Source organism: Microtus oregoni, unplaced genomic scaffold, assembly GCF_018167655.1.
Source record: "Microtus oregoni isolate MIOR12 unplaced genomic scaffold, Mior012 000129F_ref0000347, whole genome shotgun sequence".
Lineage (NCBI taxonomy): Eukaryota > Metazoa > Chordata > Mammalia > Rodentia > Cricetidae > Microtus > Microtus oregoni.
In genome coordinates this window covers 1,463,094-1,535,182 of record NW_024544772.1, presented here as the reverse complement: position 1 = coordinate 1,535,182, position 72,089 = coordinate 1,463,094, and the positions used below count along the sequence as shown (strand labels likewise).

The following is a 72,089-nucleotide window of genomic DNA, read 5'->3' as shown; positions in this document are numbered from 1 at the left end:
AAAACTGCCAGTCAAGGATTTTACTAACAAATCACATAGGATGAGAAATTGTGGAAATGGTAACATTCTCTTATAAATTTGTTGTTTTTTACATGTTCTGTTCATGCATATTTGTCAGTGTCAATAAAAAGCTAATGAAAGCTGAAAAAATAAGATTCCTTTATGCAATTCCTTGGGATTTTTGTAAGATCTATGGAATTTCTGTCTCCTATAGGTAGATTTTTGTTGAGAATACAAATGTGTAGCTAACCATCTTTTTTAGAAGAACTTGTCTAATGCTTTCAAATCCTGAAAACCTAAATCAACTTGAGAAAAATACTTAGTATCTAATTCTTGATACGCGTCAGAGAAGTTACATCATCAAAGTGTGATTAGCAAGTGAATTGCTGAAGCACCATCATCTTAGGTCATGTCTGGATTCAACAGATAGACATTTTATTTAAACATATCAATTATTTTGATTTCAAATATTTCAGAAGTTTGGCTCTAATTGTAGACAAGCATTGCCTTGTATTACTATGCACTTCTACCTTTGTGTGGATTTGCTTCCATTCAGATACCTCAAGCAGTTGCCTCAACTCTCTGAGGTTCTAAGTATAGCTCTTTCCCCAGTGCTTTAGGAAATGTATTTTATTTGTCTGCCTTTTGATGTGGGAGTGTCATCTATCTGTTGCTTTCATTTGTTAATTAATAAACTGCTTGGCCTTTGATAGGCCAGCCCTTAGGTGGGTGGAGTAGACAGAACAGAATGCTGGGAAGAAGGGAAGTGAGTCAGTTGCCATAGCTCTCCTCTCTGAGATGGATGCAGGTTAAGAATATTCCTGGTAAGACACCACCTCTTGGTGCTACACTCATTAGAAATGGGTTAATCAAGATGTGAGAGTTAGCAAGTAAGAGGCTACAGATAATGGGCCAGGCAGTGTTTAAAAGAATAGTTTCCATGTAATTATTCTGGGGCTAAGCTAGTCATGCGGGAGCTGGGGGGGGGGGCAGGACACAGCCCGCTGCTCATCACTACAGAGTGGCTGCCCAACGTGGTAACAAACTCCATGTAAAACCTGAGAGAGCTTAATTTTAAACAAAGAAAAAACAGAGTTTAACACAGCCTTTTGCTGTTTGCTAGGGCGTGCTGTAGAGAGATTTCCTGATTCAGCAACAGCGGCAGAAAAAAAGCTGCATCATTTTAAAACGCGGCTTCCTGGGGCTGTGCCGCCAGTGCAAACTGGCTTTTTAAAGCATTTCAATGGCTTTTATGGGACTGAATGTTTCTGTTCCTGCTTGGGATTGGGAAGAAAGTAGCTAAGACCATGCCAATGGCTCAGTGCTCCCTGCCTGCACCTGGGCAGACGGCCGAATCAGGCTTAGGCAGGCGGGAGAACATGGTGGATTCCTGCCACCATACAGAGAGATGTTTCCAGACTATGCAGTGCTCTGCATGTCAGATTTGGCTGTAACTTGGATGAAAAGAGTTTCTGTGCCACACGCTCAGTCTCAGAGTTAAAGTGCTGAGTGTGGCTCCTACCTGGTGGCCCCAGAGCTAGCAAAAATGGTACGTACTCCATTTTGAAATTGGAGAGAGGTGTAGCCAACATCCAGAGCAGCCCACTAATCTGCAGCTCAGAGACACAAGCTGCTCCACAGTGCTGAACTGTGCTGACCTCAGGTAGGAATGATTGTAATTGTAATTACCATAACGGTGCAGTTGAGGTTTAGACTGGCAGTAAACAGGCAGTACCATATTACCTCTACGTGGTGCAAGTTGTTTTTAAGAAGTGCTCCTGGATAGTAAAGCATTTTAAGAAGTGGTCCTGGATAGTAAAGAATTACAGATTCACAATAGGACAGATTCAGACATAGGCTTGGGAGAGAGAAGAAAAAAAATATATATAGAAAAAAAGGGGTAAAGTCTTTAAAGAGAAAGTATTATAAGAAATAAAGGAAAATAAGCCACGTAAAAATGGAAAATTCACAGAGAGTCTGGATTATGTTTTTATTGTGTGTTCGTTAAAATTTTTGACTGTGAAGGAGCTAAGTACAGAGAGACATTTCATTATATGGGCTGACAAGGTAAAACAGAATGGATTTCATAAGGGTATGACTTCAGAATTTGGGTCTCAGGATATGATGCTTTTTAGAGGGTCTTCTTTTGTTTTCACAGAGGACCAGACCCTGTGGATTGATTCTTTTTTTTTAAAAAAAAAATTTTTTTTTAATGCGAAAAGAAGAAAAAAGAACATAAACAAAAAAACAAGTTTCCACCTCCTCCCAGCCTCCCATTTCCCTTCCCCTCCTCCCACCCTTCTCCCCCTCCTCCCACCCTTCTCCCCCTCCTCCCACCCTTCTCCCCCTCCCCCCACTCCTCTCCCCCCCTCCCTCTCCAGTCCACAGAGCAGTCCGGGTTCCCTGCCCTGTGGTAAGTCCTAGGTCCTCCCCCTCTGTCCATATCTAGGAAGGTGAACATCCAAACTGGCTAGGCTCCCACAAAGCCAGCACATTAAGTAGGATCAAAACCCCCTGCCATTGTCCTTGGTGTCTCATCAGCCCTCATTGTTCGCCATGTTCAGAGAGTCCGGTTTTATCCCATGCTTTTTCGGTCACAGTCCAGCTGGGCTTGGTGAGCTCCCCGTAGATCAGCTCCACTGTCTCAGTGGGTGGATGCACGCCTCGTGGTCCCGAATTCTTTGCTCATGTTCTCCCTCCTTCTGCTCCTCCTTGGGACCTTGGGAGCTCAGTCCAGTGCTCCTGTGTGGGTCTCTGTCTCTATCTCTATCCATCACCAGATGAAGATTCTATGATGATATGCAAGATATTCGTCAGTATTGCTCTAGGATAGGGTCATTTCAGGTTCCCAATCCTCAGCTGCCCAAGGAACTAACTGGGAACCTCATCTTGGGCATTAGGGAGCCCCTCTAGGGTCAAGACTCTTGCCCACCCTAAACTGGCTCCCTTAACTAAGAATTGTGGTTCCGTGCTCCCCTATCCACCTTTCCTTTATCCCAATTCTCCTGTTTCCCAGGTCCCCCCTCCTTCCCTTCTACCTTTTCTCTCCCCATCTCCCTTTACCCCCATCCCACCCCATCCCCAAGATCCCATTTTCTCCCCGGAAATTTGGTCTACTTCCCTTAGCCAAGAGGACAACTATATGTTTTTCCTTGGGTTCACCTTCTTACTTAGCTTCTTTAGGTTCACCTCTTGTAGACTCCGTGGTCCTTATTTATGGCTTGAAACCAATTATGAGTGAGTACATCCCATATTCATCTTTTTGGGTCTGGGACACCTCACTCAGGATAGTGTTTTCTATTTCCATCCATTTGCATGCAAAATTCGAGAAGTCATTGTTTTTTACCGCAGCGTAGTACACTAGCGTGTATATATTCCATACTTTCTTCATCCTTTCTTCCATTGAAGGGCATCTAGGTTGTTTCCAGGTTCTGGCTATTACAAATAATACTGCTATGAACGTAGTTGAACAAATGCTTTTGTCATTTGATAAAGCATCTCTTGGGTATATTCCCAAGAGTGGTATTGCTGGGTCCAGGGGTAAGTTGATCCCGAATTTCCTGAGAAACCGAAACACTGACTTCCACAGTGGTTGCACAAGATTGCATTCCCACCAGCAATGGATGAGGGTACCCGTTCCTCCACAGCCTCTCCAGCAAAGGTTATCCTTGGTGTTTTTGACTTTAGCAATTCTCACAGGTGTAAGATGATATCTCAAAGTTGTTTTGATTTGCATTTCCCTGATTGCTAAGGAAGTTGAGCATGACCTTCAGTGTCTTTTGGCCATTTGAACTTCTTCTGTTGAGAATTCTCTGTTCAGTTCAGTACCCCATTTTTTAATTGGGTTAATTAGCATTTTAAAGTCTAGTTTCTTGAGTTCTCTATATATTTTGGAGATCAGACCTTTGTCTGTTGTGGGGTTGGTGAAAATCTTCTCCCAGTCAGTAGGTTGCCTTTGTGTCTTAGTGACCATGCCCTTTGCTTTACAGAAGCTTCTCAGTTTAAGTAGGTCCCATTTATTCAATGTTGCCCTTAATGTCTGTGCTGCTGGGGTTATACATAGGAAGCGATCTCCTGTGCCCATCTGTTGTAGGGTATTTCCCACTTTCTCTTCTATCAGGTTCAGTGTGTTCGGGCTGATATTGAGGTCTTTAATCCATTTGGACTTGAGTTTTGTGCACGGTGAGAGATATGGGTCTATTTTCATTCTTCTACAGGTTGACATCCAGTTGTGCCAGCACCATTTGTTGAAGATGCTTTCTTTCTTCCATTGTATACTTTTAGCTCCTTTATCGAAAATGAGGTGTTCATAGGTTTGTGGGATAAAATCCGGGTCTTCTATACGATTCCATTGGTCGACTTCTCTGTTTTTATGCCAGTACCACACTGTTTTCATTACTGTAGCTCTGTAATAGAGTTTGAAGTCAGGGATGGTAATGCCTCCAGAAGATCCTTTATTGTATAGGATTGTTTTGGCTATCCTGGGTTTTTTGTTTTTCCATATAAAGTTGATTATTGTCTTCTCCAGATCTGTGAAGAATTTTGATGGGATCTTGATGGGGATTGCATTGAATCTATAAATTGCCTTAGGTAGAATTGCCATTTTTACTATGTTGATCCTCCCAATCCAAGAGCAAGGGAGGTCCATCCATTTTTTGGTATCCTCTTCAATTTCTTTCTTCAATGCCTTAAAGTTCTTGTCAAATAGATCTTTCACTTCCTTGGTTAGAGTTACCCCAAGATATTTTATGCTGTTTGTGGCTATCGTGAATGGTGAAGCTTCTCTGATTTCCCTCTCTGCTTCCATATCCTTTGTGTATAAGAGGGCGACTGATTTTTTGGAGTTGATCTTGTATCCTGCCACATTACTAAAGCTGTTTATCAGCTGTATAAGTTCTTTGGTGGAGTTTTGGGGGTCGCTTATGTACACTATCATATCATCTGCAAATAACGAAAGTTTAACTTCTTCCTTTCCAATTCGAATCCCCTTGATCCCCTTATGTTGTCTTATTGCTATTGCTAGAACTTCAAGCACTATATTGAAGAGGTATGGCGAGAGTGGACAGCCTTGTCGTGTTCCTGAGTTAAGTGGGATGGCTTTGAGTTTCTCTCCGTTTAATTTGATGTTAGCTGTCGGCTTGCTGTATATAGCTTTTATTATATTTAGGTATGACCCTTGTATCCCTAATCTCTCCATGACTTTTAACATAAATGGATGTTGAATTTTGTCAAATGCTTTTTCAGCATCTAATGAAATGATCATATGGTTTTTTTCTTTCAGTTTATTTATATGCTGGATTACATTGATAGATTTTCGTATGTTGAACCAGCCCTGCATCTGAGGAATGAAGCCTACTTGATCATAATGGATAATTTTTCGGATGTGTTCTTGGATTCGATTTGCCAGTATTTTGTTGAGGACTTTTGCGTCGATATTCATGAGTGAGATTGGCCTGTAGTTCTCTTTCCTGGTTGAGTCTTTGAGTGGTTTTGGTATCAGAGTAATTGTGGCTTCATAAAAGGAATTTGGTAATGACCCTTCTGTTTGTATATTGTGGAATACATTAAGGAGTATTGGTATTAGGTCTTCTTGGAAGTTCTGGTAGAATTCTGCATTGAAACCATCTGGTCCTGGGCTTTTTTTGGTAGGGAGGTTTTTGATAACAGCTTCTAATTCTTCGCGACCAACAGGTCTGTTTAGATTGTTCACCTGGTCCTGGTTTAGTTTTGGTAGATGGTATTTATCTAAAAAAGCGTCCATTTCTTTTACATTTTCCAGTTTTGTGGCATACAGGCTTTTGTAGTAAGATCTAATGACTCTCTGAATTTCCTCTGTGTCTGTGGTTATGTCCCCCTTTTCATTTCTGATCTTATTAATTTGCAAATTCTCTCTCTGTCGTTTGATTAGTTTGGATAGGGGTTTATCAATCTTGTTGATTTTCTCCAGGAACCAGCTTTTTGTTTCATTGATTCTTTGGATTGTTTTCTGTGTTTCTATGTTGTTGATTTCAGCCCTCAATTTGATTATTTCCAGTCTTCTACTCCTCCTAGGTGAGTCTGCTTCTTTTTTTTCTAGAGCTTTCAAGTGGGCTGTTAAGTCTCCAGTATGTGCTTTCTCTGTTTTCTTTAGGTGGGCACTTAGTGCTATGAACTTTCCTCTCAGGACTGCTTTCATAGTGTCCCATAAGTTCGAGTATGTTGTTTCTTTATTTTCATTGAATTCAAGGAAGACTTTAATTTCTTTCTTTATTTCTTCCTTAATCCAGGTATGGTTCAGTAGTTGACTGTTCAGTTTCCATGAGTTTGTAGGCTTTCTGGGGGTAGCATTGTTGTTGAATTCTAACTTTAATCCATGGTGATCTGATAAGACACAGGTGGTTACTAATATTTTTTTGTAACTGTGTAAGTTAGCTTTGTTACCAAGTATATGGTCAATTTTCGAGAAGGTTCCATGAGCTGCAGAGAAGAAGGTATATTCTTTCCTCTTTGGGTGGAATAATCTATAGATGTCTGTTAAGTCCATTTGCTTCATTACCTCCCTTAATTCTCTAATTTCTCTGTTAGGTTTCTGTTTGATTGACCTGTCCATTGGTGAGAGAGGAGTGTTGAAGTCTCCTACTATTAGTGTGTGTGGTTTGATGGCTGCCTTGAGTTTTAGTAATGGTTCTTTTACATACGTGAGCGCTTTTATATTCGGGGCATAGATATTCAGGATTGAGACTTCATCCTGATGAATTGTTCCTGTTATGAGTATAAAATGTCCCTCTCCATCTCTTCTGATTGATTTAAGTTTGAAGTCAACTTTGTTAGAAATTAGTATGGCCACACCTGCTTGTTTCTTAGGACCATTTGCTTGATAAGCCTTTTCCCAGCCCTTTACTCTGAGTAGGTGCCTGTCTTTGTGGTTGAGGTGTGTTTCTTGTAGACAGCAGAATGTTGGATCCTGTTTTCTTATCCAATCTCTTAGCCTGTGCCTTTTTATAGGTGAGTTGAGCCCATTGATATTAAGTGATATTAATGACCAGTGGTTGTTAACTCCGGTCACTTTTTTAGTAGTAGGGTTTGTGTGTTTCCCTTCTTTGAGTTGTGCTGGTGAAAGGTCTCTAGATGACTGAGTTATTGTGGGCATTGTTGGACTCCTTGGTTAGTGATTTTCCTTCTATAATTTTCTGTAAGGCTGGATTTGTGGCTACGTATTGTTTAAATTTGTTTTTATCCTGGAAAATTTTGTTTTCTCCATTTATAGTGAATGAAAGTTTGGCTGGATATAGTAGTCTGGGCTTGCATCCGTGGTCTCTTAGTTTTTGGAGAACATCTATCCAGGACCTTCTGGCTTTCATGGTTTCCATAGAGAAGTCAGGTGTAAGTCTGATGGGTTTACCTTTATAAGTAACTTGGCCTTTTTCCTTTGCAGCTCTTAATATTCTTTCTTTATTCTGTATATTTTGTGTTTTGATTATTATATGGCGAGGGGATGTTTTCTTTTGATCCAGCCTATTTGGTGTTCTGTATGCTTCTTGAACCTTCATAGGTACATCTGTCTTCAGTTTGGGAAAGTTTTCTTCTATAATTTTATTAAGTATATTTTCTGTACCATTGAGCTGCACTTCTTCTCCTTCTTCTACTCCAATTATTCTTAGGTTTGGTCTTTTTATTGTGTCCCATATTTCCTGAATGTTTTGTGATGAGAGTTTGTTGGACTTGCTGTTTTCTTTGATCAGAGTGTTTATTTTCTCTATGTTATCCTCAGAATCTGAGATTCTTTCTTCTATCTCTTGTATTCTGCTGGTTATACTTGATTCTGTAGTCTCTATTCGTTTACCTAGATTTTCCATGTCCAGCCGGCCCTCTGTTTGTGTTTTCTTCTTTGCCTCCATTTCAGTTTTCAAGTCATGAACTGTTTCCTTTATCTGCTTGATTGTTTTTCCTTGGTTTCCTAGGGTATCATTCACTGATTTACTCAATTCCTCGAACTTTCTATTATACTTCTCATCCATTTCCATAAGGGCGTTTTTTATATGCTGTTTAAGGGTGTCAATCACTTTCATGAAGTCAGTTTTTTCTACTTCTTCTTGATTAAGGTGTTCATGTCCTCCTGTTGTGGGGTCACTGGCTTCTGGTGGTTTCGTGTTGTTTTTCATATTGTTGGGAGAATTCCTGCATTGGCGTCTACCCATCTCTTCCTCCCAATACTCCCTTTTGGATCTTCTTTTACAGGATCAGGTCTTCTTGCCCATTGATGTACCTTCCCAGTGATGTCACTCCCCAGAGATGTTTCTCCACAATGATGTTTCACTCGGTGCCCAGATCGAAACTCCGCGCTGCCTGGTTAGCTCGCGAACAAAGGGCCCACCCCGCTCGCTGCGGGCAGGCTATGGGAACAAAGGAGCTACCGGCCACCCCTTTGTCCTCCCGGTTCGGTCCCAGCGTCCTAGCAGGCTGGCCTGTGGATTGATTCTATCCCAATATGGTATGATAGACCACGACCTCCTGAAAGGTTACTGTGAACACCCTAAAAAATTACTTCGCTCAACTGCTGACTGAGATAAACCTGGCACACAGGTTACACTCTAAACGATCTGATTAACAGTGCCTCCATTCAGCTCAAAGCAATTTGGAGAGAAAAAACTGCACCCATATTCCCAAATATTGTTTATAAATGTTCTTTTACATTTAAAGGTGGATATGATATAGCTATGAATAATTTGCATTGGTATGGATTTTAAGGTTAATTTTGTTATATGTATATGTATTTCTGATATTGATTAAGGTATTGTGATTGTGTAGTTCATTTAAAAATGTAATGTATAATTAAGAATATGTTAATAGATAATCATCTATACTAGTCAAGTTTGTAGTCATGTTAGTTGGATGTGCATAGATATATTTCAGATAGGCATTCTTCATATCTTTCAAAGACTGTAGAATATGGCATTTAAATGTTTTAATAACTTAGGGCTTTTCATGACAATGAGACACTCTGCTCCTGGCAGCACCAATCTACTTCAAGAAGAAGATGGGCATCGAAGAGGATCCTTATGGAGCTGGATAGCCATTTGGGTAAGAAACTGCTCTTGCCTGGACTATTGCATAAACTGGACACAGAGAACCCGCAGAGAGAGGACTGCTGAACTTGCCTAAAGGTGATATGGTCTTTCGGGGTTCCTGACTCATGAAAGAGTCTGCGAGACATTCTGCAGGACACAGAAGATAGTGACTGAACTGTCTTTGAATTTTCCTGCTTCATGGAAATGTCTGCTAGATACCATGGGCCTGAAGGCTGAAGATGGATGCCCCAACCATACAAAAGAACTTTGGGCTACTGTCCAGGCAGCGAGATGTCTCTCTCATTTCTAGAGTTTTCTTATTTCTTGTTTACTTAGGTAGTATTATATCCTTCTGGAGTCTTTGATGGGGTTTAAGAATGATTAGTTATAGTTATAGTTTTCCTTAGTTATGATAAAAGATAAAATAGATATAAATATTGTAACTGTAATTCTTACTTGATAACTGTATTGTTATATGTATTTTTACTATGTTAAAGTTAAAGCCTTTTTTGTTTAAACAGAAAAAGGGGAGATGATGTGGGAGTGTCATCTATCTGTTGCTCTCATTGGTTAATTAATAAAGAAACTGCATGGCCTTTAATAGGCCAGCCCTTAGGTGGGTGGAATAGACATATGCGTTTTTCAGGTAAGCCTATGGAGTGTGTCTTGGGGGGAATCTCACAAGTCTTTTACGAATCTGAATATACTCACTTCCAAAAGCATGGGCTTATCTTTCAAAGTACAGCAAGAGAGCGGAGGGGAACACACCGCTCCGCTTCCAGCAATGCTTTTGAACACATCGAAGAAAGTGCTTCTCCTTAGAGATCAATAAATAAATGTGTATGTGCGTTATTCACGAAAGCTTATATAAAGAGGTGAGAACAGTGAAGAGAAACCTGACTATTAAAGTGTGTCCTCCGAAAACTTTCTGTGTTTTTTTGAAGGAAACTCACGGTTCTATGAAGAAGCTAAATCCACTTTCAAAAAGCATGTGCTTCTCATTCCAAGTCCAGCTTGTAGGGTGGATAGGAGTAGGAAGTCATCTCCTTGCTGTGGTTGTATTTCAAATGTATCAGTGCAGACAAATCTAATGTTTCAAAACTTCATCAGTTTAAAGCTCACTTGTCTGACATGATACAGAAATGACATGATAGCAAATCTCAGAAGAACTTGGGGGAACCACCTCCGCTGGGCCATATAACTTAGCCATATGTTCATAGACTATCAAGGTTAGCTCCTGAAAAAGAGGTTCTCAGATAACTGAGAACAGATGACAGATAACTGGGACTAGGTTGGAGAAAAGTGCAGAAAAAAAAATAGAACACTTGTTACTATTCAACCAGAGGTTGAAATCTGATTGTGACGTTCCTGAATTGGGCCTATCATGCCAGTCTCACAAGTGCAATATTTACTCTTTGACTATGGCTCTAAACAGTTGTCTGTTAGCTTGTTTTTTTTCTCTACATTAACAGCAAAGGAAGAGTATGTATTTTTGCTCTGTCTAGTCTCCATAAGATTCCATTGTTTTACAGACATTTTATCCTCTTGTTTTACAGATTTCACCAACTCTTAAGAAGTTATATTTTGGGCAAAAATAAGAATCCCAGAGGGATAGATTAGGCAGAGCCTGTGCTACTTCCTTCTCACAGTAATGAGGACTCGGAATAATGCCAAACACTCTCTAGGCTTCTGCCAAATTAAGTAAAAATCTAGTAGACACATCAGTTTCTAACTAGTAATACAGCATGGAAAGTTCCAAATTAATTCTTTGTTAAAAAAAAAGAAAAAGTTCCTATCTAATGGGGATCCCAAATGGCAGGGTCTTCCTCCCAGGACCAAGATTAGATACAAACAGCACCCATACACATGGTTTTTCAGAGAAATCCTTTATTAAGTGGGAAAGAAAGGTTAAAGTGACTACATTATGACTCAGGAGAAAACCAGAAAATGCACCTGTGGGTGTCATCTCTGGACTACCTGCTCCCTTCCTTCCACTGCTCAGGGACCTGCTGGACCTCTGATGTTCTATAGGGACCCACTGACTCCTGCCTGCTGCTGCTCAAGGACCCGCAGGACCTGTCTTATTGTCTAAGAAACCACTGTCCTCTGCCTGCCATATGCTCAAGACCCGCAGGACATGTGCTGTTTTCTCGTGACCCAGTGCCTCATGCCTGCTGCTGCTCAGTGACCCACATGACCTGTTGTGCCTTCTCAGGACCCACAGTTCTCTGCAGGCTGCTCAGGGACCTGCAGGACCTGTAGTGTTGTAAGAGACACACTGCCCCCTGCATGCTGTTCAGGACCTGTGCTTTCATCTCAGGACCTGCAGGCTGCTCAGGGACACAAAGGAGCTGTGGTGCTATCTCTAGACACACTGCCCACTGCCTGTCGATGCTCAGGGACCCCAAGGTTCTGTTGGGTTGTTTCAAGCCCCTCTGCCCATTGCAGTCTGAACAGGGAATCGCAGGACCTGAGGTGTCTTTTCGTGACCACTGCCCACTGCCTGCCCCTGATCAGGAACCTGCAGGTGGTGTCATCTCGGGACACACTTTCTACTATCTGCCTCTGATCAGGGACCCCCAGGACCTGTGGTATTGTCTTGGGACCTACTGCCTGTCACAGCTCAGAGACCCGAAGTATTTGTAGTGCTGTGTCGGAACCCCCAGCTCCCTGCCTACCTCTGCTCTGGGACTTCTATAACCTGTGGTGTCGTCTCGGAACCTACTGCCTCCTTCCTGCCTCTACTCAGGGATATTCAGGAAATGTAGTGTGTTTCGGAACCTACTCCCCACTGCTTACTGCTGCTCAGAGACATTCAGGACATGTAGCATCCTCTAGGAACCAACTGCCCCCAGGCTTCCACTGATCAGGGACCAGCAGGACCTGTGGTGTTGTATTGGGACCTACATCCTCCTGCTGTTCAGGGACCTGCATGACTTTGATGTTGTCTCGGGACATCTGCCCCTGCCTACCTCTACACAGGGACCTGCAGGTCATGCGGTGTCATCTAGGGACTCCGAGCCCACTCCATGATGCTGATCAGGGACCAGCAGGACTTATGGTGTCGTTTCAGGACCCCCTGCATGCAGCTGTGTAAGGAACCTCAGGACCTGTACTGTCGTCTTGGGACCCCCTGTCCCCTGCCTGAGGCTGATCAGGGATCTGCAGGAATTGTAGGGTTGTCTCGGGATTCAGTGTCGGTACTGCTCAGGAACCCACAGGACCTGTGATGTCGTCTGAGGACCAACTGCCCCTTGCAGACTGCTCAGGGAATTGCAGGACCTGTGGTGCTGTCTCTGGACCCACTACCCCCAGCCTGCCCTGCTCTGGCTCCCACAGAACCTGTGCTGTCCTGTCAGGACCCTGTGCCCCCTGAGGGTACTTAAGGATGCTGCTGCTCTGGGACCCGTAGGACTTGTGTTGTCTTCTCAGGACCCACTGCCTCCAGCCTCCAGATGCTCAGGTACCAGCAAGACCTGTGGTGTCGTCTTGGAACACAGTGCCCTCTGCTTTCTGTGCTCAGGGACCATCCAGACCTAGGGTGTCATCTCAGGACACACTGCCCCCAACTTCGGCTGCTCAGGGAGCCTCAGGATCTGGGTTGTCATCTCGGGACACACTGCTCACTGCCTGCCACTGCTCAGGGAACCACAGGTACTGTGGTATCATTTTGGGGATCATTGCCCCCTGCCAGCAGTGTCTCAGAGACCGGGGGCAGTGGGTCCGAGAAGACACCACAAGTCCTTTGGGTCCCCGAGCAGGGGAGGCAGAGGGCAATGGGTCCCAAGACAACACCTTAGGTCCTGCAGTTTACTGAGCAGGGGCAGTGGGTCCAGAAGAAAACCACAGGTCCTGCGGGTCCCTGAACAGGGGCAGGCAGTGGGAAGTGGGTGGGCTTTTGGTCCTGAGAGAACACCACAGTTACTGCATGACCTTGAGTAGCAGCAAGAAGTGGGTCCAAAGAAAAAAAATCACAGGTCCGGCAGGTCCCTGAGCATCGGCAGGCAGGGGTCAGTGGGTCACAGGACAACACCACAGGTCTTACAGGTCCCTGAGCAGCGACAGGAAGAGGCCAATGGGTTCTGAGACAACACCACACTCCTGAGGTCCTGAGCAGCCTGCAGGTGCAGAGGGACCTGAGAAAACACCACAGGTCCTTGTGGTCCTTTAGCAGTGGCAAGCAGGGGCCAGTGGGTCGCAAGAAGGCAACACAGGTTGTGCGGGTCCCTGAGCAGCCTGTAAGGGGGAGGGAATCCCGAGACAACAAAACAGGTGCCTTGGGTCCCTCAGCAGTGGTAGGCAGGGGGTAATGGATCCCGAGATGACAACATAGGTCCTGTGTGTCTCAGAACAGAAGCAGGCAGATCACAGTAGTACCAAGATGACAGAACAGAAGCAGGCAGATCACAGTAGTACCAAGATGACAGACAGGTCCTGCAAGTCCCTGAACAGGTGGCAGGAAGTGGGCAGTGGTCCCCAAGAGGACACCAAAGCTCTTAGGGTCCTTGAGCAGCAGCAGGCAGGAGGCAGGTGTTCTTAAGATGACAACACAGGTTCTACAGGACCCTGAGCAGGTGCATGCAGGTTGCAGTGGGTCCCAAGACAACAACACAGGTCCTCAGGCTCCCTGAGCAGTGGCAGTCAGGGAGCCCTGGGTCCTGTGAGGACACCACAGGTTCTACAGATCCCTAAGCAGGCAACAGGAGGTCCCGAGACAACAGCACAGGTCCTGCTTGTCCCTGAGCAACAGCAGGCAATGGGTCCCAGGAAAAAACTACAGGTCCTGCTGGTCTTTGAGCAGTGGCAGACAGGGGGTCCCGAGACAACAGCACAGGTCCTGTGGGTCCTGTGCAGTGGCAGGCAGGGGGCAGTTGATTTTGTGACAACACCAAAGGTCCTGTGGTTCCCTGAGCAGCGGCAGAAAAGGAGCAGTGAATCCCGAGACAACACCACAGGTCCTGCGGGTCCTGCGCAGTGGCAAGAAGTTGGCAATGGGTCCCGAGACGACACAATAGGTTCTACGGGTCCCTGACCAGTGGCAGGTAATGGACAGTGAATCCCGAGACAACAACACAGTTCCTGCGAGTCCCTGAGCAGGGGCAGACAGGGGATTCTTAGACAACAGCACAGGTCCTGCAGGTCCTGAGCAGCAGGCTGGCTGAGGAGCAATGGGTCCCGTGACGACACCACAGCTTTTGCAGGTTCTTTAGAAGTCTGCAAGGGCAGGGGGTCCCGAGACAACACCACAGGTCCTGTGGGTTCCAGAGCAATGGCAGGCAAGGGACAATGTGTCCTGAGATGACATGACAGGTCCTGCTGGTTCCTGTGCAGCGTGAGGCAGGGGACAGTGCATCCCGAGACAACAACACAGGTCCTGAGGGTTCCTGAGCAGCGGCAGGGAGGAGGCAGTGGGTCCTTAGAGGACACCACAGGTCCTGCAGGTCCCTGATCATCCTGCAGAGGGCAGTGTGTCCCCAGACGATGCCACAGGTCCTCCAAGTACTGCGGGTCCCTGAGTCTTGAACCCCCTGCCCCCTGCCTGCCTCTGCTCAGGGACCTGCAGGACATGCGGTGTCATCTTGTGATCTGCTGCTGCTCTGTAACCAGCAGGACCTGTGGTGTCGTCTCAAGACCCCTTGACTGCCGCTGATCAGGGACATGCAGGATCTTTCTTGTCATTTTGGGACACCCTGCCTACCACTGCTTGGGTCCCACTGCCTCCTTGCAGGCTTCTCAGGGACCTGCAGGACCTGCGATGTAGGCTCTGGAACCACTGCCACCTGCAGCCTGCTCAGGGAGTCGCAGGACCTGTTCTGTCCTCTCAGGACATCCTGCCTGCCACTGTTCAGGGACCCACAAGAATTGTGCTGTTGTCTTGGGACCCACTACCCTCTTCAGGCTGCTCTTGGAACTGCAGGACCTGTGCAGTCGTCTGGGGACCCACTGCACCTTGCAGTCTGCTCTGGGACCTGCAGGACCTGTGGTGCTGTCTCTGGACACACTGCCCCCTGCCTGCCACTGCTCTGGGTCCCACAGGACCTGTGGTGTCATCTTGAGACACTCTGGCCCCTGACTGCTGCAGCTCAGAGATGTGCAGAAAATGGGGTGTCTTCTCAGGATGCACTGTCCCCTGTCTGTAGCCGATCAGGGACCTCTGAGATCTGAGGTGTTGTCTTGGGAGCCACAGCCCCCTGCCTGCCACTGCTCATGGACCCTCAGGGCCTATGGCACTGCCTGCCGCTGCTCAGGGACTTGCAGAACCTGTGCTGTTGTCTCTGAACCCCCTGCTGCCTGCTCAGGGACCCACAGGACCTGTGCGATCATCTGGGGTCACTGCCCCCTACCTGCCACTGCTCAGCGACCTGCTGGACCTGTGGTGTCATCTCGGGACCAACCGCCCCAAGACAGCTGCTGCTCAGGGACCCGTAGAACCTGTGTAGTCATCTCCAGTCCACTGTCTCCTGCCTGCTTTTGTTCAGAGACCAGCAGGACCTATGGTATCGTCACAGGACCCCCTATCTGCAACTGCCTAGGGCCGATCAAAACCTGTCCTGTCGTATCAGGATCCAGTGCCCCCTGAGGGTGCTTACGGATGCTGCTGCTCAGGGACCCGCTGGACCTGTGGTGTCGTCTCAGGACCCCCTGCCTGCTGCTGTTCATGGACATGCGGTACCTGTGGTTTCACCTCAAGACCACCTGGCTGCAGCTGCTCAGGGACAAGCAGGACAAGAGGTGTCACATTGGGATCCCCTGCCCCTGCCTGCCACTGCCCAGGGACCAGCCTGACCTATGCTGTTGTCTCAGGACGCCCTAACCACTGCCTGCCTCTGCACAGGGACCTGCAGGACTTTCTATGTCTGCTAGGTGCCATCAGCATCCTGTCTGCTGTTGTTCCGGGACCTGCCAGACCTGTGTTGTTGTCTCGGGATCCCTGCCCTCTGCAGGCTTCTAAATGACCAGCAGGACCAGTGGTGTCGTCATGGGACCCATTGCCCCTCTGTCTGACGTTGCTCAGGGACCCACGGGACCTGTGCTTTCGTCTAAAGATCCCGTGTCTGCCACTGCTCAGGGAGCCTCAAGCCTGTGGAGTCATCTCGGGACCCACTGCCCCCTGCCTGCCAATGCTCAGGGAACCACAGGTACTGTGGTATCATTTAGGGGATCATTGCCCCCTGCCAGCAGCATCTCAGAGACCAGAAGGACCTGTGGTTTCTTCTCGGGACCCACTTCCCCCTGCCTGCAGAAGGCAGTGGGTACCTAGAAGACACCACAAGATGTTTGAGTCCCTGAGCAGCGTTAGGCAAGGGTCAGTGGGTCCCAGAACAACACCACAGGTCCTGCAGTTCACTGACAGAGGGCACTGCATCCAGAAGAAAACCACAGGTCCTGCGGATCCCTGAACAGCGGCAGGCAGGGGGAAGTGGGTTCCAACACAATACCATGGTCCTATAGTTCACTGAGTGGCTGCAGGCAGTGGGTAGTGAGTTCTGACAACACAGGTCCTGCATTTCCCTGAGGAGCAGCAGGCACTCGGCATTGGGGCCTGAGAGAACACCACAGTTACTGCATGTCCTTGAGTAGCAGCAAGAAATGGGTCCAAAGAAAACATCACAGGTCCTGCAGGTCCCTGACAATCGGCAGGCAGGCGACAGTGGGTCATGGGACAACACCAAAGGTGTTGCTGGTCCCTGACCAGCGACAGGTAGAGCCAGTGGGTTCTGAGACAACACCACAGTCCTGAGGTCCTGAGCAGCCTGCAGGTGCAGAGGGACCTGAGAAAACACCGCAGGTCCTTGTGGTCCTTTAGCAGTGGCAGGCAGGGGCCAGTGGGTCGCGAGAAGACAACACAGTTTCTACGGGTCCCTAAGCAGCCTGTAAAGGGGAGGGAATCCCTGAGCAGCGGCAGGCAGGAGGTAGGAAGTCTTGAGACAACACCACAGGTCCTGCGGGTCCCTGAGCAGTGACAGGAAGGTGGCAATGGGTCCCAAGACAACACCAAAGCTCCTATTGGTTTCTGAGCAGCAGTAGGCAGGAGGCAGGTGGTCTTTAGATGACACCACAGGTTCTGCTGGTCCCTGATCACTGGCAGGCAGGTGGCAGTGGGTCCAGAGACGACACAGTAGGTCCTACAGGTCCCTGAGCAGCGACAGTCAGGGGGCCCTGAGTCCTGAGATGACAACACAGGACCTTCAGGACCCTGAGCAGCAGCAGGTAGAGGGCCACGAGACAACAGCCAGGTCCTGCGGGTTCCAGAGCAGTTGCAGTCAGGGGGCCCTGGTTCCCAAGAGGACACCACAGGTTCTACAGATCCCTAAGCAGGCAACAGGAGGTCCCGAGACAACAGCACAGGTCCTGCAGAGCCCTAAGCAGAGGCAGGTAGAGAGTCCTGAGATGACAGCACAGGTCCTGCTTGTCCCTGAGCAGCGGCAGGCAATGGGTCCCAGGAAAAAAACTACAGGTCCTGCTGGTCTTTGAGCAGCGGCAGACAGGGGGTCCCGAGACAACATCACAAGTCCTGTGGGTCCTGCGCAGTGGCAGGCAGGAGGCAGTTGATTTTGTGACGACACCAAAGGTCCTGTGGTTCCCTGAGTGGCGGCAGGCATGGGGCACGTGGTCTAGAGGTGACACCACAGGTACAGCTGGTCCCTGAGCAGTGGCAGAAAAGGAGCAGTGAATCCCGAGACAACACCACAGGTCCTGCGGGTCTCTGAGCAGTGACAGGAAGGTGGCAAAGGGTCCCAAGACGAAACAATAGGTTCTATGGCTCCCTGACCAGTGGCAGGAAGTGGACAGTGGGTCCCAAGGTAACAACACAGGTCCTGAGGGTTCCAGAACAGCAGACAGTGGGAAGTGAGTCTCAAGACAACACCACAGGTTGTAAAGGTTCCTCAGCATCTGCAGGCAGGAAGTCATGGGTCACAAAATGACACCATGTGTCCTGCAGATGCTTGAGCAGCAGCAGGCAGGGGGCAGTAGGTCCCAATACAACACTGCAGGTCCTTCAGGTCCCTGAGGTGAGCCAGGCAGAGGGTACCAAGATGACACCAAAGGTCTGCAGGTCCCTGAGCAGCAGCAGACAGGGTACAGTGTGTCACGATGCAATAGCACAGGTCATTTGGGTCTCTGAGTAGATGACAGGCTGAGGGAAGAGGGTCATGGAACATCACCACAGGTCCTTTGGTTCCCTGAGCAGACTGCAGGGGCCAGAAGGCACCGAGACAACACCACAGGACATGTGGATTCCTGAGCAGCCTGCAGGCTTAGTGGGGCATGAGAACACAGCAAAAGTCCTGTGGGTCCCTGAGCAGCCTGCAGGAGGCAGTAGAACCCTAGACGACAGCACAGGTCCTGCAGGTCCCTGATCAGCCTACAGGGGGCAAAGAATCCCGAGATGACACCACAAGTCCTACAGGCCCCTCAGCAGCAGCAGACAGAGGGCAGAGAGTCCCGAGTTGACACCACAGGTCCCGCAGGTTCCTGAGCAACAGCAGGCAAGGGGAAGTGGGTCCCAAGACAACACCAAAGCTCCTGCTGGCTTCTGAGCAGCCTGCCAGGGCAGTGGGACCCAAGACAACAGCATATATCCAGTGGGTGCCAGAGCAGTTGCAGGCAGGAGGCAGGAGGTCCAAGACTCAGGGACCCTCAGTACTTGGAGGACCTGTGGCATCGTCTGAGGACACACTGCCCTCTGCAGGCTGCGTAGGGTCCTGCAGGACCTGTGGTGTATTGCTGACCCACTACCTCCTGCCTCACGCTGCCCAGGAACCTGCAGGACCTGTCATGTCATCTCAGAACACACTGTCCCTTGCCTGCCATTGCTCTGGAACCCACAGGACCTGTGGTGTTGTCTCTGGACCCCCTGCCCTTGCAGACTTCTAAGGAACCTGCAAAACCTGTAGTGTCCTCACGGAACCCACTGTCGCCTTCCTGCCACTGTTCAGGGACCCTCAGGACTTGTCATGTCGTCTCTGGATCCACTGGCCCCTGCTCGGGGACCCGCAAGACCTGTGTTGTTGTCTCAGGACCCCGTGTAGTCTGCAGGCCTGTAAGGGACTAGCAAGACCAGTGTTGTCCTCTCGGGACCCATTGGCCCCCCACCTGCTGCTGCTCAGGAACACGCAGGACCTGTGCTGTCCTTTTGTAACCTACTACCCCCTGCCTGCCTCTGCTCAGTGAACCACAGGCCCTGTGGTGTCATCTCGGGATTCCCTGCTCCCTGTAGGCTGCTCAGAGACCCCTAGGACCTGTGCTGTCTTCTCTAGAAACCCTGTCAGACAAAGCTCAGGGATCCTAAGTGCTCTGCTGTGGTCTCAGGTCCCACTCCCCCTGCCTGCCACTGCTCAGGGACCTGCTGTACCAATGGTTTCCTCTCGGGACTCCCTGAACCTGTAGCCTGCTCACGTACCACCAGCGCCTGTGGTGTCATGTCGGGACACCCTGTCTGCCACTGCTCAGGGACACGCAGAACCTGGGGTGCTGTCTCGAGATTCACTGCCTGCCTTTGCTCAATGCCCCCTGCAGGCTGCTCATGGATACAAACGACCTGTGCTATTGTCCTGTGACCCACTGCGCCCGGCCTCCCCACCGCTCAGGGACCTTCAGGACCTGTGGTGTTGTCTTAGGACCCACTTCTTGCTGCTACTCATGCAGTAACTGTGGTGTTCTCTCAGGACCCATTGCCCAGTGCCTGGCGCTGCTCAGGGACTCACAGGACATTTGGTGTCATCTCAGGTCCCACTGACCCCTGCCTGCCACTGCTCAGGCACCCGCAGGACCTGTATTTTGTTCTGGACCCAATGCCTGTGCTCAGTGAACTGCAGGACCTGTGAGTCGCTGAGCAGCAGCAAGCAGGGGGCAGGGAATCCCGAGGTGACACAACAGGACCTGCAGGTCCCTGAGTAGCGGTTGTCAGGGTCAGTGGATATCGAGACAACACCAATGGTCCTGCGGGTTCCTGAGCATCCTGCATGGGGCATTGTGTCCCTAGATGACACCACAGGAAATGTGGATCTCTGAGCAGAGGCAGGCAGGGGGCAGTGAGTCCCGAAACAACAGCACAGGTCCTGCAGGTCCCTGAGCAATGACAGCCAGGGTGTCCTGAGATGACAGCCCAGGCATGTGGGTCCCTGATCAGCTTACAGGGCGCACATAGTCCCGAGATGACAGCACAGGTCCTTTGAGTTCCTGAGCAGCCTGCAAGGGGCAGTGGGTCCTGGGACAACAGCACTGGACCTGTGGGTCCCTGAGCAGTGGCAGGCAGGGGGCAATGAGTCCAGAGAGAACAACAGAGGTCCTTCAGGTCCCTGTGCAGCCTAAAGGGCAACAGTAGGTCCCGAGATGACAGAACAGGTCCTGCGGGTGCCTAAGCAGCCTGCAGGGGGTAGGGGGTCTCAAGGCGACAACACAGTTCTTGCAGGTCCCTTAGCAGCAGCATCAGAGGGTAGTGGGTCCAGAGACTACAGCACAGGTTCTGTGGGTCCCTGAAAATCTTGCAGGGGTTAGTGGGTCCAGAGACGACACCACAGGTCCTGCGGGTCCCTAGGCATCCTGCAGGGGGCAGTGGGTCCTAAGACGGCAGCACAGGTCCTGTGGGTTTCTAAGCTGAGGCTGGCAGGTGGTCTGGAGACTACATCACAGGTCCCACAGTTCCCATAGCAGAGGCAGACAAGTGGCAGGGGGTTCCCGAGACAACATCACAGGTCAAGCAGGACCCTGAACAATAGCAGGCAGTGGGTCCCACAACAATACCACAGGTCCTTCTGGTCCCTGAGAAAAGGCAGACAGGGGTCTGGGAGTTTCTAGCCGACATCAAATGTCCTGTGGGTCCCTGAGCAGCGGCAGGCAAGGGGTTGGGGGTCCCAAGACCACAACACATGTCTCTCAGAATCCTGAGCAGAGGGAGGCAGGGGATAGATTTTCCTGAGGAAGAAGCGACTGGGAAGGGGGCAGTGGGAAAAGAGAGGACACCACAGGTCTTGTGGGACCCTGAGCAGACCGCAGGGGGCAGTGGGTCCTGAGAAAACAACAAAGGTCCTGTGGTAAGGGGCCCTCTGATGACATCGCATGTATTTTAGGTCTCTGAGCAGCAGCAGGCAGCAGACAGTTGGTCCCAAGGCCACACCACAGGACCTGAAGTTCCCTGTGCAGTGACAGGCAGGGTTTAAGGGGTCCCGGGAGAACATCACAGGTCATGCGGGATCCTGAGCAGAGGGAGGCAGAGGGCTGTGGATCCCAAGATGACACCAAGTGTCCGCAGGACCCTGAGCAGCAGCAGGCAGGGTGCAGATGGTCCTAGGACAACACCACAGGTCCTACAGGTCCCTAAACAGCAGCAGGCAGTGATGTGAGAGTGTTGTCTCGGGATTCACTGTTCCTTTTCTACCACTGCTCAGGGACAGGCAGGACCTGTGGTGTTGTCTCGGGAACCCGTGCCTTCTGTTGCTCAGGGACCCACAGGACCTGTGTTGTCTTCTCGGGACCTACTGCCTCCTTGCTCCCCCTACTCAGGGATGTTCAGGAAATGTAGTGTGTTTTCAGAACCTACTGCCCACTGCCTACAGCTGCTCAGAGAACTTCAGGACCTGTAGTGTCATCTAGGAACCAACTGTCCCCAGCCTTCCACTCTTCAGGGACCAGCAGGATGTGTGGTGCAGTCTGGTGACAAAATTCCCCCTGCGTGCGGCTGCTCACGAACACACAGGAACTGTGGTGTCATCTCAGCACCCAGTGTCCCCTGCCTGCGGCTGCTCAGCCAACCCCAGGACCTGTAGTGTCGTGTCAGGACCCACTTCCATTTGCCTGCAGATGCTCAGGGACCTGCAGGACCTGTGGTGTTTTCTTGGTTCCCGCTGCCCCCTGACTGCCACTGCTCAGGGACCTGCAAGACCTGTCTTGTTTTCTGTGAACTCACTGCCCCCTACCTGACACTTCTCAGGAATCCGCAGGACCTGTGGTGTCATCTCGGGACCTCTGTCCTCTGCCTGTCTCTGCTCAGGGACCCACACGACCTCTCCTATCATCTCGGGACCCACTGCCCTCGACTGCCTGCTCAGAGAGGTGCAGGACCTGTGCAGTCATCTCCGGTCCACTGCCTCCAGCCTGCCGCTGCTCAGGTACCATCCAGACCTAGGATGTCATCGCAGAACACACTGCCTACTGACTGCTGCTGCTCAGGGAACCACAGGCACTGCGGTATCGTTTCAACGATCATTATCTTCTTCCAGCAGCTTCTGAGACCAGCAGGATCTGTGGTTTCTTCTCGGGACCCACTACCTTCTGCAGGCACAGGACTGTGAGTCCTGAGAAGACACCACAAGTCCTTTGGGTCCCTGAGCAGCTACAGGCAGGGGGCAGTCAGTCCAGAGACGAGTCCACAACTCCTGCGAGTCGCTGAGCAACGGCAGGCAGGGGGTCCGAGGAAAAACTCAGGGGTCCCCGGGTGGCCTCCCTGACCGTGGTCTCGGTCCCAGAATGCACCGGGGTAGGGGTCCTTAGGGGGCCTCCCTGACCGTGGCCTCGATCCCAGAATGCACCGGGGTGGGGAGGTTCTTGGGGGGCCTCCCTGACCGTGGCCTCGGTCCCAGAATGCACCGGGGTGGGGGGTCCTTAGGGGGCCTCCCTGACCATGGCCTCGATCCCAGAATGCACCGGGGTGGGGGTTCTTGGGGGCCTCCCTGACCGTGGCCTCGGTCCCACAATGCACCGGGGTGGGGGTGTCCTTGAGGGGCCTCCCTGACCGTGGTCTCTGTCCCAGAATGCACCAGGATGGGGGGGTCCTTGGGGGCCTCCCTGACTGTGGCCTCTGTCCCAGAATGCACCGGGGTGGGGGGGTCCTTGGGGGGCCTCCCTGACCGTGGCCTTGGTCCCAGAATGCACCGGGGTGGGGATTCTTGGGGGGCCTCCCTGACCGTGGTCTTGGTCCCAGAATGCACCGGGGTGGGGGGTCCTTAGGGGGCCTCCCTGACCGTGGCCTCGATCCCAGAATGCACCGGGGTGGGGGTTCTTGGGGGCCTCCCTGACCGTGGCCTCGGTCCCACAATGCACCGGGATGGGGGTGTCCTTGAGGGGCCTCCCTGACCGTGGTCTCGGTCCCAGAATGCACCGGGGTGGGGTCCTTGGGGGCCTCCCTGACCGTGGCCTCGGTCCCACAATGCACCGGGGTGGGGGTTCTTAGGGGGCCTCCCTGACCGTGGCCTCCGTCCCAGAATGCACTGGGGTGGGGGTTCTTGGGGGGCCTCCCTGACCGTGGCCTCGGTCCCAGAATGCACCTGGGTGGGGGGGTCCTTGGGGGGCCTCCCTGACTGTGGCCTTCGTCCCAGAATGCACCGGGGTGGGGGGGGGTCCTGGGGGGCCTCCCTGACCGTGGCCTGCGTCCCACAATGCACCAGGATGGGGGGTCCTTGGGGGGCCTCCCTGACCGTGGCCTCGGTCCCACAATGCACCGGGGTGGGGGGGTCCTTGGGTGGCCTCCCTGACCGTGGCCTGCGTCCCACAATGCACCAGGATGGGGGGTCCTTGGGGGGCCTCCCTGACCGTGGCCTCGATCCCAGAATGCACCGGGGTGGGGGTCCTTGTGGGACCTCGATCCCAGAATGCACTGGGGTGGGGGGTTGCACGGGGGGCCTCCCTGACCGTGGCCTCGATTTTTGGCTGTCAGGGAGCCCCTCCCCTTGGACTTTCCCAGAATGCACTGCGGGAAGTCATGGACCTTGGCTGTCAGGGACCCCCTCCCCTTGGACTTTCCCAGAATGCACTGCGGGTGGGGGGCGGGGGTGAAGTCATTGACCTTGGCTGTCAGGGAGCCCCTCCCCTTGGACTTTCCCAGAATGCACTGTGGGTGGGGGGCGGGGGTGAAGTCATTGACCTTGGCTGTCAGGGAGCCCCTCCCCTTGGACATTCCCAGAATGCACCGCGGGTAGGGAGGGGGAGGTCATGGACCTTGGCTGTGAGGGAGCCCCTCCCCTTGGACTTTCCCAGAATGCACCGCGGGGCGGGGGGGGAGGTCATTGACCTTGGCTGTCAGGGAGCCCCTCCCCTTGGACATTCTTAGAATGCACCGCGGGTAGGGAGGGGGAAGTCATGGACCTTGGCTGTGAGGGAGCCCCTCCCCTTGGACTTTCCCAGAATGCACCGCGGGGGGGAGGTCATGGACCTTGGCTTTCAGGGAGCCCCTCCCCTTGGACTTTCCCAGAATGCACAGCGGGCGGGGGGAGGTCATGGACCTTGGCTGTCAGGGAGCCCCTCCCCTTGGACTTTCCCAGAATGCACCGTGGGGGTGGGAGGTCATTGACCTTGGCTGTCAGGGAGCCCCTCCCCTTGGACTTTCCCAGAATGCACTGCGGGTGGGGGGGGTCATGGACCTTGGCTGTGAGGGAGCCCCTCCCCTTGGACTTTCCCAGAATGCACCGCGGGGGGGGGAGGTCATTGACCTTGGCTGTCAGGGAGCCCCTCCCCTTGGACTTTCCCAGAATGCACCGCGGGAACTGAGTGAGCGTGGGAACGGCTCGGATGCTAAGGGGCTGGAAAAGGGAGGTTTTTTTTTTAATTATTGATTGATTAATTGATTATACAATAGTCTAATTTTTTATATTTATTTATTATGTCTACAAGAGTCTCGTCTTTATATTTATTTAGTATGTAGACAAGATTCTGATTTTTATGTTTATTTATTCCTTATGTATACCATCTTCTAATCCTCTTTTATGTTTATTTATTCATTACGTGTACCATATTTTAATTTTTATATTTATTTAGTTTGTAGACAAGATTCTGATTTTTATGTTTATTTATTCCTTATGTATACAATATTCTAATTCTCTATTTATTCGTCATGTATACAATATTCTAATTCTCTATTTATTTATCATGTATACAATATTCTAATTTTTATATGTATCTGCTTATTCATTATGTATACAATATTCTAACTCTTTATTTATTTTTTATCATGTATACCATATTCTAATTTTTATATTTATCTACTTATTGTGTATACAATATTCTAATTCTCTTTATATTTTTTATCATAGATGCAATATTCTAATTTTTATATTTATCTACCTATTCATTATGTATACACTATTCTAATTCTCTTTTTATTTTTTTATCATGTATACAATATTCTAATTTTTATATTTATCTACCTATTCATTATGTATACTATATTCTAATTTTCTTTCATATTTATTTATTCATTATGTATACAATATTTTAATTTTTATATTTATTTAGTATGTATACAATATCCTAATTTTTATATTTATCTACTTATTCATTAAGTATACCATATTCTAATTCTCTTTTATTTTTTTTATTTGTCTTTTTTTATTGAGAAAAGGAGAAAAAAAACAAGTTTCCACCTCCTCCCAGCCTCCCATTTCCCTCCCCCTCCTCCCACCCTTCTCCCCTTCCCCCCACTCCTTTCCCCCTCCCTCTCCAGTCCAAAGAGCAGTCAGGGTTTTCTGCCCTGTGGTAAGACCTAGGACCTCCCACCTCCGTCCATATCTAGGAAGGTGAACATCCAAACTGGCTAGGCTCCCACAAAGCCATCACATTAAGTAGGATCAAACCCCCATGCCATTGTCCTTGGGTTCTCATCATCCCTCATTGTTCGCCATGCTCAGAGAGTCCAGTTTTATCCCATGATTTTTCAGTCACAGTCCAGCTGGCCTTGGTGAGCTCCCAATAGATCAGCTCCACTGTCTCAGTGGGTGGGTGCATCCCTCGTGGTCCCGACTTCTTTGCTCATGTTCTCCCTCCTGCTCCTCATTGGGACCTTGGGATCTCAGTCCAGTGCTCCAGTGTGGGTCTCTGTCTCTATCTCCATCCATCACCAGATGAAGGTTCTATGATGATATGCAAGATATTCGTCAGTATTGCTCTAGGATAGGGTCATTTCAGGTTCCCAATCCTCAACTGCCCAAGGAACTAACTGGGGACCTCAGCTTGGGCACCTGGGAGCCCCTCTAGGGTCAGGTCTCTTGCCAACCCTAAAGTGGTTCCCTTAACTAAGAATTGTGGTTCCGTGCTCCCCTGTCCAACCTTCCTTTATCCCAATTCTCCTGATTCCCCAAGTCCCCCCTCCTTCCCTTCTAACTTTTCTCTCCCCATCTCCCCTTACCCCCAACCCACCCCACCCCAAGATCCCAATTTTCTCCCCGGCAATTTTGTCTACTTCCCTTAGCCAAGAGGATAACTATATGTTTTTCCTTGGGTTCCCCATCTTACTTAGCTTCTTTAGATTCACCTATTGTAGACTCCGTGACCCTAATTTATGGCTAGAAACCAATTATGAGTGAGTACATCCCATATTCATCTTTTTGGGTCTGGGACACCTCACTCAGGATAGTGTTTTCTATTTCCATCCATTTGCATGCAAAATTCGAGAAGTCATTGTTTTTTACCGCAGCGTAGGACTCTAATGTGTAGATATTCCATACTTTCTTCATCCATTCTTCCATTGAAGGGCATCTAGGTTGTTTCCAGGTTCTGGCTATTACAAATAATACTGCTATGAACATAGTTGAAAAAATGCTTTTGTCATATGATAGGGCATTTCTTGGGTATATTCCCAAGAGTGGTATTGCTGGGTCCAGGGGTAGGTTGATCCCGAATTTCCTAAGAAACCGAAACACTGACTTCCATAGTGGTTGCACAAGATTGCATTCCCACCAGCAATGGATGAGGGTACCCCTTCCTCCACAGCCTCTCCAGCAAAGGTTATCCTTGGTGCTTTTGACTTTAGCCATTCTCACAGGTGTAAGATGATATCTCAAAGTTGTTTTGATTTGCATTTCCCTGATTGCTAAGGAAGTTGAGCATGACCTTAAGTGTCTTTTGGCCATTTGAACTTCTTCTGTTGAGAATTCTCTGTTCAGATCAGTGCCCCATTTTTTAATTGGGTTAATTAGCATTTTAAAGTCTAGTTTCTTGAGTTCTCTATATATTTTGGAGATCAGACCTTTGTCTGTTGTGGGGTTGGTGAAGATCTTCTCCCAGTCAGTAGGTTGCCTTTGTGTCTTAGTGACAGTGTCCTTTGCTTTGCAGAAGCTTCTCAGTTTAAGTAGGTCCCATTTATTCAATGTTGCCCTTAATGTCTGTGCTGCTGGGGTTATACATAGGAAGCGATCTCCTGTGCCCATCTGTTGTAGGGTATTTCCCACTTTCTCTTCTATCAGGTTCAGTGTGTTCGGGCTGATATTGAGGTCTTTAATCCATTTGGACTTGAGTTTTGTGCACGGTGATAGATATAGGTCTATTTTCATTCCTCTACAGGTTGACATCCAGTTGTGCCAGCACCATTTGTTGAAGATGCTTTCTTTCTTCCATTGTATACTTTTAGCTCCTTTATCGAAAATGAGGTGTTCATAGGTTTGTGGGTTAAAATCCGGGTCTTCTATACGATTCCATTGGTCGACTTCTCTGTTTTTATGCCAGTACCACACTGTTTTCATTACTGTAGCTCTGTAATAGAGTTTGAAGTCAGGGATGGTAATGCCTCCAGAAGATCCTTTATTGTATAGGATTGTTTTGGCTATCCTGGGTTTTTTGTTTTTCCATATAAAGTTGATTATTGTCCTCTCAAGATCTGTGAAGAATTTTGATGGGATCTTGATGGGGATTGCATTGAATCTATAAATTGCCTTTGGTAGAACTGCCATTTTTACTATGTTGATCCTCCCAATCCAAGAGCAAGGTAGATCCATCCATTTTCTGGTGTCCTCTTCAATTTCTTTCTTCAATGCCTTAAAGTTCTTGTCAAATAGATCTTTCACTTCCTTGGTTAGATTTACCCCAAGATATTTTATGCAATGTTTCTTTTACATACGTGGGCGCTTTTATATTCGGGGCATAGATATTCAGGATTGAGACTTCATCCTGATGAATTGTTCCTTTTATGAGTATAAAATGTCCCTCTCCATCTCTTCTGATTGATTTAAGTTTGAAGTTAACTTTGTTAGAAATTAGTATACCATATTCATTAAGTATACCATATTCTAATTCTCTTTTATATTTATCTATTTATTCATTACGTATACAATATTTTAATTTTTATATTTATTGTATATGTATACAATATTCTAATTTTTATATTTACTTATTCCTTATGTATACCATATTCTAATTCTCTCCTATATTTATTTTTTGATTATGTGTACCATATTTTAATTTTTATATGGATTGATTCGTGATGTATACGATATTCTAATTCTCTCTTATATTTATTTTTTGATTATGTGTACCATATTTTAATTTTTATATGGATTAATTCATGATGTATACAATAGTCTAATGCTCTCATATTTATCTATTTATTCATTATGTATACAATAGAGGTTAGAAGGAATAAATAAATGTAAAAAGTAGAATATTCTATACATAATAAATAAATAAATATAAAGAGAATTAGAATATTGTATCCATGATCAATAAATATAAGAAAATTAGAAAATTGTATACATGATAAATATAATAAAATTAGAATATTGTGTACATGATAAATAAATATAAAAAATTAGAATATTATATACATAATAAATATAAAAAGAAATAGAATATTGTACACATGATAAATAGAAAAAATTTGAATATTGTATACATGATCAATAAATAAATATAAAACAATTAGAATAGTGAATACATGGTCAATCAATATAATAAATTTGGAATATGGCATCCATGATCAATAAATATAAAAAAAATTAGGATATTGTATACATGATAAATATAAAAACAACATTCATAATAAACAAATAAAAATATAACAGGACTTAGAATAGTGTATACATGATCAATCAATATAATAAAATTAGGATATGGCATCTATGATCAATAAATATAAAAAAAATTAGGATATTGTATACATGATAAATATAAAAACAACATTCATAATAAATAAATAAATAAATATGAAAGGAATTAGAACAGTGTATACATGATCAGTCAATATAAGAAAATTAGAATATGGCATCCATGATCAATAAATATAAAAAATTAGGATATTGTATACATGATAAATATAAAAACAACATTCATAATAAACAAATAAAAATATAAAAGGAATTAGAATAGTGTATACATGATCAATCAATATAAGAAAATTAGAATATGGCATCCATGATCAATAAATATAAAAAAATTAGGATATTGTATACATGATAAATATAAAAACAACATTCATAATAAATAAAAAATTATAAAAGGAATTAGAACAGTGTATACATGATCAGTCAATATAAGAAAATTAGGATATGGCATCCATGATCAATAAATATAAAAAATTAGGATATTGTATACATGATAAATATAATAAAATTAGAATATTGTATACATGATAAATAAATATAAAAATTTAGAATATTATATACATAATAAATAAATAAAAAAAGAATTAGAGTATTGTACACATGATCACTAAATAGAAAAAAATTAGAATATTGTATACATGATCAATAAATAAATATAAAACAATTGGAACAGTGTATACATGATCAATCAATATAAGAAAATTAGAATATGGCATCCATAATAAATAAATATAAAAATATTAGAATATTGTATACATGATAAATATAAAAACAACATTCATAATAAATAAATATAAAAGGTATTAGAATAGTGTATACATGATCAATCAGAATAAATAAATATAAAATAATTAGGATATTGTATCCATGATAAATAAATAAAATCTTAAAAAAAATCAACCAATAAACCACAGCTCAGTCATAAAAATAAATAAATTAAAAACATGATCAATCAATATAAGAAAATTCAAATATGGCATCCATGATCAATAAATATAAAAAAATTAGGATATTGTATACATGATAAATATAAAAACAACATTCACAATAAATAAATAAATATCAAAGGAATTAGAATAGTGTATACATGATCATTCAATATATGAAAATTAGAATATGGCATCCATGATCAATAAATATAAAAAAAATTAGGATATTGTATCCATGATAAACAAATAAAATCTTTAGAAAAGAAATCAACCAATCAACCATAGCTCAGCCATAAAAATAAATTAATTAATTAAAAACATGATCAATCCATATAAGAAAATTAGAATATGGCATCCATGATCAATAAATATAAAAAAATTAGCATATTGTATCCATAATAAATAAATAAAATCTTAAAAAAAATCAACCAATAAACCACAGCTCAGCCATAAAAATAAATTAATTAATTAATTAAAAAAGAAAAAAATCAACCAATAAACCACAGCTCAGCCATAAAAATTAATTAATTAATTAAAAAAGAAAAACATCAACCTATAAACCACAGCTCAGCCATAAAAATAAATAAATTAATTAAAATAAAAAGAAACAGGACCCGGGTTTGTGAGACCCCCCCCACAACGCCATTGGTTGGGTCCCCCCCATTTGCATAGAGGAGTGGGTGGATCCACCGTCACCATGACGACGGTTGCTGGGGGGGGAGGTGGGCGGAGCTTCCTGCCCGGCAGCTGGGGGGCTTGTGGGGCCCGCGGACCATGCAGACCCGGGACTTGAACCCGCGCCCTGGGGCTCTCCCCGAACCCCCAGCCCAGGACTCGAACCCGCGCCCTGGGGCTCTCCCCGAACCCCTGGTCCCCACGGCCACGGCGGCGGCCACGGCGGCTGCGCGTCCAAGTCCTGAGGTGACGGCGTAGGGGCGGGGGAACAAGGACCTGGGGCCCTTGTTTTTAAAATATTTATTTATTATGGATACAATATTCTAATTTTTATATCTATTTATTGATCATGGATACAATATTCTAATTTTTATATCTATTTATTTATTATGGATACAGTATTCTAATTTTTATATATTTATTTATCATGGATACAATATTCTAATTCTCTATTTATTTGTTTATTCATTATGGATACAGTATTCTAATTTTTATGTTTCTTTATTATGGATACAATATTCTAATTTTTATATCTATTTATTATAGATACAATATTCTAATTTTTATATATTTATTTATCATGGATACAATATTCTAATTCTCTATTTATTTGTTTATTCATTATGGACACAATATTCTAATTTTTATATATTTATTTATCATGGATGCAATATTCTAATTCTCTATTTATCCATTATGGATACAATATTCTAATTTTTATTTTTATTCATTATGGATACAATATTCTAATTTTTATATATTTATTGATCATGGATACAATATTCTAATTCTCTATTTATTCATTATGGATACAATATTCTAATTTTTATGTTTCTTTATTATGGATACAATATTCTAATTTTTATATTTATTTATTATGGATACAATATTCTAATTTTTATATCTATTTATTATGGATACAAAATTCTAATTTTTATATATTTATTGATCATGGATACAATATTCTAATTCTCTATTTATTCATTATGGATACAATATTCTAATTTTTTTATATTTATTCATCATGGATACCATATTGTAATTTTTATATGTTTATTTATCATGGATACAATATTCTAATTCTCTATTTATTTATTCATTATGGATACAATATTCTAATTTTTATATCTATTTATTTATCATTGATACAAAATTCTACTTCTCTATTCATTATGGATACAATACTCTAATTTTTATGTTTATTTATCATGGATACAATATTCTAATTTTTATATCTATTCATTATGGATACAATATTCTAATTTTTATATCTATTCATTATGGATACAATATTCTAATTTTTATGTTTATCTATTTAGTCACTATTGGTACCGTATTCTAATTCTCTTTATTTATTCCTTATGTATACAATATCCTACTTTTTACATTTACTTATTCCTTATGCATAAAATAGTCTAATTTTGCATTCATTTATTCATTATGCATACAATATTCTAATTTTATATTTATTCATTATGTGTGCAATATTCTAATTTTATTTTGAGATATTTATTATGTATATGATATTCTAATTTTTATATTTATCTATTTATTCAAAATGTATACAATATTCTAATTCTTATTTATTTATCATGTATACAATGTCGTGATTTGTATATCTATTTATTCATGATGTATACAATATTCTAATTCTCTTCTTATTTGTGTATTTATTATGTATACAATATTCTAATTAATATATTTACTTATTCATGATGAATACAATATTCTAATTCTCTTTCATATTTATTTATAATTTTATAAAAATTAGGATATTTCTTGCGTAATAAACAAATATAAAATTAGGATATCGCATGCCTCATGAGTAAATAAACATAAAAATTAGGATGATGCCTACATAATAAATAAATATAAACATTAGGATATTGCATGCATAATAAATAAATATAAAATTAGGATATTGTATGCATAATAAATAGGTACAAAAATTAGAATGTTGTATACATAATGAATAGATGTACATACTAAATAAATATAATAATTAGGATATCGCATGCATATATAATAATTAGGATATTGCGTACATAATAAATAGATATAAAAATTAGGATATGCATACATAATAAATAGATATAAAAATCAAGATATCGCATGCATACACAATATAAAAATTAGGATATTGCCTACATAATAAAGAGATATGAAAATTAGGATATGCATACATAATAGATATAAAAATCAGGATATCGCATGCATACACAATAAATATAAGAATTAGGATATCGCATGCATACATAATACATATAATAATTAGAATATTGCATGCATACATAATAGATATAAAAACTAGGATATCACATGCATACATAATACATATAATAATTAGAATATTGCATGCATACATAATAGATATAAAAACTAGGATATCACATGCATACACAATAAATATAAAAATTAGAATATCGCACGCATACATCATAAATATAATAATTAGGATATCGCATGTATACACAATAAATATAAAAATTAGGATATTGCCTACGTAAAACTGATATAAAAATTTGCATATGCACACATAATAAATAGATCTAAAAATTAGGATAGGATATCGCATGCATACATAATAAATATGATAATTAGGACATTGCCTACATAATGAATAGATATGAAAGTTAGGATATGCATACATAATAGATATAAAAATCAGGATATCGCATGCATACATAATGAATAAATATGAAATTAGAATATTGCATACGTAATAAACATGATAATTAGAATATCACATGCATATTATACATAAAATTAGAATATTGCATACGTAATAAACATGATAATTAGAATACTGCATGCCGAAGCCCACCCTGACCCCCGACCCCTCCCCTGTGCCCCGCCCAGGCGGCCATGGACCGGATGAAGAAGATCAAGCGGCAGCTGTCCGTCACCCTCCGCGGGGGGCGGGGCCCAGACAAGAGCAGCAGAGCGGCCGCTGTGGCTGAGCCAATCGGGGGCCGCGGGGGGCGGGGCCCAGACAGGAGCAATGGATCCGCCGATGCCGCCAACGCCGAGCCGGAGGGAGGCAGGGACCCAGGGGCGGTGACCACCACCCCATCCCGTGGGGTTCCTGGGGACCTGCACCCCGAGAGGGGCCCGCTCAGCTCCGCGCCAGGTACAGATTTCATTATTAATAATATATGAAATATAATATACAAAATATTCTAATTTTATATTCATTATGCATGCAATATTCTAATTTTATATTGTGTATGCGTGCAATATTCTAATTTTTATGTTTATTGTGTATGCATGCAGTATTCTAATTTTTATATGTATTATGCATCCATGCAATATTCTAATTTATATTTATTATGCATGCGATATTCTGATTTTATATTTATTTATTATGCATGCAATATTCTACTTTTATGTTTATTGTGTATGCGTGCAGTATTCTAATTTTATGTTTATTATGTATGAAATATTCTAATTTTATTTTTATTTATTATGTACATAATATCCTAATTCTATATTTATTTATTATGTACACCATATCCTAATTCTATATTTATTTATCATGCACACACAATATCCTAATTTTATATTTATTTATTATGCACACAATATTCTAATTTCTATATTTATTTATGATGTACACAATACCCTAATTCTATATTTATTATGCATGCAATTTTCTAATTTTATGTTTATTGTGCATGCAATATTCTAATTGTATATTTATTGTCTATGCGTGCAGTATTCTAATTTTTATATTTATTGTGTATGTGTGCAATATTCTAATTGTTATGTTTATTGTGTATGCATAAAGTATTCTAATTTTATATTGATTATGTATGCAATATTCTAATTTTATATTTATTTATTATGTATACAGTCCATTTCCTTTATAAATAAATCTTTTATTTATTTATTATGTAGGCAGTATTCTAATTTTTATGTTTATTATGCGTGCAATATTCTAATTTTATGTTTATTGTGTATGCATGCAATATTCTAATTTTTATATTTATTGTGCATGCATGCAATATTCTGATTTTTTTATATTTATTGATCATGGACACATATTCTGATTTTTTTATATTTATTGATCACACATGCCATATTCTGATTTTTTTATATTTATTGATCCGCAGAGATCGTCCACGAGGACACCAAGATGGGGTCGGACGGCGAGAGCGAACAGGCCTCCGCCACCTCCTCCGACGAGGTGCAGTCGCCCGTGAAAGTGCGCATGCGCAGCCACCAGCCGCGCAAGATCTCCACCGAGGTGTGGGGCCTGTGTTTATTATGCACGCAATATTCTAATTTATATTAATTATGCATGCAATATTCTAATTTATATTAATTATGTATGCAATATTCCAATTTTATATCAATTATGTATGCAATATTCTAATTTTATGTTTATTGTGTATGCAATATTCTAATTTTATGTTAATCGTGTATGCAATATTCTAATTTTATATTCATTCATTATGTGTGCAATATTCTGATTTTATATTCATCATACATACAATATTCTCACTTTATATTTATTATGCATTCATTATTCTAATTTTATATGCATTATGCATACCGCATACAATATTCTAATTTCTACATTTATTTATTATGCGTGCAATATTCTAATTTTATATTTATCATGCATGCAATATTCTAATTTTATGTTTATTATGTGTGCAGTGTTCCAATTCTTATATTTATGCATTCACCATGCATGCAGCATTCTAATTTTTCATGTTTATTCATTATGCATGCAATATTCTAATTTTATGTTTATCAATTATGCATGCCATATTCTAATTTTATTCATTCATTATGTGTGCAATATTCTAATTTTATATTTATATGTTATGCATGCAATATTCTAATTTTTACAGTTATTTATTATATGTGCAATATTCTAATTTTTACAGTTATTTATTATATGTGCAATATTCTAATTTTTACAGTTATTTATTATATGTGCAATATTCTAATTTTTATAGTTATTTATTTATTATGCATGCGATATTCTAATTTTTATTTTGCGTACATATTCTAATTTTATACTTATTTATTATGCACACAATACTCTAATTTTTATATTTATTATTCATACAATATTCTAATTTTATATTTACGCCCTCACGCCTGCAGCCGGTTCCCGAGCCGCCCGGGACTCGAACTCTTGACCCCTTGGGGGGGAGAAGGCGCCACCGCGCTAACCACTGAGCCGCCCTCTCTTCATTTTTAATTTCTTTTATTTTTTAATCTCTTTATTTTTAATTCCTTTATTTTTCATCACCCAGGACATCAACAAGCGCCTGTCGCTGCCCGCCGACATCCGGCTGCCCGAGGGCTACCTGGAGTAGCTGATGCTCCACAGCCCCATCTTCGACAAGCCGCTCAGCCGGCGCCTGCGCAGGGTCAGCCTGGTGAGCGGTTTAATTAATTTAATAATTAATAATTAATATTTAATAATTTATTCCCCCCCTCCCCGGCTTCAGCACATCCCCCCTCTCCCCCCCCCCCCCCCGCTGCAGTCGGAGATCGGCTTCGGGAAGCTGGAGACCTACATCAAGCTGGACAAGCTGGGCGAGGTGAGGGCCTCAATTCTTAAATAAATCAATTTATTTTATGTTTATTTCATAATTAAAAAAAAAGGAAAGGCGGGGAGGGGGAAGACATCCTGAATAAATAAATTTATTTATTTTTATTTCTTATAAATAATTCTTTTTAAAAAAGGAAAGGCGGGGAGGAGGCAGACATCCTTAAATAAATAAATTTCATTTTATAATTTAAAAAAAAAAGAAAAGGCGGGGAGGGGGCAGACATCCTGAATAAAGAAATAAATTTAGTTTTTTTTATTTTTTTTATAAATAAATTTTAAAAGAAAAGGCGGGGAGGAGGCAGACATTCTTAAATAAATAAATTTATTTTATTTTATTTTATAATTTAAAAAAAAAGAAAAGGAGGGGAGGGGGCAGACATCCTGAATAAATAAATAAATTTAGTTTTTTATAAATAAATTTTAAAAGAAAAGGCGGGGAGGAGGCAGACATTCTTAAATAAATAAATTTATTTTATTTTATTTTATAATTTAAAAAAAAAGAAAAGGCTGGGAGGAGACAGAAATCCTGAATAAATAAATAATTTTTTTATGAATAAATTTGTAAAAAGGCAGGGAGGAGGCAGACATCCTGAATAAATAAATAAATTTATTTATTTTTTATTTTTTTTTATAAATAAATTTTAAAAGAAAAGGCGGGGAGGAGGCAGACATCCTGAATAAATAAATTTATTTATTTTTATTTTTTATAAATAATTTTTTTTAAAAAAAGAAAATGCGGGGAGGAGGCAGAAATCCTTAAATAAATAAATTTATTTTATTTTCTTTTATAATTTAAAAAAAAAGAAAAGGCAGGGAGGAGGCAGAAATCCTGAATAAAGAAATAAATTTAGTTTTTTTTAATTTTTTTTATAAATAAAAAGAAAAGGCGGGGAGGAGGCAGACATTCTTAAATAAATAAATTTATTTTATTTCATTTTATAATTTTTTAAAAAAAGAAAAGGCGGGGAGGAGGCAGAAATCCTGAATAAATAAATTTATTTATTTTTATTTTTTATAAATAATTTTTTTTAAAAAAAAAGAAAATGCGGGGAGGAGGCAGAAATCCTTAAATAAATAAATATATTTTATTTTATTTTACAAATTTTTTTAAAAAAAAAAGGAAAGGCGGGGAGGAGGCAGAAATCCTTCATAAATAAATTTATGTTTTTGGATTTTTTTTTATAAATTTTTAAAAAAAGGCGGGGAGGAGGCAGACATCCCGAATGAATAAATTTATTTTTTTTATTTTTTTTATAAATAAAAAGAAAAGGCGGGGAGGAGGCAGACGTCCTGAATAAATAAATTTATTTATTTTTCATTTTTTTTTAATAAATTTTAAAAAACGGCGGGGAGGAGGCAGAGAATCCGTAATAAAATAAATCGGTTTAACCCCCTCCCTTCGCGGTTGTCCACCCTGCGCGGCCCAGGGCACCTACGCCACTGTCTACAAAGGCCGGAGCAAGCTGACCGACAACCTGGTGGCGCTCAAGGAGATCCGGCTGGAGCACGAGGAAGGCGCACCCTGCACGGCCATACGGGAAGGTACGCGCCCCGCCTGAATTTATATAATTTTTGGTTTATTTTTACTTATTATTTATTTATTAATTTATTAATTTTTTTATTTTTATTCATTTTTATTTATTAATTTATTAATTAATTATTCACTTACATAATTTTCATTTATTTATATTTATTATTAAGTTATTAATTTATTTATTATTTATTATTTATTTATTAATTTATTAATTATTTTTATTGATTTATTTTTATTTATTATTTACTTATTAATTTATTAATTATTTTTATTTATTAATTTTTATTCATTATTTATTCATTAATTTATTGTTTTTTATTCATTTATTTTATTGATTGATTGATTTTTGTTTATTTTTTATTTTTACTTATTTGTTTATTGTTTTTATTTATTTATCTTTACTTATTATTTATTGATTTATTATTTATTTTTTATTTATTTATTTTTATCCATTATTTATTTCTTAATTTATTGTTTTTTATTTATTTATTTTTATTTGTCGATTGATTTTTATTTATTCTTTATTTTTATTTATTTGTTTATTGTTTTTATTTATTTATTTATTTTTATTATTTATTTATTGATTTATTAATTATTTTTATTTATTTTTATTTATTATTCATTTATTAATTTATTGCTTTTTATTTATTTATTTTTATTTATCGATTGATTTTTATTTTTTATTTTTATTATTTGTTTATTTTTTTATTTATTTTTATTTATTATTTATTATTTATTTGTTTATTCATTCATTCATTCATTCATTCATTTATTTATTTATTTATTGCAAGCCCCATCTTAGACGTTCTTGACTCCGCGGCACACTGTCTCTAGGATATTTTTATTTTTCTTTAATATTTATTTATTTATTTATTTATTTATTTATTAAAAATTTGTCTCTTCCCCACCACTACCACCTCCCGAATTTTATTTTTTATTTATTTATTTATTTATTGCAAGCCCGTCTTAGACGTTCCTGACTCTGTGGCACACCACCGCCGGAAGGATATTTTTTTTTTAATTTTTTATTCACTTATTTATTTTTCACTTATGTATTTATTAAAGATGTCTGTCTCTTCCTGGCCGCCGCCGCCTCCCAAATTTTATTTTATTTTATTTTTTAGTTTATTTTTTTTAATTTTTATTTATTTATTTATTATTTATTTATTTATATTAATTATTTATTTATATTAATTAATTAATTTATTTATTGCAAACCCGTCTTAGACGTTCCTGACTCTGTGGCACACCACCGCCGGAAGGATATTTTTTTTTTAATTTTTTATTCACTTATTTATTTTTCACTTATGTATTTATTAAAGATGTCTGTCTCTTCCTGGCCGCCGCCGCCTCCCAAATTTTATTTTATTTTATTTTTTAGTTTATTTTTTTTAATTTTTATTTATTTATTTATTATTTATTTATTTATTTATTTATTTATTTATTTATTTTTTGCAAACCCATCTTAGACGTTCTTGACTCCGTGGCACACTGCCTCTAGGATATTTTTAATTTTTTTTATTTCTATTTATTTACTTATTTATTTATTTATGTATTGATTAAAGATTTCTGTCTCTTCCCCACCGCCGCCGCCTCCTGAATTTTATTTTATTCTTTCTTTCTTTCTTTCTTTCTTTCTTTCTTTCTTTCTTTCTTTCTTTCTTTCTTTCTTTATTTGTCGCAAGCCCCGTCTTAGACGTTCCTGACTCCGTGGCACACCGCCACTAGGATATTTTTATTTATTTTTATTTTTATTTATTATTTATTTATTAATTAAAGATTTCTGTCTTTTCCCCCCCACCGCCGCCTCCTGAATTTTATTTTTTAATTTTTTATTTATTTTTTATTGGTTGATTGATTTTTTTTTAATTTATTTATTTATTAAATATTTCCGCCTCCTCAACCTCCCATTTCCCTCCCCCGCCCCCGTCTGAGACGTCTCTGTGATCAGTGTGGACAGGTTCAGAACCGGATCCAACTGGATCAGACCGGATCAGACCGGTTCAAACCGGATCTAAACCAGTGTAGACAGGTTCGAAACCGGATCAGACCAGATGAAAACGGTTCAGGCTGGATGTAACAAGTGTAGACAGGTTCTAAACCGGATCCAACTGCATCAGACCGGATCAAACTGGATCTAACCAGTGTAGACAGGTTCAAAACCGGATAAGACCGGATGAAAACGGTTCAAACTGGATCTAACCAGTGTACACAGGTTCAAAACCGGATCCAACTGGATCAGACCGGATCAAACTGGATAAAACAAGTGTAGACAGTTTCAAAACTGGGTCCAACTGGATCAGACCGGATCTAACCAGTGTGGACCACGCCTGCCAGGTTTATCCTTCCTTAAAGATTTATTTATTTATCATGCATACAATATTCTAATTTTTATATTTATTTATCACGGATACAATATTCTAATTTTTACATTTATTTATCATGTATACAATATTCTAATTTTTATATTGATTTATTAAGTATACAATATTCTAATTTTTATATTTATTTACTATATATACAATACTATAATTTTAAATCTATATATTAGGTATAAAATATTCTAATTTTTATATTTATTATATATACAATATTCTAATTTTTATATTTATTTATCATGGATACAATACTCTAATTTTAGTATTTATTTATCATGTATACTATATTCTAATTTTTATATTTATTGTGTATACAATACTCTAATTTTATATTTACTTATTATGCATACAATATTCTAATTTTATATTTATTTATTATGTATGCAATATTCTAATTTTTATATTTATTTATTATGCATACAATGCTCTAATTTTACATTTATTTATTATGCAGACAATACTCTAATTTTTATACTTATTTATTATGTATACAATATTCTAATTTTATATTGATTTATTATGTACACAATATTCTGTCTGTACGCCTGCAGGCCAGCAGAGGGCGCCCAACCCTGTGACCTTGGCGCTGAGCCGCCCTGGGGTGGCCGGGACTCGAACTCGGGACCCGGGGCGGAGCAGGCGGCGCTCTAACCACTGAGCCGCCCCTCCAGCCCCTGTGTGGTTCTTATCATTATTTATTTGTTTTTATTTATTAATTTATTTTGATATTTTTGTAGACAGGGTTTCTCCGTGGCATTGGGTTCCCGTCCTGGAACTCGCTCTTGCAGGCCAGGCTGGACTCGAACTCAGCACCCGGCTCTTGTCTTTATTGAGATAGACGAGGGGTCTCACTCCTGCCCTGTATCCACAATAAATAAATAAATATAAAAATTATAATATTGTATCCATAATGAATAAAGAAATATAAAAATCAGAATATTGTATACATAATGAATAAATAAATATAAACATTAGTGCATTGTATACATAATAAATAAATATAAAAATTAGCATATTGTATACACAATAGATAAATAATATTGCGTACATAATAAATATAAAAATTAGAATATTGTGTACATAATAGATAGACATAAAAATTAGAATATTGTGTACATGATAAATAGATATGAAAATTAGGATATTGGATGCATAACAGACATAAAAATCAGAATATTGTGCACATGATAATCAAATATAAAAATTAGAATATCGTGTACATAATAAATATAAAATTAGAATATTGCATGCATAATAAATAAATATAAAAATTAGAATATTGTATACATAGTAGATAGATAAATATAAAAATCAGAATATCGTGTACATGATAATTAAATATAAAAATTAGAATATTGCGTACATGATAAATATATAAATTAGAGTATTGCATGCATAATCAATAAATATAAAAATTAGAATATTAAAAAAATTAGAATATCGTGCACATGATAGATATAAAAATCAGAATATCGTGCACATGTTTGATAGATAAATATAAAATTAGAATATTGCATACATAATAAACATAAAATTAGAATATTGTATACATAATAGACAAATATAAAATTAGGATATTGCATGCATAATAGACATAAAAATCAGAATATCGTGCACATGAGAATTAGATATAAAAATCAGAATATCGTGCACATAATAAATATAAAAATCAGAATATTGTGCACATAATATGAAAATCAGAATATCGTGCACATGATAGATATAAAAATCAGAATGTCGTGTACATGATTGATAGATAAATATAAAATTAGAATATTGCACGCATAATAAATAAATACAAAAATTAAAATATTGTATACATAATAAATAAATTTAAAAATTAGAATATTAAAAAATTAGAATATCGTGTACATGATAGATATAAAAATCAGAATATTGTACACATAATAAATGTAAAAATTAGAATATTGCATACATAATAAATATAAAATTAGAATATTGTATGAATAGTAAATAAATATAAAAATTAGAATATTGCACACATAATAAATGTAAAAATTAGAATATTGCATGCATAATAAATAAATATAACATCGGAATATTGCATACATAATAAATTAATGTAAAAATTAGAATGTTGTGCGCATAATAAATATAAAAATTAGAATGTTGCATACATCATAAATAGATATAAAAATTAGAATATTGTGCACATGATAGATAAATATAAAAATTAAAATATTTCATGCATAATAAATAAACATAAAAATAGTATATTGCGTACATAATAAATATAAAAATCAGAATATTGCGTACATGATAGATATAAAAAATCAGAATATCGTCCACATGATAGATATAAAAATCAGAATAATGCATATATAATAAATAAATATGAAAATCAGAATATTGCGTACATAATAAATATAGAAATCAGAATATTGTGCACATAATAAATATAAAAATCAGAATACTGTGCACATAATAAATATAAGAATCAGAATATTGCATACATGATAAATATAAAATCAGAATAATGCATATATAATAAATAAATATGAAAATCAGAATATCGTGCACATAATAAATATAAAAATCAAAATATTGTGCACATGATAGATATAAAATCAGAATATTGCATACATGATAAATATAAAAATCAGAATATCGTATATATAATAAATAAATATAAAAATCAGAATATCGCGCACATGATAGAAATCAGAATATCGTGCACATGATAGATATAAAAATCAGAATAATGCATATATAATAAATAAATATAAAAATCAGAATATCGTATATATAATAAATAAATATGAAAATCAGAATATCGCGCACATGATAGATATAAAAATCAGAATATCGTGCACATGATAATTAGATATAAAATCAGAATATCGTGCACATGATAATTAGATATAAAATCAGAATATCGCGCACATGATAGACATAAAAATCAGATATCGTGCACATGATAATTATATATAAAATCAGAATATCGCATACATAATAAATAAATATGAAAATCGGAATATCGCCCGCGCCCGCCCCCGCAGTGTCCCTGCTCAAGTACCTCAAGCACGCCAACATCGTCACGCTCCACGACATCATCCACACCGACAAGTCCCTCACCCTCGTCTTCGAGTACCTGGTAAGGTCGGGGGTCACGGCGGGTCACGGGGGTCGGAGGTCGGGGGTCGGGGGTCGTGGCCCCGGGGGGGTGATGGGAGATTTCCCAGGGGCCCGTGCCTCGGTTTCTCCCCGTTGTGCCCCCGTACCTGGTAAAGTCGGGGGTCGGGGGTCACGGCGCGGCCCCGGGGGGGGGCATGGGAGTTTTCCCAGGAGCCCTCGCGGGCAGGTCGGGGGTCGCGGCCCCGGGGGGTGATGGGAGATTTCCCAGGGGCCCGTGCCTCGGTTTCCCCTCCGTTGTGCCCTGGCCCCAGGGGGTGATGCGAGATTTCCCAGGGGCCCTCGCGGGCGGGTTGGGGGTCAGGGGTCGCGGCCCCGGGGGGTGATGGGAGACTTCCCAGGGGCCCGTGCCTTGGTTTCCCCTCCTTGTGCCCTGGGACCGGGGGGTGATGGGAGATTTCCCAGGGGCCCTCGCGGGTGGGTTGGGGGTCAGGGGTCGCGGCCCCGGGGGGTGATGGGAGATTTCCCAGGAGCCCTCGCAGGTGGGCGGGTCGGGGGTCACGGCCCCGGGGGGTGATGGGAGATTTCCCAGGGGCCCTCGCGTTTGGGTCGGGGGTCACGGCGCGGCCCCGGGGGGTGATGGGAGATTCCCCAGGGGCCCGTGCCTCAGTTTCCCCCCTGTGCAAGGACAAGGACCTGAAGCAGTACCTGGACGACTGCGGCAACGTCATCAACGCGCACAACGTCAAGGTGGGGGCGGGGGGGACGGCAGGGGGCGGGGTCCCCAAAAACGACGTTTTCCCCCCAAAATGACTTTTCCCCCCCAAAACGATGTTCCCCCCCAAAACAATGTTTTCCCCCCAAAAACGATGTTTTTCCCCAAAAATGACGGTTTTTATCCCAAAAACGATGTTTTTCCCCAAAAATGACGGTTTTTATCCCAAAAACGATGTTTTCCCTCAAAAATGATGTTTTTCCCCAAAAATGTTTTCCTCCCCAAAATGTTTTTTGCACCCAAAAATGATGTTTTTCCCCAAAAATCATGTTTTTCCCCAAAAATGATGTTTTTCCCCAAAAAATGATGTTTTTCTCCCCAAAATCATGTTTTTCTCCCCAAAATCATGTTTTTCTCCACAAAATGATGTTTTTCCCCCAAGATGATGTTTTTCCCTCAAAAATGATGTTTTTCCTTCAAAAATGATGTTTTTCCCCCAAAATGTTTTTCCCCCAAAACAATGTTTTTCCCCAAAAAACGATGTTTTCTCCCAAAAATGATGTTTTTCTCCCAAAAATGAAGATTTTTTGCACCCAAAGATGATGTTTTTCCCCAAAAAATGATGTTTTTCCCCCAAAATGATGTTTTCCCCCAAAAAATGTTTTTCCCCCAAAAATGATGTTTTTATCCCCAAAATGATGTGTTTTTTTGCACCCAAAAATGATGGTTTGCTCCCAAAAATGATGTTTCTTTACACCCAAAACTGATGGTTTTTTGCACCTAAAAATGATGGGTTTTTTTGCACCCAAAAATGATGGTTTTTTGCACCCAAAAATGTTTTTCCCCAAAAATGATGGTTTTTTGCACCCAAAAATGATGGTTTTTTGCACCCAAAAATGATTTTTTTGCACCCAAAAATGTTTTTCTCCCAAAAATGTTTTTTTGCACCCAAAAATGTTTTTCCCCCCAAAATGATGGTTTTCTCCCCAAAACGTTTTTCTCCCAAAAATGGTTTTTTGCACCCAAAAATGCTGATTTTTTTTCATACAAAAATTATGATTTTTTGCACCCAAAAATGATGATTGTTTGCACCCAAAAATGATGGTTTTTTTGCACCCAAAAATGATGATTTTTTTTGCACCCAAAAATGATTTTATGTACCCAAAACTGATGTTTTTCTCCCCAAAATGATGTTTTTCTCCCCAAAATGATGATTTTTTTCACCCAAAAATGATGATTTTTTTCACCCAAAAATGCTGATTTTTTGCACCCTAAAATGATGATATTTTTTGCACCCTAAAATGATATTTTTTGCACCCTAAAATGATGATATTTTTGCACCCTAAAATGATATTTTTTGCACCCACAAATGCTGTTTTTTTGCACCCACAAATGATGATATTTTTTGCACCCTAAAATGATGATATTTTTCTGGGTGCCCGCAGCTGTTCCTGTTCCAGCTGCTCCACGGGCTGGCGTACTGTCACCGCCAGAAGGTGCTGCACCGCGACCTCAAGCCGCAGAACCTGCTGCTCAGCGAGTGCGGCGAGCTCAAGCTGGCCGACTTCGGTACCGTGGCCCGACACCGATATGCTAATTTTACGTTAATCATGCATGCAATATGCTAATTTTATAGCAATTATGCATGCAGCATTCTAATTTTATGTTAATTATGCATGTGGTGTTCTGATCTCATATCAATCATGCATGCGGTATTCTAATTTTATATTAATTATGCATGCGGTATTCTAATTTTATGTTGATTGTGTATGCGGTATTCTAATCTTATATCAATTATGTATGCGGTGTTCTAATTTATAATAATTATGCACATAGTATTCTAATTTTGTGTTACATATGCACGCAGCATTCTAATTTATGTCTACTTAATATGCATGCAATATTCTAATTTTTATGTTTATTTATCATGGACGCAATATTCTAATTTTATATTAATCATGCATGTGGCATTCTAATCTTATATTAATCATGCATGCGGTATTTAATTTATATTAATTATGCATGCGGTATTCTGATTTTATATCTATTTAATATGCATGCAATATTATATGTGTGCAATATTATAATTTTTATATCTATTTATCATGTGTGCGATAGTCTAATTTTTATATTTATTATGTATACAATACTCTAATTTTTATATTTATTTATTAGGTGTACAATATTCTAATTTTTATATTAATTCATCATATGTACAATATTCTAATTTTTATATCTATTTATTATGCACACAATATTCTAATTTTCATATCTATTTATTATGTGCACACTATTCAGGATGTATCCAGTATTCTAATTTTCATATTTATCTATTTATTCATGATGTGTACAATGTTCTAATTTTTATATTTATCCGTTATGTATACAATATTCTAATTCTCTTTCTATTTGTCTATTATGAATACAATATTCTAACTTTATATTTATAACAGACACTATATTATAATTTTATATTTATGATGGACACAATACTATAATTTTATATTTATTACGAACACAATATTATAATTTTATATTTATGACGGACAATATTATAATTATATATTTATTACGGATACAATATTCTAATTTTATATTTATTATGGACACGATATTATAATTTTATATTTATGATGGACACGATATTATAATTTTATATTTATGACAGACACTATATTACAATTTTATATTTATGGCGAATACAATATTATTATAATTTTGCATATTAATTACGGACACGATACTATAATTTTATATTTATGACAGACACTATATTATAATTCTATATTTATTACGGATACAATATTATAATTTTATATTTATGACGGATACGGTATTATAATTTTATATTCATTACGGACACGATACTATAATTTTATATTAATTACGGACACGATATTATAATTTTATATTCATGACAGACACAATATTATAATTTTATGTTTAATACGGACACGATATTATAATTTTATATCTATGACGGACACGATATTATTATAATTTTATATCTATTACGGACACGATATTATTATAATTTTATATGTATTACGGACACGATATTATTATAATTTTATATCTATTACGGACACGATATTATAATTTTATATTTATGATGGACACAATATTATTCTAATTTTATATTCATTACGGACAAGATATTCTAATTTTATATTAATTACGGACACGATATTCTAATTTTATATCTATTACGGACACAATGTTATAATTTTATAACTATTACGGATACGATATTAGAATTTTATATTAATGACGGACACAATATTACAATTTTATATTTATTACGGACACAATACTATAATTTTATATTTATTATGGGTACAAATTGTTATAGTTTTATATTAATGACGGACACGATATTATAATTGTATATCTATTATGGACACAATATTATAATTTTATATTAATGACGGACATGATATTATAATTTTATATTTATGACGGACACGATATTATTATAATTTTATATATTTATGACGGACACTATATTACTATAATTTTGTATATTTATTACGGACACAATGTTATTATAATTTTGTATATTTATTACGGACACGATATTATTATAATTTTGTATATTTATTACGGACATGATATTACTATAATTTTGTATATTTATGACGGACACGATATTATTATAATTTTGTATATTTATAAGGGATATGATATTATAATTTTATATTTATTATGGATATGATATTATAATTTCATATTTATCATACCCCCCCGGGGACTCGAACCCGGATCCCTGCAGGCCTGGCACGAGCGAAGTCGATCCCCACGAAGACGTACTCGCACGAGGTCGTGACCCTGTGGTACCGCCCCCCCGACGTGCTGCTGGGCGCCACCGAGTACTCGACACCGATTGACCTCTGGTGAGGGGGCGGGGCTACCCATGATGCCTTGCTCTCCTCCCTACCCACAATCCCTTGCTCTCCCCCCTACCCACGATGCCTTGCTCTCTCTCCCCTACCCACGATGCCTTGCTCTCCACGCCACCCCGACGTGCTGCTGGGCGCCACCGAGTACTCGACCCCCATCGACCTCTGGTGAGGGGGCGGGTTACCCACGATCCCTTGCTCCCCTACCCACAATCCCTTGCTCCCCTACCCACGATCCCTTGCTCCCCTACACCCCTACCCACGATCCCTTGCTCTCCCCTACCCACGATGCCTTGCTCTCCCCCTACCCACGATGCCCTGCTCTCCCTCTACCCACGATGCCTTGCTCTCCCCCTACCCACGATGCCTTGCTGTCCCCCTACCCATGATGCCTTGCTCTCCCCCTACCCACGATGCCCTGCTCTCCCCTACCCACGATGCCTTGCTCTCCCCTACCCACAATGCCTTGCTCTCCCCCTACCCACGATGCCCTGCTCTCGCCCTACCCATGATGCCCTGCTCTCCCCTACCCACAATCCTTTGCTCTCCCCTACCAACGATGCCCCACTCTCCCCCTACCCACAATGCCCTGCTCTCCCCTACCCACGATGCCCATCTCTACCCTACCCACGATGCCTTGCTCTCCTCCCCCTACCCACAATCCCTTGCTCTCGCCCCTACCCACGATGCCCTTCTCTCCCCGACCCACAATCCCTTGCTCTCCCCTACCCACGATGCCCAGCTCTCCCCCTACCGACAATGCCCTGCTCTCCCCTACCCACGATGCCCTTCTCTCCCCTACCCACGATGCCTTGCTCTCCCCCCTACCCACGATGCCTTGCTCTCCTCCCCCTACCCACAATCCCTTGCTCTCCCCCTACCCACGATGCCCTTCTCTCCCCTACCCACGATGCCCTTCTCTCCCCTACCCACGATGCCCTGCTCTCCTCCCCTACCCACGATGCCTTGCTCTCCCCTCTACCCGCGATGCCTTGCTCTCCCCCTATTCATGATGCCCTGCTCCCCTACCCACGATGCCTTGCACTCCCCTACCCACGATGCCCTGCTCTCCCCATACCCACGATGCCCTGCTCTCCTCCCCTACCCACGATGCCTTGCTCTCCCCCTACCCACGATGCCCTGCTCTCCTCCCCTACCCACGATGCCTTGCTCTCCCCCTACCCACGATGCCTTGCTCTCTACCCACAATGCCCTGCTCTCCCATACTCACGATGCCATTCTCCCCTACCCAAGATGCCCAGGTCTCCCCCTACCCACAATGCCCTGCTCTCCCCTACCCACGATGCCCTGCTCTCCCCTACCCACGATGCCTTGCTCTCCCCTACCCACGATCTCTTGCTCTCCCCCCTACCCACAATCCCTTGCTCTCCCCTACACACGATGCCCTGCTCTCCTCCCCCTACCCACGATGCCCTGCTCTCCTCCCCCTACCCACGATGCCCTGCTCTCCCCCCTACCCACGAGGCCTTGCTCTCTACCCACAGTGCCTTGCTCTCCCCTACCCACGATGCCCTGCTCTACCCACGATGCCCTGCTCTCTACCCACAATGCCCTGCTCTACCCACGATGCCCTGCTCTACCCACGATGCCCTGCTCTCTACCCACGATGCCGTGCAGGGGCGTGGGCTGCATCTTCTACGAGATGGCCACCGACCGCCCGCTGTTTCCCGGCTCCACCGTGGAGGAGCAGCTGCACTTCATCTTCCGGGTGCTGGGTGAGAGCTGAGGCAGGGGGATGACCAGTGTGGGCGGGGGAGCTGAGGCGGGGGGATGACCACAGTGGGGATGGGGAACTGAGGCAGGGGGATGACCAAAGGGGGGAGCTGAGACAGGAGGATGACTGAGGACGTGGAGGAGGAGCTGAGACGGGGATGACTGAGGACGTGGAGGAGGAGCTGAGACAGGGGGATGACTGAGGACGTGGAGGAGCTGAGACAGGGGGATGACTGAGGACGTGGAGGAGCTGAGACAGGGGGATGACTGAGGACGTGGAGGAGGAGCTAAGGCAGGGGGATGACTGAGGACGTGGAGGAGGAGCTGAGACAGGGGGATGACTGAGGACGTGGAGGAGCTGAGGCAGGGGGATGACTGAGGACGTGGAGGAGGAGCTGAGACAGGGGGATGACTGAGGACGTGGAGGAGGAGCTAAGGCAGGGGGATGACTGAGGACGTGGAGGAGGAGCTGAGACAGGGGGATGACTGAGGACGTGGAGGAGCTGAGGCAGGGGGATGACTGAGGACGTGGAGGAGGAGCTGAGACAGGGGGATGACTGAGGACGTGGAGGAGGAGCTGAGGCAGGGGGATGACTGAGGACGTGGAGGAGGAGCTGAGACAGGAGGATGACTGAGGACGTGGAGGAGCTGAGACAGGGGGATGACTGAGGACGTGGAGGAGGAGCTGAGACAGGGGGATGACTGAGGACGTGGAGGAGGAGCTGAGACAGGGGGATGACTGAGGACGTGGAGGAGGAGCTGAGACAGGGGGATGACTGAGGACGTGGAGGAGCTGAGACAGGGGGATGACTGAGGACGTGGAGGAGCTGAGACAGGGGGATGACTGAGGACGTGGAGGAGGAGCTGAGACAGGAGGATGACTGAGGACGTGGAGGAGGAGCTGAGACAGGGGGATGACTGAGGATGTGGAGGAGCTGAGGCAGGGGGATGACTGAGGACGTGGAGGAGGAGCTGAGACAGGGGGATGACTGAGGACGTGGAGGAGGAGCTGAGGCAGGGGGATGACTGAGGACGTGGAGGAGGAGCTGAGACAGGGGGATGACTGAGGACGTGGAGGAGCTGAGACAGGGGGATGACTGAGGACGTGGAGGAGGAGCTGAGACAGGGGGGTGACTGAGGACGTGGAGGAGGAGCTGAGACAGGGGGATGACTGAGGACGTGGAGGAGGAGCTGAGATAGGGGGATGACTGAGGACGTGGAGGAGCTGAGACAGGGGGATGACTGAGGACGTGGAGGAGCTGAGACAGGGGGATGACTGAGGACGTGGAGGAGGAGCTGAGACAGGAGGATGACTGAGGACGTGGAGGAGGAGCTGAGACAGGGGGATGACTGAGGACGTGGAGGAGCTGAGACAGGGGGATGACTGAGGACGTGGAGGAGGAGCTGAGACAGTGGGATGACTGAGGACGTGGAGGAGCTGAGACAGGGGGATGACTGAGGACGTTGAGGAACTGAGACAGGGGGATGACTGAGGACATGGAGGAGCTGAGACAGGGGGATGACTGAGGACGTGGAGGAGGAGCTGAGACAAGAGGATGACTGAGGACGTGGAGGAGCTGAGACAGGGGCATGACTGAGGACGTGGAGGAGGAGCTGAGACAGGGGGATGACTGAGGACGTGGAGGAGGAGCTGAGACAGGGGGATGACTGAGGACGTGGAGGAGCTGAGACAGGGGGATGACTGAGGACGTGGAGGAGGAGCTGAGACAGGGGGATGACTGAGGACGTGGAGGAGGAGCTGAGACAGGGGGATGACTGAGGACGTGGAGGAGGAGCTGAGACAGGGGGATGACTGAGGACGTGGAGGAGGAGCTGAGACAGGGGGATGACTGAGGACGTGGAGGAGGAGCTGAGACAGGGGGATGACTGAGGACGTGGAGGAGGAGCTGAGACAGGGGGATGACTGAGGACGTGGAGGAGGAGCTGAGACAGGGGGATGACTGAGGACGTGGAGGAGCTGAGACAGGGGGATGACTGAGGACGTGGAGGAGGAGCTGAGACAGGAGGATGACTGAGGACGTGGAGGAGGAGCTGAGACAGGGGGATGACTGAGGACGTGGAGGAGCTGAGACAGGGGGATGACTGAGGACGTGGAGGAGGAGCTGAGACAGGGGGATGACTGAGGACGTGGAGGAGCTGAGGCAGGGGGATGACTGAGGACGTGGAGGAGGAGCTGAGACAGGGGGATGACTGAGGACGTGGAGGAGGAGCTGAGACAGGGGGATGACTGAGGACGTGGAGGAGGAGCTAAGGCAGGGGGATGACTGAGGACGTGGAGGAGGAGCTGAGACAGGGGGATGACTGAGGACGTGGAGGAGCTGAGGCAGGGGGATGACTGAGGACGTGGAGGAGGAGCTGAGACAGGGGGATGACTGAGGACGTGGAGGAGGAGCTGAGGCAGGGGGATGACTGAGGACGTGGAGGAGGAGCTGAGACAGGAGGATGACTGAGGACGTGGAGGAGCTGAGACAGGGGGATGACTGAGGACGTGGAGGAGGAGCTGAGACAGGGGGATGACTGAGGACGTGGAGGAGGAGCTGAGACAGGGGGATGACTGAGGACGTGGAGGAGGAGCTGAGACAGGGGGATGACTGAGGACGTGGAGGAGCTGAGACAGGGGGATGACTGAGGACGTGGAGGAGCTGAGACAGGGGGATGACTGAGGACGTGGAGGAGGAGCTGAGACAGGAGGATGACTGAGGACGTGGAGGAGGAGCTGAGACAGGGGGATGACTGAGGATGTGGAGGAGCTGAGGCAGGGGGATGACTGAGGACGTGGAGGAGGAGCTGAGACAGGGGGATGACTGAGGACGTGGAGGAGGAGCTGAGGCAGGGGGATGACTGAGGACGTGGAGGAGGAGCTGAGACAGGGGGATGACTGAGGACGTGGAGGAGCTGAGACAGGGGGATGACTGAGGACGTGGAGGAGGAGCTGAGACAGGGGGGTGACTGAGGACGTGGAGGAGGAGCTGAGACAGGGGGATGACTGAGGACGTGGAGGAGGAGCTGAGATAGGGGGATGACTGAGGACGTGGAGGAGCTGAGACAGGGGGATGACTGAGGACGTGGAGGAGCTGAGACAGGGGGATGACTGAGGACGTGGAGGAGGAGCTGAGACAGGAGGATGACTGAGGACGTGGAGGAGGAGCTGAGACAGGGGGATGACTGAGGACGTGGAGGAGCTGAGACAGGGGGATGACTGAGGACGTGGAGGAGGAGCTGAGACAGTGGGATGACTGAGGACGTGGAGGAGCTGAGACAGGGGGATGACTGAGGACGTTGAGGAACTGAGACAGGGGGATGACTGAGGACATGGAGGAGCTGAGACAGGGGGATGACTGAGGACGTGGAGGAGGAGCTGAGACAAGAGGATGACTGAGGACGTGGAGGAGCTGAGACAGGGGCATGACTGAGGACGTGGAGGAGGAGCTGAGACAGGGGGATGACTGAGGACGTGGAGGAGGAGCTGAGACAGGGGGATGACTGAGGACGTGGAGGAGCTGAGACAGGGGGATGACTGAGGACGTGGAGGAGGAGCTGAGACAGGGGGATGACTGAGGACGTGGAGGAGGAGCTGAGACAGGGGGATGACTGAGGACGTGGAGGAGGAGCTGAGACAGGGGGATGACTGAGGACGTGGAGGAGGAGCTGAGACAGGGGGATGACTGAGGACGTGGAGGAGGAGCTGAGACAGGGGGATGACTGAGGACGTGGAGGAGGAGCTGAGACAGGGGGATGACTGAGGACGTGGAGGAGGAGCTGAGACAGGGGGATGACTGAGGACGTGGAGGAGCTGAGACAGGGGGATGACTGAGGACGTGGAGGAGGAGCTGAGACAGGAGGATGACTGAGGACGTGGAGGAGGAGCTGAGACAGGGGGATGACTGAGGACGTGGAGGAGCTGAGACAGGGGGATGACTGAGGACGTGGAGGAGGAGCTGAGACAGGGGGATGACTGAGGACGTGGAGGAGCTGAGACAGGGGGATGACTGAGGACGTGGAGGAGGAGCTGAGACAGGGGGATGACTGAGGACGTGGAGGAGCTGAGACAGGGGGATGACTGAGGACGTGGAGGAGGAGCTGAGACAGGGGGATGACTGAGGACGTGGAGGAGGAGCTGAGACAGGGGAATGACTGAGGACGTGGAGGAGGAGCTGAGACAGGGGGATGACTGAGTACGTGGAGGAGGAGCTGAGGCTGGGGATGGCCGACGTGGGAGGAGCTGAGGCAGGGGGATGGCTTTGGGCCGACCGGGTGGACTGGAACCCGCGCCCGCCCATCCCCCAGGCACGCCGACGGAGGAGACCTGGCCTGGCATCCTCTCCAACGAGGAGTTTCGCACCCACAACTACCCCAAGTACCACGCGGAGGCGCTGCTCAGCCACGCGCCACGGTGAGGAGGGCGGCCGGGACGGTGGTTTCGGGGGTCCCCAAGGAGGCGAGACGGCGGGATGGCTGTTTCGGGGGGCCAGACAGTGGTTTCGGGGGGCCCCGCTGAGGCTGGCGGGTGGGACGGCGGTTTCAGGGGGCCCCGGGGTGTGGGGGGACTGACGGTTTCGTTGTCCCAGGGGTGTTGGGGGAATGGCGGTTTCAGGGGGCCCCGGGGTGTGACGGCAGTTTCGGGGGTCCCCGGGGCGTGGGGCGAATGGTGGTTTCTGGTTCCCCGGGATGTGGGGAGACGGTGATTTCGGGGGGCCCTGGGGTGTGTTGGACAGCGGTTTCTGGGGGCCCCAGGGTATGGGGGGAATGGCAGTTTCAGGGGTCCCCAGGGTATGGGGGGAATGGCGGTTTTGGGGTCCCCGGGGTGTGTTGGAAATGGCGGTTTCAAGCGTCCCCGGGGTGTGGGGAGACGGCGGATTCTTGGGTCCCCAGGGTGTGTGGGGGAAACGGCGGTTTCGGGGGTCCCTGGGGTGTGATGGTGGTTTCAGGGATCCCCGGGGTGTGGGGGAACGGCAGTTTCAGGGTTCCCCGGAGTGTGGGGGGAATGGCGGTTTCGGGGGGCCCCAGGATGTGAGGGGATGGCAGTTTCGGTGTCCCCAGGGTGCGGGGGGAATGGCGGTTTCTGGGTCCCCGGGGTGTGGGGGGGAAACGGCAGTTTCCGGGGGCCCCGGGATTTGCGGGGACTGCGGTTTCGGGGGTCCCCGGGTGTGGGGTCAGGGGGTCATGGGCACCGCCCCCTTTTCTTCCCGTCAGGCTCGACGGCGACGGCGCCGACCTCCTGTCCAAGCTGCTGCAGGTGAGGGCGGGTGTTTATTATGTATGCGATATTCTGATATTATATTAATTATGCATGCGATATTCTAATTTCACATTTATTCATTATGTATACAATATTCTAATTTTTATGTTTATTTATTATATACGCAATATTCTGATTTTATATTTATTTATTATATACGCAGTATTCTGATTTTATACTTATTTATTATGTATACGATATTCTGTTTTTATATTTATTATGTGTGAAATTTTCTGACTTTATATTTATTCATTATGTGTACGATATTCTGATTTTATATTTATTCATTATGTACATAATATTCTGATTTTATATTTATTATGTGTGCAGTATTTTGGTTTCATATTTATTTATTTTTATTTATTAGGGACCCATCTACTCTCTCCCATGCAGTTTTTTCATTATTATTATTACTTATTATTAATTATTATTATTATTATGAATTATTTATTTTCATTATTATTTATTTTACTTATTATTCATCCTTTATTTTTATTATTTATTTTTAATTATTTTCATTTGTTTTTTATTTTCATTATTGTTTATTTTTGTTTATTATTTATTTTTATTATTATATATTTTTATTTGATATCATTTATTCTTATTATTATTTATTTATTATTTATCATTTATTTTTATTATTATTTATTTTACTTATTTATTACTTATTTTCATTATTATTTATTTATTTTTATTATTTATCATTTATTTTCATTATTAGGTTATTTATTATTTTCTTTTATTTATTGTTTATATTTATTTGTTTTTATTTATTATCATTTATTTTCATTATTGTTTATTATTTATTTTTATGTATTATTCATCATATATTTTGATTATTACTTTTTATTATCATTTATTTATATTTATTATTTATTATTGTGCATTATTTATTGTTATTTATTATTTCGATTATTATTTATATTTATATATTATCTCCCCCCTGTAGTTCGAGGGCCGACACCGGATCTCCGCGGACGCCGCCATGCGACACGACTTCTTCCTCAGCCTGGGCGAGCGGATCCACCAGCTTCCCGACAGTCCGTCCTGATCTTTTATCGATTGATTATTGTTTTATTTTTATTGATTTATTGTTTTTTTTAATTTATTTATTATTTTTTTATTTTTCATTTGTTTTTCACTTCCACTTTTATTATTTATTATTATTTTATTTTTAATTATTTTTTATTTTTTATTTATTTAATATTATTTCATATTTATTTTTTATTTTTTATTTATCTAATATTTTTTTTGATTTATAATTTTTTTGGTTTTTTATTTATTTATTTTTTTATTTATTTTTCCCTTCCACTTTTTTATTTTTTATAATTTATTATTTTTATTTTTATTTATTTTTTTATTATTTATTTTTTATTTTTTATTTATATATTTATATTTTTTTACCCTTCCACTTTTTTTATTTTTTATTATTTATTATTTTTTTGTTATTCATTTATTATTGTTTATTTATTTTTCCCTTCCACTTTTTTTATTTTTTGTTTATTTATTATTTTTTTAATTTTTATTTTTCACTTCCATTTTTTTATTTTTTATTTATTTATCTTTTTTGTTTTTTATTTATTATTTTTTATTTTTTATTTAATATTTTCTTATTTTTTATTTATTTTTACCTTCCACTTTTTAATTTTTTATTTATTATTTTTAATTTTTATTTTTTAATCATTTTTTTATTTTTTTTTATTTTTTCCCTTCCACATTTTTTACAAAATTCTCCTACAGTCCATAGCGTTTCAGGACTCCACTATTTTTATTTTTTATTGTATTTTATTATATTTTGTCTTATTTTATCTTTATTTTAATTTAATTTTATTTTTATTTTATCTTATTTTTATTCTATTTATTTTTTCCTTCCACGGTATATGAAATTCTCCTAGAGTCCATAGCCTCACAGGACTCCACTATTTTTATTTTTTATTTTATTTTTATTTCTCTTTATTTTTTTTCTTCTATGGTGTACGAAATTCTCCGAGAGGCCATAGCGTTGCAGGACTCCACTTTTGATTTTTATATTTTATTTTTTATTTTATTTTAATTTCATTTTTATTTTATTTTAATTTAATTTTATTTTTATTTATTTTTATTTTATCTCATTTTTGTCTTATTTTTTATTTTATTTTATTTTAATTTATTTTTATTTTATTGTAATTTAATTTTAATTTTATTTCATTTTATTTTTATTTTATCTCATTTTTATCTTATTTTATTTTTATTTTATTTTAATTTAACTTATTTTTATTTTATATTATTCTGTTTTCTCCCCCGCAGCCACGTCGATATTTGCACTAAAGGAGATCCAGCTCCAGCAGGAGGCCGCCCTGCGCTCCGCGCCCGCGCCCGACTCAGGTAACCGCTGACAACATTAATTTATATAAAATACAATAAAATCCACTTATTTATTCTGATTAAAATCCATTTATTCTGCTTAAAATCCATTTATTCTGTTTATCCTCCAGTCCCCCATGGTGTCTGCCCGCAGGCCCGCGAATAAAATCCAATAAAATCCATTTATTCTGGGTTTTTCTTTTTTCCTTTTTGTTTTTACTTTTTCCTTTTTTCTTCTCCTTTTTTTAAAATTATTCTTTCTTTTTTTTCCCGTTTATTATTTTTATATTTTTATTTTTTTCTTCAATTTTTCCCATTTATTTATTATTGATTATGTTTTAATTGTTGTTTATTATTATTTTTACTTAGTATGTTTTAGTTATTATTTATTATTATTTTTACTTATCGTGTTTTAATTGTTATTTATTATTATTACTTATGTTTTAATTATTTTTTATTATTATTTTTACTTATCATGTTTTAATGATTATTTATTATTATTTTTACTAATGTTTTAATTATTATTCATTATTATTTTTACTTATCATGTTTTAATTATTTATTATTTTTACCTATCATGTTTTAATTATTACTTATTATTTTTACTTACCATGTTGTCATTATTTATTGTTTTTACTTATCATGTTTTATTTAGTATTTATTATTATTTTTACTTATCATGTTTTAATTATTATTCATTATTATTTTTACTTATCATGTTTTAATTAATTATTATTATTATTTTCACTTATCATGTTTTAATTATTATTAATTATTATGTATTATTATTTTCACTTGTTTTATTATTTATTATTATTATGTTTCATTATTATTTTTTAATTACCATGAATGATTATTATCATTACTTAATTATCCTTTATGATTATTGATTATCATTATTTTACTATCCTTTATGATTATTGATGATCATTATTTAACTATCCTTTATGATTATTGATTATCATTATTTAACTATCCTTTATGATTATTGATTATCATTATTTAATTACCACTTATGATTATTGATGATCATTATTTAATTATCCTCCATGATTATTGATTATCATTATTTAATTATCGGTTATTGATTATTGATGATCATTATTTAACTATCCTTTATGATTATTGATTATCATTATTTAATTACCATTTCTGACTATTGATTATCATTTTTTAATTACCATTTATGATTATTGATTATCATTATTGAACTATCCTTTATGATTACTGATGATCATTATTTAATTATCATTTATGATTATTATCATTATTTGACTATCCTTTATGATTATTGATTATCATTATTTAATTACCCTTTATGATTACTGATGATCATTATTTAATTATCATTTATGATTATTATCATTATTTAACTATCCTTTATGATTATTGATGATCATTATTTAATTACCCTTTATGATTATTGATGATGATTATTTAATTACCATTTATGATTATTATCATTATTTAATTACCCTTTATGATTATTGAATATCATTATTTAATTACCCTTTATGATTATTGATTATCATTATTTAATTACCATTTCTGACTATTGATTATCAATTTTTAATTACCATTTATGATTATTGATTATCATTGGACTATCCTTGATGATTATTATTATTTAATTATCCGTTGTTGATTAATGATTATCATTATTTAATTATCATTAATGATTATTGATTATTATTATTTAACTATCCTTTATGATTATTGATTATTACTATTTAATTATCCTTTATGAATATTATCATTATTTAACTATCCTTTATGTTTATTGATTATCATTATTTAACTATCCTTTTTGATTATTGATTATCATTGTTTAATTACCCTTTATGATTATTGATCATTTTTTAATTACCGTCTATGATTATTGATTATCATTATTTAATTCTCCTTTATGATTATTGATTACTATTATTTAATTATCCGTTATTGATTATTGATTATTGATTCCCCCCCCGCAGGCCGCCCCGCGTTCCGGGTCGTGGACACCGAGTTCTAATCTCAGCCGAGAACGAAGCCCCAGGTCCCGCCCCGCGCGCAGCGGATGCAGGGGGATGACACTCACTTCACCCCCGGGGCCTGGACTCGCACCCGCGGCCTCCCCGCTCGTCCCCACCATCCCCCTGCCTCCACCCCGACCTCCGACCCCCGACCCCTGACCCCCGACCCCCGTCTGTCTGCTGGGTGCTAACAGAGCTCTCGCCACGGATTGGCTGTGCCGTGTGTCTGTCATCATGGGGGGCGAGGGGGCAGCGCCGGGGATTGTGGGTAATGGAGTCCACGCCGGGGATTGTGGGTAATGACGTTCACGCCCGGGATTGTGGGTAATGACGTCCACGCCCGGGATTGTGGGTAATGACGTCCACGCCCGGGATTGTCGGTAATGACGTCCACGACCGGGATTGTGGGTAATGACGTCCATGCCCGGGATTGTGGGTAATGACGTCCTCGCCCGGGATTGTGGGTAATGACGTCCACGCCCGGGATTGTGGGTCATGACGTCCACGCCCGGGATTGTGGGTCATGACGTCCACGCCCGGGATTGTGGGTAATGACGTCCACGCCCGGGATTGTGGGTAATGACGTCCACGCCCGGGATTGTGGGTAATGACATCCATGCCCGGGATTGTTTGTAATGATGTCCTAGCCCGGGATTGTGGGTAATGACATCCCATGCCCGGGATTGTGGGTAATGACGTCCACGCCCAGGATTGTGGGTAATGACATCCCACACCCGGGATTGTGGGTAATGACGTCCACGCCCAGGATTGTGGGTAATGACGTCCACGCCCGGAATTGTGGGTAATGAAGACCACGCCCGGGATTGTGTGTAATGACGTCCACGCCCGGGATTGTGGGTAATGCCGTCCACGCCCGGGATTGTGGGTAATGACGTCCATGCCCGGGATTGTGGGTAATGACGTCCATGCCCAGGATTATGGGTAATGATGTCCACGCCCGGGATTGTGGGTAATGACGTCCACGCCCGGGATTGTTGGTAATGACGTCCACGCCCAGGATTGTGGGTAATGACCTCCACGCCCGGGATTGTGGGTAATGAAGACCACGCCCGGGATTGTGTGTAATGACGTCCACGCCCGGGATTGTGGGTAATGCCGTCCACGCCCGGGATTGTGGGTAATGACGTCCACGCCCGGGATTGTGGTTAATGACGTCCACGCTCAGGATTGTGGGTAATGACGTCCACACCCGGGATTGTGGGTAATGGCTTCCACACCCAGGATTGTGGGTAATGACGTCCACGCCCGGGATTGTCGGTAATGACGTCCCACGCCCGGGATTGTGGGTAATGACGTCCACGCCCAGGATTATGGGTAATGACGTCCACGCCCAGGATTGTGGGTAATGAGGTCCACGCCCGGGATTGTGGGTAATGACGTCCACACCCGGGATTGTGGGTAATGAGGTCCCACGCCCAGGATTTTCAGGCTGTGCCTTCTATAGGATGAGTATACGATCAGAGGCAGCGGGGACCTGGGTGCAAGGTCGTGCTCCGCGGTTATACCCCCATCCCCTCCAGGGATCTGAGTTCGAGTTCAGCTCCCGGATGTACGTCTCGTGGGGGTTTGGGGGGAAGTCGGGGGGTTCCCCGGATGCGACCTCATCGCCGTGTGAAATATTAAACAACAACAATAATTAAAAGAAAAGCCTGGCTGTCAATCATCCGCAAGGCAAGCGGGGAGGAGGGCGGGCCTCGAATGCCGGTTGGATTCGATCCCGGGCTCAGGCCCAGGGAGCCTTCGGAAGGCGTTAAGTGGAGTGATTTATTATTTATTTTTATTTATTTATTTTTATTTATTTTTTTAATTTATTTTTTTTTAAATTTATTTATTTTTTAATTAATTAATTTATTTCTTGGGTTCCCTGACCGGGCATCGAACCCGGGCCGCAGCGGTGAGATTTTATTTATTTATTTATTTATATTTATTTATTTATTTATTTATTTATTTATTTATTTATTTATTTCTTGGGTTTCCAGACCGGGCATCGACCCCGGGCCGCCACAGTAAGATCTTTAATTTTTTATTTATTTATTTATCTATCTATCTATATTTATTTATTTATTGGTGTTCCAAGACAGGGTTTCCCTCCCCACGGCTTTTTGGGTGCCCGTCCTTGGCCCTCACTCCTGTGGACCAGGCTGAACTCGAACCCAGACCCGCCGGCCTCTAATGGAAATCCTGAAGATAGACTTGGAGAGAAATTAAAAAACCAATAAAAACAATAAAAATAAGATTAAAAAAAAAAGGTTTCCGCAAAGCCTGGACGCCGTCCCCAGGGTGTGTTTTTTTTCTCTTAAATATAAAAATTAGAATATTGTATCCATGATGAATAAATATAAAAATAGAATATTGTAGACATAATAAATAAATAATTAGAATATTGTTTCCATAAAAACAAATAAATATAAAAATTAGAATGTTGCATACATAATAAATAAACCTAAAAATTAGAATATTGTATACATAATTAATAAATATAAAAATTAGAATATTGTATGCATAATTAATAAATATGAAAATTAGAATATTGTTTACAAAATAAATGAATATAAGAATTAGAATATTGTATACATAATAAATAAATATAAAAATTAGAATGTTGTATACATAATAAATAAATAAATGTGAAATTAGAATATTGTACATATAATAAATAAATATAAAAATTAGAATCTAGTATACATAATAAATATGAAATTAGAATATTGTACACATAATAAATAAATATTAAAAAAAGGGGCTGGAGTGACGGCTCCGTGGTTAGAGCGCAGCCTGCTCTTCCCGAGGTCCCGGGTTCGAGTCCCAGCCACACCAGGGGGGCTCAGAACCAAGGTCTGGTGCCCTCTGCTGGCCTGCAGGCGTACACACAGACAGAATATTGTATCCATAATGAATAAATATAAAAATTAGAATATTGTGTACATAATAATTAGATATAAAATTAGAATATTGTATACATAATAAATAAATGTGAAATTAGAATACTGTATGCATAATAAATGAATATAAAATTGGAATATTGTATACATAATAAATAAATGTGAAATTAGAATATTGTGTACATAATAAATAAATAGATATAGAAATTAGAATATTGTATACATAATAAATGTGAAATTAGAATATGGTATACATAATAAATAAATATAAAAATTAGAATATTGTACACATAGTAAATAAATAAATATAAAAATTAGAATATTGTACACATAATACATAAATAAATAAATATTTAAGAACCGGTGACCCTGTACTCCTAGGATTTGAAAGGCTACGGCAGGAGGACCGCCATGAGTTCAACGCCGACCTGAGCTTCATATTCAGAATGGGAGCTGGTCAACTGTTTGAATTTGAGTTAAAATAAAAAAATTGAAATGTGTAATCATCATCCTAATTAAGTCCATAGTTAAAACAGAAATCACCAAAATAAAATAATTATAATTAATAATAAAAAATAATTATGTAATAAAAATTAAATTTATAATAATAATAATAAAGGAACTATTGCATAAAAATGAAATGTGTAATCATCGTCGTAATTAAGTCCGTAGTTAAAGCAGAAATCACCAAAATAAAATAATTATAATTAATAATAAAAAATAATTATGTAATAAAAATTAAATTTATAATAATAATAATAAAGGAACTATTGCATAAAAATGAAATGTGTAATCATCGTTGTAATTAAGTCCGTAGTTAAAGCAGAAATCACCAAAAAAAAAATAATTATAATTAATAATAAAAAATGATTATGTTATAAATATTAAATTTATAATAATAATAATAGAAGGCACTATTGCATAAAAATTAAATTTATAATAATACTAATAGAAGTCACTATTGCATAAAAATGAAATGTGTAATCATCGTCCTAATTAAGTCCATGGTTAAAAGAAATAACCAAAATAAAATAATTATAATTAATAATAAAAAAATAATTATGTTAAAAAAATTAAATTTATAATAATAATAATAATAGAAGGCACTATTGCATAAAAATTAAATGTGTAATCATCGTCCTAATTAAGTCCGTAGTTAAAGCAGAAATCACCAAAATAAAATAATTTAATAATAAAAAAATTATGTTATAAAAATTAAATATATAATTATAATAATAATACAAGGAATTATTGCATAAAAATGAAATGTGTAATCATCGTCCTAATTAAGTCCATAGTTAAAACAGAAATCACCAAAATAAAATAATTATAATTAATAATAAAAAATAATTATGTTATAAAAATTAAATTTATAATAATAATAATAATAGAAGGCACTATTGCATAAAAATGAAATGTGTAATCATCGTCCTAATTAAGTCCATAGTTAAAACAGAAATCACCAAAATAAAATAATTATAATTCATAATAAAAAAATAATTATTTTATAAAAATTAAATTTATAATAATAATAATAGAAGTCACTATTGCATAAAAATGAAATGTGTAATCATCGTTTTAATTAAGTCCATAGTTAAAACAGAAATCACCAATAGGCTCTGGGGTTCTCGGTTCCATCCCCCGGTTTCCAACCGGATCAGACCGGTTCAAAACCGGATCAAACCGGATCAAACCCATGTAGACAGGTTCTAAACCGGATCCAACTGGATCAGACTGGTTCAAAACTTAATCAAACTGGATCAAACCTGTGTAGACAGGTTCTAAACTGGATCCAACTGGATCAGAAAAGACCCAACTGGATCTGACCAGATCAGACAAGATGAAACTCGATCAAACCAGTGTAGACAGGTTCTAAACCGCATCCAACTGGATCAGACTGGATCAAACTGGTTCAAACCGGATCAAACCAGTGTAGACAGGTTCTAAACCGGATCCAACTGGATGAAAACTGGTCCACACTGGATCTAACCAGGGTAGACAGGTTCTAAACTGGGTCCAACTGGATCAAAGAAGATCAAACTGGATCAGACCGGATGAAACTGGATCAAACCAGTGTAGACAGGCTCTAAACCGGGTCCAACTGGATCAGAGAAGATCAAACCGGATCAGACCAGGGTACACAGGTTCTAAACCGGATCCAACTGGATCAGACCAGATGAAACTGGACCAAACCAGGGTAGACAGGTTCTGAACCGGATCAAACTGGATCAGACCAGATCAGACCACTTCAAACCGGATCAGAACAGATGAAACTGGACCAAGCCAGGGTAGACAGGTTCTAAACCGGATCAGACTGGATCAGACAAGTTCAAACCGGATCAGACCGGTCACAACCGTGTAGACAGGTTCTAAACCAGATGAAACCAGATCAAACCAGATCAGACCGGATCAGACCGGGCCACACCCGTGTAGACAGGTTCTAAACCGGATCCAACCAGTTCAAACAGGATCAGACCTGGTCACACCCGTGTAGACGCCGGTGGCCGAGGCAGGGGGATGACGCCGGTGTCCGGCGCGGCGGGGAGGGGAGTGCTGATGAGACAGGGGGATGACGCCGGTGGCTGAGGCGCTGGTGGGGGAGGGGAGCGCTGGTGAGGCAGGGGGATGACGCCGGTGGCCGAGGCAGGGGGAAGACGCCGGGGGCCGAGGCAGGGGTATGACGCCGGGGGCCAAGGCAGGGGGATGACGCCGGGGGCCGAGGCAGGGGGATGACGCCGGGGGCCGAGGCAGGGGGATGACGCCAGGGGCCGAGTCGCGGGGGGGAGGGGAGCGCTGGTGAGGCAGGGGGATGACACCGGGGGCCGAGGCAGGGGGATGACGCTGATGGCCGAGGCAGGGGGATGACGCCGGGGGCCGAGGCAGGGGGATGACGCCGGTGGCCGACGCAGGGGGATGACGTTTGTGGCTGAGGCACGGGTGGGGTGAGGGACAGGCCTCGGAGGCAGGGGGATGGCCGCGAATTCTGGGCACGGGGGATGGGACGGCTGCAGCCCGGCTGGGGGCGGAGCTACGAACGGAGCTGGGGGCGGGGCGTGGGTGACGTCACCGAGGGCGAAGGGGTGTCCGCTGCGGGCCGGTTTGAACCGGTCCCAACCCTCAATAACGACGTCGGATCCTAGGACGAGGGGGGGAAAAATAAAATAAAATAAAATAAATAAAAGCGATTTTTATAAAAACGTCAGGGTTCTTGCTCGTGATTTCTTTCGCTGTGAATTGCATGGGGGAGGGAAAAAAATTAAAATAATAAAATAAAACCGGTGAGATGTTTGACGTAGGTGTAATAAAATCATTGACAATGAAAAGAAATCATTATGGGATAAAAAATTAAATTTATAATGATCACCGTCGTAGACGGAACTATGGGATAAAAATAAAACGTGTAATAAGAATGCCAATGGAGTCCATAGTTGAAGTAGAAATAAACAAAAATAAAATGATATAAGATTGATTATCAATGAATTATTAATTATTATCATTAATTATTATTAAAAAGAAGACGAATTATTAATTATTATTAAAAATAAGAAACAGATGAACTGTGTTCAATTTATGGGGGAAATCTCAGGGCGAAAACAGACGTCTTTGTGTTATTTGTATTATTATTATTTTATTATTATTATTATTATTATTTATTTCTGTATTATTGGAGGCCGAGTCTTCAGGGTACTCGGAAAGCTTGTGAGTTTATTTATTATTATTTATTTATTTATTATTTATTTATTTTTTTCCAGGAGTTTATTTCAAAGGAAAAAAATTGCACATTACCGTAAAAAAAAAGAAAAGAAAATCTAAAGTCTACATTATCATATTTATTTTTTTACTATTTCTTTTATCTTTCTCTTTTTCCATTATCATATTTATTTTTTTTTCGATTTTTTTCTTCTTTTATTATCATATTTATTTATTTATTTTTTTCTTTTTTCCATTATCATATTTATTTATTTTTTCTTTTCTTTTTCTTTTTTTATTATCAGATTTATTTATTATTTTTTCTTTTTTATTATCATATTTATTTATATTTTTCTTTTATTTTTATTTTTTAACATTATCATATTTTTTTATTTTATTCGTTTTTTTCTTGTTTTATTATCATATTTATTGATTTATTTTTTCTTTTTCTTTTTTTATTATCATATTTATTTATTTTTTCTTTTATTTTTATTTTTTCTATTATCATATTTATTTATTTTTTTCGTTTTTCTTCTTTTTTTATTATCATATTTATTTATTTATTTTTTCTTTTTCTATTATCATATTTATTTATTTTTTCTTTTTTTCTTTTTTATTATCATATTTATTTTTTTCTTTTATAATATCATATTTATTTATTTTTTTCTTTTATTTTTCTTTTTTTCCATTATATTTATTTATTTTTTCGTTTTTCTTCTTTTTTTATTATCATATTTATTTATTTATTTTTTCTTTTTTGTTATCATATTTATTTATTTATTTATTTTTCTTTTTTATTATCATATTTATTTATTTTTTCTTTTATAATATCATATTTATTTTTTTCTTTTATTTTTCCTTTTTTCCATTATCATTTTTATTTATTTTTTTCGTTTTTTTTCTTTTTTTATTATCATATTTATTTATTTTTTCTTTATTTTCTTTTTTTATCATCATATTAATTTTTTTCGTTTTTTTATTATCATATTTATATGTCTATATATATATGTCTCTCTCTCTATATATAATGTTTATAAAATGGACCAGATGCAGACCGTGAGCCCTTCTGTGACAGGATCAATGGACGATGATGATGGAATGTGAGACATTCACCTTGATCGGTTGACGATGGCTCTGTGTGCCAGGTTTCTCTTAAGCAGTGAGTTTTTAAAATACATATATATAATATAATATTATATATAACATATAATTACATAAATATAATATATTATATAGTATAATATTTTTATATATAATCATATAATATTATATATTATTATACATGATTATATAATATATACTATACTATAATATATAATTACATAAATATAATATATTATATAGTATAATATTTTATATATAATTATATAATATATATTATTATACACAATTATATAATATAATATATACTATACTATAATATTATATTTATATAATATATAATTATATTTGATATATATCTATATCATGTCCATCTGTTCCCCAGGATGTCTCACAGCCTCCTCTCTCATGCATAAATGGTAAAATATATTATATTATATTTATATTACATATAATTATATATATTATATATATCATGTCCATCTGTTCCTCAGGATGTCTCCCAGCCCCCTGTCTCATGCATAAATGGTAAAATATATTATATATTATTTATAATTATATATGGCTTCCATTCTATTTCCATTTCAGGGCCTTTTCTCGATTTTCCCCACTTTACCGAGGTCCCGAAGAACAGGGCCAGGGGCGTGGGTCTGCGTGGTCGAGGAGACAGATGACAGTTCCAAAATCAAGGATAGAATGATTTTTTTTTAAAAACTATTTTTTATTTATTATGCACACAATACTCTAAATTTTATATTTATCTATTATGTATATAATATTCTAATTTTATATTTATCTATTATGTACACAATATTCTAATTTTTACATTTATTTATTATGCATACAATACTCTAATTTTTATATTGATTTATTATGCATACAATACTCTAATTTTTATATTTATTTATTATGCATACAATACTCTAAGTTTTATATTTATTTATTATGTATATAATATTCTAATTTTATATTTATCTATTATGTACAAAATATTCGAATTTTTATATTTATTTATTATGTGTACAATATTCTAATTTTTATATTCATTTATTTTTATACAATACTCTAATTTTTATATTGACTTATTATGTATACAATATTCTGTCTGTGTGTCTGCCTGCAGGCCAGCAGAGGGCTCCAGACCCCATCACAGCCGGTTCTGAGTCGCCCTGGGGTGGCCGGGACTCGAACTCGGGACATCAGGAAGAGCAGGCCGCGCCCTAACCGCTGAGCCGCCTCCCCAGCCCAGGATATACTGATTTTATGCCATTCGATCATAGTTCTCCAAAAAAAATATAGCCTCGATCCATTCTGAAGATAAACAGGGAGCAGACTGGTTTGTTTTTTTTTTAATTTTTTATATATATATTTTTTTTAATTTTTATTATTTTTCTTAATTTTTTTTAATTTGGTTTTTTTAAAATTTTTTATTTATTTTTATTTTTTTTAATTTTTATTATTATTTTATTTTTATTTTTTTAATTTTTCTTATTTTTTATTTTTATTATTATTTTTTTTAATTGTTATTTTTTTTTCAGACTGTTTTATTCATTTTTTTTGTCGGTCATGTGGAGGTGTCCACAAGGAGAGGTGGCGGGAACACGGAAGATCGTGGACGGACTCGGGGTCGATGGAGCGTTCATTTTAAAATGGGTTTTTTCTTTATGTCGATGTCACATCGTTAAAAAATAAAAATGACCACACTGGTGTGATCCTGTTTCGAAGCGGTCTACTCTGTTTTGATCCAGTTATACCAGTTTGATCCTGTTTCGAAGCGGTCTACACTGGTTTGATCCAGTCTGAACCAGTTTGATCCGGTTTTGAAGCGGTCTACACTGGTTTGATCCAGTTTGATCCCGTCTGATCCAGTTTTGAACCTGTCTACACTGGTCTGATCCAGTTTGAACCAGTTTGATCTAGTCTGATCTAGTTTTGAACCTCTCTACACTGGTTTGATCCAGTCTGAACCAGCTTGATCCCGTCTGGTCCAGTTTGATCCAGTTTTGAACCTGTCCACAATGGTTTGACCCAGGCTAAACCAGTTTGATCCGGTTTAGAAGCGGTCCACACTGGTTTGACCCAGTTTGAATCAGTTTAATCAGGTCTGATCCAGTTTGATACAGTTTTGAAGCGGTCTACACTGGTTTGATCCAGTTTCAACCAGTGTGATCCGGTCTGATCCAGGCTGATCCAGTGTGGACAGGTTCAATTACAATATTGTATACATAATAAATAAATATAAAAATTAGAATATTGTATACATGATACATAAAAAAATAAAAATTATGAAATTGTATGCATAATAAATGAATATAAAAATTAGAATATTGTATTCATGATAAAAATATAAAATTAGAATATTGCATACATAATAAATAAACACAAAAAACAGAATATTGTATATGTAATGAACCAATATAAAAAATTAGAATATTGTATACATGATAAATAAATATAAAAATTAGAATGTTGTATACATGATAAATAAATATAAAAATTTCAGAATATTGTATATGTAATGAATAAATATAAAAATTAGAATATTGTATACATGATAAATAAATAAATAAATATAAAAAACAGAATATTGTATAAATAATAAATAAATAAATAAAATTAATATATTGGATAAATAATAAATGAATGTAAAAATTAGAATATTGTATATATGATACATAAATAAATAAAAATTATGATATTGTATGCATAAAAAATGAATATGAAAATCAGAATACTGTATCCATGATAAATAAAAAAATATAAAATTAGAATATTGTATCCATGATAAGTAAATATAAAAATTAGAATATCGCATACATAATAAATAAATTCAAAAAACAGAATATTGTATATGTAATGAATAAATATAAAAAATTAGAATATTGTATCCATGATAAATAAATATAAAATTAGAATATTGTATACATGATAAATAAATATAAAAATTACAATATTGTATACATAATAAATAAATATAAAAAACAGAATATTATATATATAATACATAAATAAAAATTATGATATTGTATCCATGATAAATAATTATAAAAATTAGAATATTGTATACATGATAAATAAATATAAAAATAACAATATTGTATACAGAATCAATAAATATAAAAATTACGATATTGTATCCATCATAAATAAATATAAAAATTAGAATATTGTATAATAATGAATAAATATAAAAATTAGAATATTGTATACATAATGAATAAATAAAAAATAGAATATTGTATACATGATAAATGAATATAAAAAACAGAATATTGTATATATTATACATAAATAAAAATTATGATATTGTATCCATAATAAATAAATATAAAAATTAGAATATTGTATTCATGATAAACAAATAAATATAAAAAATAAAAATAAAAAATAACAAAAATTTTGCCTTTCCTTATTTTTAAAATGCTGCCGGGAAATTATCATACGGTACTATTATATTTTTTTAATTTTTTATTTATTTTTATTTATTATTATTATTATTATTGATGGTTGTATCGCCCGCCCCTCAGTGATCACGTGACCCCTGGGTCGTCTCTTCCAGGTTCCTGGTGGAGCGCCGCTGGTTTCGACAACATAAATATTAATATTAATAACATAAATATAAATATTTCTGAGACATAAACATTAATGACATAAGTATTATGTTATTGTATACTAATAAATATTAATAATATAGATATTAATAATATAAATGTGATCATTAATAACATAAATATTAATATCGATAACATAAATATTAATATTAATAATATGAATAGAAATATTTCTGAAACAAAGACATTAATAACATAATGATCATGTTCTTTTATGTTAATTAATATTAATAATATAGATCTTAATAATATGAACATGAATATGATTAACAAAAATGTTAATATTAATAACAAAAATATCAATATCGATAACAGAAATATTAATATTAATAACATAAAAATAAATATTTCTGAAACATAAACATTAATAACATAAGGATTATATTATTGTATATTTATAAACATTAACAATATAGATGTTAATAATATAAATATGAGTATTAATAACATAAATATTAATATAACAACATAAATATTAATATAATAACATAATATAAATATCTCTGAGACATAAACATTAATAACATAGGTATTATGTTATTGTATAATAAATATTAAAAATATAGATATTAATAATATAAATATAAATATGATTAACATAAATATTAATATTGATAACATAAATACTAATATTAATAATTTTAATAGAAATATTTCAGAAACATAGACATTAATAAAGTAATTATTATGTTATTGTATGTTAATTAATATTAATAATATAGATATTAATAATATAAATGTGAATATTAATAACAAGAATGTTAAAATTAATAACAGAAATATCAATATCAATAACATTAATATTAATAATATGAACAGAAATATTTCTGAAACATAAACATTAATAACATAATGATTCTGTAATTGTGTATTAATAAATATTAATAATGTAGATATTAATAATATAGGTATTAACAACATAAATATGAAAATTAATAACATAATTATTAATATTTATAGCATAAATATTAATATTAATATAATAAATAGAAATATTTCTGAAACATAGACATTAATAACATAATGATTCTGTTATTGTATATTAATAAATATTAATAATGTAGATATTAATAATATAGGTGTTAACGATATAAATATTAATATTAATGACATAAATATTAATATTAGTGACATAAATAGAAATATTTCTCAAACATAGACATTAATAGCATAATGATTATATCATTGTATATTAAGAAATATTAACATTTAATAATTAATAAATATTTCTGAGCCGCTGCAATGGAAATGAAGCCGGGCTTTGTGTTGAATTAATTTCTCAAAACGTAAATTTCAATAGTTTTCTAAGCTTAGTCATTGGTGGGGTGTGGCCACAATTAAGAGTTCCTTTTTTTTAAATATTTATTTATTCATCATGGACACAATATTCTAATTTCTATATTTATCAGGTATACAATAGTCTAATTTTTACATTTATTTATTTTCATGTATTCAATATTCTAATTTTTATATTGATTTATTTATTATGTATATAATATTTTAAATTTATATTTATTATGCATACAATATTCTAATTTTATATTTATTTACTATGCATACAATATTCTAATTTTTATATTTATTATGCATACAATATTCTAATTTTACATTTATTTGTTATGTATTCAATATTCTAATTTCTATATATGATTTATTTATTAAGTATACACCATTTTAATTTTTATATTTATTATGTATACAACATTCTAATTTCATATTTATTATGTATACAACATTCTATTTTTTATATTTTTATGCATACACTATTCTAATTTTATATTTATTATA

At 39.8% G+C, this 72,089-nt stretch overlaps 1 pseudogene; it reads left to right on the top strand.

Annotated features, from left to right (window-relative positions):
• Positions 1 to 33,315: 33,315 nt before the first annotated feature.
• Positions 33,316 to 59,114, top strand: LOC121444507 (annotated as a pseudogene).
• The last annotated feature ends 12,975 nt before the right edge of the window (positions 59,115 to 72,089 follow it).